Source organism: Pongo pygmaeus, chromosome 17 (assembly GCF_028885625.2).
Source record: "Pongo pygmaeus isolate AG05252 chromosome 17, NHGRI_mPonPyg2-v2.0_pri, whole genome shotgun sequence".
In the NCBI taxonomy this organism is placed as follows: domain Eukaryota; kingdom Metazoa; phylum Chordata; class Mammalia; order Primates; family Hominidae; genus Pongo; species Pongo pygmaeus.
In genome coordinates, this window is record NC_072390.2 from 80,081,903 (window position 1) to 80,153,991 (window position 72,089).

General features: G+C 34.8%; 1 long non-coding RNA gene across 2 annotated transcripts; it reads right to left on the minus strand.

Annotated features, from left to right (window-relative positions):
- Positions 1–2,846: 2,846 nt before the first annotated feature.
- On the minus strand, positions 2,847–50,652 carry LOC129018920 (uncharacterized). 2 transcript variants are annotated; one of them, XR_010124121.1, is made up of 4 exons: positions 50,420–50,641; positions 29,898–29,978; positions 3,859–3,909; positions 2,847–3,190 (listed from the first exon to the last, which is right to left on the minus strand). It is a non-coding gene; the product is annotated as an uncharacterized LOC129018920 (long non-coding RNA). The 2 variants fall into 2 exon arrangements; XR_008495454.1 differs by lacking the exons at positions 2,847–3,190; positions 3,859–3,909 and adding an exon at positions 20,659–26,267 and having other exon boundaries at positions 50,420–50,652.
- Between the last annotated feature and the right edge of the window lie 21,437 nt (positions 50,653–72,089).

The window sequence follows — 72,089 nt, forward strand, 5'->3', positions numbered from 1 at the left end:
GAGACTACAAAACCATTTACTCTCCTCTCTCATTTATGTCTATCTCTGTTCTTTGTCCATACAAATATTTCCATTTGGTAACAAAGCAAAATCTGTAATTGGAAGATAAACAATCATAGGCACATGAAATAGAATTGATTATCCAAGACAAAACAAAACTGTAGAAAATTCAGTGTCATATAGAAAAACGTCATGTGGACTCCTCATAACCAGCTTTCTGTGCCCTGGGTAGATATATTTTGGAACCAGGTGGTTGGCTTAATAAGAGCTCTGGCACTAAACAAAAGGTTTTCAACCTTCAGGGCTCATCATTTGAACATATTCTTCAGGTGCCAGATTGGGCTGCCCTAGAGTTGATGGGGATTTGATGAAACTATATAAATGTGCAGCTTAGAGGGACAGAGGGTCAGGATCCGGGAAGCAGGCAGAGACACTAAGAGAGGGAACTGATGAGAAATAACCTCAGAATGTACTGCAGTCTGACAAAATGCTGTGGAACTAGAGCCAGCCTATTAAGAAGCAAGGATTGGCCCCTCAAGCTGAGACATCTGGCCATTTCACCTTGGCCACTGATGGTGAAATAAAGGCAGTTCATCCTGGATTCATGGAAAATTGGGATGGCTTTTCAATTGTCTCTGACATTTCCATTTTAAGACAATTTCAATGTGTTCTTATATTTCATATCAATTTTAGAAATCAATCATGTTTTCTTTTTATTATAGGCAATTTTTTATTGAGGTTATATATTATAGGGGCATTTCTTCTCAGATATAAAGGTCATCTATATAGAGAAAATAGCATTAAGTGTCCTTCACATCAGATTTGGAATTGTGGCTAAAATGGTCATATCTAAAAGCGTTTTCTAGTAAAATAATTGGAACTTCCCCCACCTAAGAACCATTTTCATTCAGATAGAAAGTGCAAAGAATAAGTCTTGGGAGAGTCTTATTCTTGTACTTATCGTGAGGATTTCAAGCCTGGTTAGTTTGTGTTCCCTGAGGGACAACTTAGGCTTGTAACATCTTGTATTTTAAAGTGTTGAGAAGCATGCTTCCATGTTACTCCCTCAATGAGGACCTCAACCTTGGATGGTGAGGAAAATATAGCTTGTGTTTAGGGATTTCATGTAATTGTGAATTTAATTATCATATTTATGAAGGGAAAAAAGTATAAATAATTTTGAATGTTTGGGTTTAACATATATTATTTTCAGTATATTAATTAGATTCAGCCTTGCACCAGTCAGTTAAAAAAAGCAAAAACAAACAACAACAACTTTCTTTTTCCTAATTTGGGTCGAATTATGATTTTATAATCAATACAAATTAATTTAATAAGGATAAAACACACTTTAATTAAATCTAAAAAAAGAAAAAGCCAATGGAATATAATTTTTAGCTTCTGGTATGACAGCTGTGAAGGTGGATCAACTAGTCTGAGGAAAGCCACACTATCATGGAAAGGAGAATTAGGAGCAGGCATTCTAAATGGTTTGAGTCCAGGTGATTGGTAAGGAGAATTTCATTGGTGTAATTTTCATCCTTTCTAGAATATACTATGAGGCCCAACTTCATTTTCTCTTTTTGTTTCCAGGCATAGGAGTCAATGACTAGTCAGAGATATGAGCTGTTATTTGTGTCTTGAGACACATTATTTCTGGGAGGTAAGTGTTAACCTTAAGTAGAGGCAGGAGAATATGGGAAGGGATAATTGGTAATCTTTCCTTCATACAATACACTAATCAATAGGTCCACTTCCTTAGGAAAGAAAGAGTGTAAGCTTTTTGTATGTGCTTGTGGAGTGAGGCATATTTTTGATCAATGATTCTAGTCTCTCCTAATCCCTATGGAATCATTTTGATCAATTATTCTAGTCTCTCTTAATCCCTATAGCTAAGAAGTCATTTTGCAGTCACATCCTTGCTTCCTCTAGCCCAATAGATGGCCTGGGTTTTCCTCAGCCAAGCAGATGATATATTAATAAATGATTGTTCAGCAGCAGGTGCATCCAGATTTTGCCTCATTGCCCTCACGTTTCTGTCTGGTTGCCCTTGAAGGCTCTGACCTGGGTTCCAGTTAGACTGTCTCTCCTCAACCCTACTGTGCAGAGCCAGTCCTTATGAGGCTCCTGCCTTCTTTATGCAGAGTTCTCCAATTTCTCTGTTGGAGCTGAAATCGTTCTGTGCTCTCTACTTCATTTGTCTAGAACAGTGACTCCTTAGGGGAAAAATAGTGGTTTTATTTTTATTTGAATGCTTCCAAGAATTGTGCCAACAGTTTCGTTTTTGGGTTTATTAGCTCATCCAATCTTGAAAACAATCCTAAGATGCTGTTATTACTGCTACTTTATAAACAAATAAACAGAGGTTTATAAGAATTAATAATTTACCCCAAATCATCTATTACTACAATCTTAGTTGAGAGAAAGCCTGATAATCATCTGAGTTCCTAAAGGGTCCTGATCTGCCAGTTTGCTTGCATTTTAGATCCTACTAGGTCTTCCAATTGGCAAGTTTTTATGAATTCTGATAATAAGGTGTTTTGTAGGTTGATGATTCTATCCCTTCACAATCTCAGTTCTAGCACTTGAACTTATTATCTATCTCCGGATGTGAGAATTTTCCCACATGTTGTTCATCTTCTTTTATTATAATTATTTTGTAATTTCAGGTTATTTTAATAATGTATCTTCTTTCGACTTTACTGGATTCCAACTAAAAGTAGCTTAAACAAATTTAAAACAATAACAACAATCATAAATATAAAAGGGAAATTATTTATTTGACAAATCCAAGATGTAGTTTGGGCAAAGGTGAAATAAGTTGTTCATTCAATCGTAGAGCCTTTTCTTTTTTCAATTTCTAGGCTTTAATAACCTCTATTTAGCTTTATGCTCAGGCATCCTCTATCCATACAGGGCATAATGTTATCTTGAAGACTCAGTCACATAATTTACTATTTGAATCAAGCCATTTTGAAATAAAGTCTTAATTTATAATTCGTGTGGAAAAATCTCAAGGAATTCTTGAATTGGACGAACTTGAATAATGAGGCCTTTACTGAAGCAGTCAGGTTGGTTGAATAACGGATGATCTGATGACAATGTCTGGATAAAGTAACTGGGGAAGGGTCAATCCATTGAGACCATCTGAAATTGGTTTTTATGGAGAAAACTAGAGAATATATTTGTTCTGTTACCAAAAGAAAGAAGAAATTGATTTTGGATAGGCAAACATAATCATTGTACACAACATGCTTTTATATTTAAATGGAGAACAAGAATATGAATGATATAAAAATTAGGAAAGATTTTGTTTTCAACAAGGAAAATTGGAAGCAATTTACCTTATTAAATTATTAAGTATCTTTTTGGCCTTTTTTTCCAGTAATCTTTTTTTTTAGACAGAGTCTCACTCTGTAACCCAGGCTGTAGTGCAATGGTGCGATCTTGGCTAACTGCAACCTCTGCCTCCAATGTTCCAGTGATTCTCCTGCCTCAGCCTCCTGAGTAGCTGGGATTACAGGCACCACAACCACACCCAGCTAATTTTTGTATTTTCAGTAGAGACAGGGTTTTGCCATGTTGGCCAGGCTGGTTTTGAACTCCCAACCTCAGGTGATCTGCCCGCCTTGGTTTACCAAAGTGCTGGGCTTCTATGTATGAGCCACTGTGCCCAGCCTCCAGTAATCTTTTTTTAAATAAAAATGGTAAAATATGATATAAAAGTATATTTCTTTCTTAATTATGTGTAATTTACGTGAAATTTTTACAATCATATGAAATTGCATTAACTTGTATTAAAATATTTTTATGAACAATTCATGCGACCAACACAGAAAATGCAGAATTTATACTTACTCACTCCCCAATGGTAGAAACATCAGTTTCTTCCTATTGCAATTCTGTGTCCTAAAAATAAAAAAATAATAATTTTAAAAAATACAGGAAAAATACTGACTGTGCTACTTCAGAAGAACCTGGAACAAACAGAAAAACATTAAAACTAAATCAAACAAACATGAATTTAAGGTGTTTAAACTTTAAATCAAGTTAAAACACTCAAGTTTGAGCTATCCCATTGCTCTCTATGTGGATGAATCCAGTTTCATTTTGGAAAAAAAGGTAGTATACAATCTCTATATCCAGTTTGAATAATTACTTCACAATTTTCATAATATATAATTACAACCTAATAGATTCGAGAAAGTGGTGGGTATTTGTCATCTCTTTTGATGTGTTCACAGCATCTAATGTAGTCCTACAGCACTTCATTAGAAAATTAACTCTTTTGAGAAATGTCTGTTCATATCCTTTGCCCACTTTTTGATGGGGTTGTTTGTTTTTTTCTTGTAAATTTGTCTGAGTTCTTTGTAGATTCTGGATAATAGCCCTTTGTCAGATGAGTAGATTGCAAAAATTTTCTCCCATTCTGTAGGTTGCCTGTTCCTTCTGATGGTAGTTTCTTTTGCTGTGCCGTAGCTCTTTAGTTTAATTAGATCCCATTTGTCAACTTTGGCTTTTGTTACCATTGCCTTTGGTGTTTTAGACATGAAGTGCTTGCCCATGCCTGTGTCCTGAATGGTATTGCCTAGGTTTTCTTCTAGGGTTTTTATGGTTTTAGGTCTAAATTTAACAGGCACTTCTCAAAAGAAGACATTTATGCAGCCAAAAGACAAATGAAAAAATGCTCATCATCACTGGCTATCAGAGAAATGCAAATCAAAACCACAGTGAGATATCATCTCACACCAGTTAGAATGGCCATCATTAAAAAGTCAGGAAACAACAAGTGCTGGAGAGGATGCGGAGAAATGGGAACACTTACACTGTTGGTGGGACTGTGAACTAGTTCAAACATTGTGGAAGACAGTGTGGCGATTCCTCAGAGATCTAGAACTAGAAATATCATTTGACCCAGCCATTCCATTACTGGGTATGTACTCAAAGGAATATAAATCATGCTGCTATAAAGACACACGCACACGTATGTTTATTGTGGCATCTCTCACGATAGCAAAGACTTGGAACCAAGCCAAATGTCTGACAATGATAGACTGGATTAAGAAAATGTGGCACATATACACCATGGAATACTATGCAGCCATAGAAAATGATGAGTTCATGTTCTTTGTAGGGACATGGATGAAGCTGGAAACCATCATTCTCAGCAAACTATCACAAGGACAAAAACCAAACACCGCATGTTCTCACTCATAGTTGGGAATTGAACAATGAGAACACCTGGACACAGAAAGGGGAACATCACACACCAGGGCCTGTTGTGCGGGTGCAGGGGACGGATAGCATTAGGAGATATACCTAATGTAAATGACAAGTTAATGGGTGCAGCACATCAACATGTCACAAGTATACATATGTAACAAACCTGCACGTTGTGCACATGTACCCTAGAACTTAAAATATAATAAAAATATATGTATATATAAAAAAGAAAAATAAAATGAAACTCAAAAAAAAAATAAAATTAATAAGGATCTGTGGATTACCTAGTAGATTTTAAGCAGTGCTTAGCCTTATGTAAGAACTTTTAATCAAATTTTATTGAAAATATTTTTATTTCTAAATCTACAAATTTAAGAAATAATGAAAATATTCATAACCAGGTTATTATATATAATTTGTGCATCAATTTGTCACTACTATAAGTTTTATCAAGTTAATTTACTGCCTGTATAAGACACTTGAACAAAGATGATCTTGCTTTGTAGGATTTCCTACATGAATATGAGAAAGAGAGCTAAGGAGAATTGGAGGGCTGCTCCTTCATGAGCTTTGAAGTTGATTTTGCTTGTATATTTTGAGAGTAGGAGTAGCTTTGCTTCTTAAAACTCATACCTAAATCCTGCAGAGAAACCACTAATAATCAGGATGCAACTCATTTCAAGATCCTTATACTTTGATTTTATTCCATATATCAACTTTTATTTTTCTCTGTTTAACAAAATGCTATTGCAGGGGTTTATAATTCATTTTTTAAATAAATGCTCCCAATTATACAAATGTTTCCAACTCCTAACCAATAACCTAGAAATTGCTAGACTCTTTTCCATCCCATGCTTAGAAGAGAGATTTGTCACACATTTGGGCTTAAATGGTGCATTCCTAATATCACAGAATGAGTCTAGTCATTACTGTCCACAACAATTTCAGTGTCCATTCATCCCTTCCTGGTATTCATTATGTGATCTATTTTTTTTCACAATTCATTCATAACAGTATAAATAACCAGCTTAATTTTAGGAAGCTACATTTTACATCTTAGTGTTTATTTTCAATGTGTTATGTGCAAGATTGATTTTAGCATATGCAGCAGTGCGTTCTTGAAGTTAATCTCACAACTTCCTGATCAGTTGTCCTTATCTAACATTTTAGGATCTTCTTACAAAATGATGCATTATTTCCTGAAAACAAAAAAAAGTATGTATTATTTAATATTTAAACAGCTAGTTCTTGTTTTTTGATTATTTATCAAATGCATTTGATTCGAAGTTCAATATAACAGACGTTGAATAGACGTGCTTATGAGAAGGATGAAAATAAGCCCAAACAAAAAAGGGGCAGATAAGCCAAGGTATTCCAACCCTGTATGCAGGATAATAACTATTTGATTTGCTTATCAAATTTTACATTTCTCTTTCTAGGCTTAATGTTTCTAAAGCCTCACGCTGTGCTTCAGTATTAAAAAGTCGAGCTAATAATGTTGTCGTTAGGGAGGACAGTGAATACGAATTTGGTAAGTTATTCATAAATGTTCAACATTATTATGCAAATTGTATATTGCCATATAGTAGTGTATAATACAAGATAACATAAAATTGCTTGAAATATTACAAATTGTCTTCTGTTGACATTGTTGAGAATTTCTAAATTTCTATATTCTTTACGTTTTCAAATAAACTTAATTTTTGCAAGTTTTAAAAAATAGCAAAGTAATATAAACACTTTTCATAGGATTGAAAAGTCAAGTAAGTTAGTAAAATAAATACTGGTTTTAGTTCGAACTCTATATAGATACGTCAGAGATGAACAAAGGGATACTCATGAGTTTTGGAGGGAGAATGGTGTTTTATAGTCACCTCACAAAATCACAGCATATGGCTTCCCTGCCTTTCCCTCCCTTCTCCTTCCCCACTCCTCCTCTTCTCTCCTCTCTCTTCTCTTCCCCTCCCCACCTCGTCTCTCTCTTCTCTTTTTCTAGCTGGTCTTGCTTGACCCTGAAAAGTACCTCCCATCTCTCAATAACAGTATCACCAACACAGTACCATCCATATGTTAAATATTCAAATGAGGAGGCCTCTAAACCTGTTAGTCCATGTAAAATTAGTCCCTCGGTTCTAGGATTTCTAGCCCAGTTATGTAAGTTATGTGTTTATCTAGTAAACAGGGTTGGTGTCAGATGTCCAGGTATTAATAAAAAGTGTCTTTGTTTTTCTCAGTATTATTTCTCCTCTCGGGATCACCAGAAAAGACTGAGGCAGGACCAGATTTCCTATGAAAGTTTTAATAGATCCCTATTATTGAGACGTGATTCACAAGAACACTGCACATCGAGGTACTCTTGAATAATTTGGACAAGTCAAGCTGTACTTTCTGTTTCCAAGTAACTCATCAATAAATGGCAGTTTAAACTTACAGGTGTCTAAAGTAACTTATAGCCCTAAATTCTTCAAACCTATTATCTTTCTTCTCTGTTATTGTATTTTAAAGTTTTTATCATTATGTGTATGTCCAAGCGTATATTAGAATTAAATTCCATATGTTACTTTGGCACTAAAATGCCAAACTATATCAGTTTATACAAGCAAAATAACAGATATCACAAATTTGCTGAGAATTGTCTGTATACAAAATGTTATCCACATTTTGTTGGCAATTTGAGCTCTCCATTGTGGAATATAAGTAGTGGAAAGAGTAGTTGATAGTCCATTGTGGTTGGCAGAAAAAATATGTATTCATGTTTCCTCTCTTTAAGCCGCTATTTTAAATGAAAAAAAGTAAAATAAAAATGGAAAAACAAATCAAACAAAAGCCATTTGTTCTTATTTTATTCCCAAATAATGTCACACATTTCAATGACATTTAAAATCTAGTGAAGTTTGTTTCCATTCAAGTGTAGCATGGAAATAATTTCAAATCAACTTTGAGACAGCAGTAGCAAATTGCTTCTTTGAAGTCATTGAGCATGGTGAATCACATCTTACGCCATCTGTTGACAACATGGAATTCTGCAGGCTGGAAAGCTTTTGAGTAAACCCTAAGAAGTGTATTAGGCTTGAAGCTAATTTAGTTAGGAGAAAAACAACAACAACAACGCAGCAACAACAAAAAGCCATGGGGTGTCCTCATAAAAAAGCAAACGAAAGATCAGAAGTGCAAACCCGAAGCTTAGATTCTTCTTTATTTGCACACATCTGCTTACTGAACACATTCCAATTTAATTATATAGCCAAATTACCATCCCCTTACAGAACTATTGTCATGGTTTTCAGATTCTTCCAAGTGTCAATTTCAGTGTAACTCCCTGCATATTTTAAAACAATGCCTAAAAATTTTCCATTCTGTTCAATTATGTTACATCTGAGAATATGTGCATTCTTTTCTCATCTAATCAAATTTTTCCCATGAGTTCCCTAAAAATGCATGCTTTGTTGCATATATATCTGCCCAGGTCATTTGCCTCTGAATCGTACATAAATATATTAAAAAATAAGTACTTGATTTTCTTAGAAATATTAAAAATATGGAATATGTATTTCCTTTATTTTAAACTTAAGTAAATTAAACTTTCTGCTTATATAATAAGTGACAATTTTCATTTTAACAAAGAAACTAACCCATTCCACTGATGACGACTGCCATCAACCTCTGGAAATATTTTTAAAAACACACTTTTTAACAATAGTCTCAATTTTATAGACGTTGTGTTCTAAACATAAATTTATACTAAAAATCTGTGCCAGAAGGGAAGGAAATTATTTAATGACAGGATATCTCATCCTGTGTTTTTCAACCAAAGGTACTTGTTGTTTAGTGTGACATGGACCTATTTATAAAAAACTACTGAGGTATTAAATATATGCCTATAAATAGGACTCACTTTAGAAAAAGTAAAAGATGTTTTGTATTAAATATGGTTTATATTATTTAATAAATCAATCAGTGAAACATAAGATATAAAAACTGAAAAATAGTCCACAGTCTATATATACAGAGAGAGAGAGACTATATATATATATAGTCTACCGGCAAGATAAATTTAGTAAATTACCCACCAATTTATTTATTCACCAAACATTTATTAAATGTATACTTTGTGTTAAGCATAGTGAAAGACTACTTTTATATCCATAATTATATTAAGTTTACACAGCAATCCATTGAGAAAAATGTTTCTTTCCTGTGTCGAGATAACTCACTCAATATTGTATGATTAAAATCTGAATTATTTAGTTGTATCATATGAGTATTATTCTGACTTTCCTTTCACAGTTCAGAGTCTCTCAAGTATCAAATCAACAGCCAAAAAAAATCAAGTTTCAGTAGTAAATGATTACAAAGATGTTATATTCTACTGAAATGATAAGAATTTGAATTTGCATTTGCAAGGATAGATCCAGATTTTGTGTTGATGTAGTTTATATAATTTTTGGTCTTTGTAACCTTCATCAGCTGCAGAGTAAACCCATGACTGTGCATCAGAGCTGAACAAGGCTTTCGTTATACTGAACTGACTACATGGTACCCTGAGATGCTGGGAAAAACAGCCAGTGAATCCAGGCAGAAGCTCATCCATTTGGCAAATAATTGGCTTCTCCAGTGGCGACAGCTGCTCTCCTGCCTTCTGGCTGAAATGTACTGGAAAAAAATCCCTACAGATGAAGAGGAGGACAGCAATGTTGGTAATACAGGGGAAATCCAAGAAAATAGGAATCTAAAGCCAAGAGAAAAGCAATTTGTAACAACCCGCTTAGGAAATTGAAACCTAGATCTTTTTAGGGAAATGCCTGTTGCCTTGTCTTTCTTCAAATGTGTTTTCTACTCTTCCCAAGATAGTTTTTAAAAGTATGTAACCATGAACTATCTTTCAATAGGGCAGTGTAAGAAGGCAAGTTTTCCTGCATTGATTCAATCATGGGTAATTGTTCAGAATGTAGAAAGTTCTTTGCAAGAATAAAAGCATCTTCATTGATCTGCCTGGCAGCTTGCTTTATCAGCATTTCTATAAAACCGTCATCTATAAAATTTCTCAGATGCATTTCTTGTAGAACCAATTAGTAATTCGAATGAATGAGTGAATGAATGCTTTAATGCTATAATATTCATTTTGTTGTCTTGTGTCTATGACAAGGTTATTCTGCAAGCAATAAAATTTACTTATCTAGAAGTGAGATTTACACCAGAAATTTTTTTTGAAAGTATCTGATTATAAACATTGTTTTCAGATTTTTCAAGGGAGGGTAGAATCTCTTTACCACGGAGGCCACAGTGATTACCTAGAATCAGTGTTCTCTGAATAGGTAAACTAAGACAAAAAGAAACAATCAACAAAAACAGAAGAAACAGGGAATCCCAGTGAAGGAATGAACACGGGAGACATCCCTTAGGGATTTCTAAAAATATTCAGGTGATATTTAAATGGGGCTAGATGTGCCTCCATTTCAGCAAGTAGGAGCTCTAGAGAAAGATAATTTATTACTAATATAATCTTAGTATTTAATCTATCTCTCTAGGGGACAAAGTTGCCTGAAAAAGTGTGGTTAATACGCTCTAATTTCAATTGATGCCTCAAAGATTTCCATTCTAACGTGTATACTTAAACCCTTTTCTTCTTTTGGTAGCTATGATTATGCCAGAAACCATAACATTATATATAGAACTGTGAATCTTTACTGATAAAGACAGAGTGTGTTTGATATACTTTGATCTTCTTCATAATCTGTAATATAACAAGCTTAAGAACTTAATTGTAGAACAAAAAATGTCATGAACTAACAGTGAAAAAAAGGTAGAACCAATTCCAAGGGAATTGGCCCAAATTTTGAACCTCCCAAAATCATAATTCAGTACCATCATCCCTGACTCTCAGGTATTGCCCCCAGTCTTTGAAAACCTGACTATACTGCATATTTCAGGAGTAATGAGAGACAAAATAAAGGAATTACAAATTAACACTGGCACAGGTTAACAGAGCTTTCCAAAAACCATGAAAAATATATAATCAAAACATTTTTAGTTCATCCCATAATTCTGCTTATAAAAACAAAATCTAAATAATCTAATTGAATGCCATGTACTTTAATAATATTTGTTTACATTTTATTGATACTTTAAGCAAAATGTCTTTTCAACCAAATTGTTCGACATCCTTTTTTCTCATCTCCTACTGCATTAATTTTATTCTCTTAGGAGCTATAGAGATTTTGGATCCACCTTCATAATAATGTTAACAAAAATCATATTGGAATAAAATACCCTTGGACTCTGACCAAAATCTAGAGTTTCTCTCATTATATTTTTCCTAAATTATTGTTTTCCTGTCTGCATTAATGCAAACTCCTTCTTAATAATTTGAAATGGCTTTAGTAATAAGAATTGCACACACTGGTATGGAAATAGTGTACACTGAAACTTCCTCTAATTAAACTTCTTGAAAGTCTTTTAATTTATGTTCCAATGAAAGACCAAGATCAGTAATGCCATTCATCTTCCCATAAGAGATTTGTTCCTATAAAGAGTATCTTGGAAACTTCACCTTCATGTGATAAGTACAAAAGATGAATTTCATGAAGTTTCTCAAGTCTTTTTTGTTTTTTTCTTTTTAATATTATTATTATTATTATTATTATTATTAAACTTTAGGCTCTATGGTACATGTGTGCAACGTGCAGGTAAGTTACATATGTATACATGTGCCATGCTGGTGCGCTGCACCCACCAACTCGTCATCTAGCATTAGGTATATCTCCCAATGCTATCCCTCCCCCCTCCCCCCACCCCACAACAGTCCCCGAAGTGTGATGTTCCCCTTCCTGTCTTAAAAGAATAAAATGTAATAACATAATAGAAAATGAATGGTTTTATTATATAATCTAGAGAACACAATGCAAGCTAGCCCAAAAAGAAGCAGAAATAAACAGTAATGAAATTAGAGACACACAGCAAAAACCCTGTGATATGGTTTGATTGTGTCCCCACCCAAATCTCCTCTTGAATTGTAACTCCCATAATACGCACCTGTTGTGCGAGAGACCAGGTGGGAGGTAACTGAATCATGGGGGCAGGATTTTCCCTTGCTGTTCTTGTGATAGTGAATAAGTCTCACGAGATCTGGTGGTTTTATAAAGGGGAGTTCTCCTCAATATACCCTCTGGCCGGCTGCCATGTAAGAAGTGGCTTTGTTCCTCCTTGTTTTCTGCCATGATTGTGAGGCTTCCTCAGTCATGTGGAACTGTGAGTCAATTAAACCTCTTTCCTTTATAAATTACCCAGTCTCGGGTATGTCTTTATTGGCATCATGAGAACAGACTAATACACCCTGATAAAACTGTACCTGAAGCCTGATATACCTCTCAATATTTCAGTTTCAAGAGACAATAAAGCCCGTTTTTCTGAGTTGGGTGTTCTGTTACTTGCTGTGGCAAGCATTCTAAGCCATGCATTCAAACTAACTCTTTAATATTTTCTATTTATTTATAAATTTGGTTACCTTTGAGTAACTGGTTGATTAAATGGCATTTAATTGATGTCACCACAAATTCTGTGTGCATGTGCAGTGACCGTTTACCAATCAGAAATTCTACTAATTACACAATAATGCAATAAGCAGTCATTTGACATTTTTGCTTGAAAAAATTCTTTAATTTATTTATTTGATTTAATAAGACAGAAATATACAACTAAGCCTTTTTGGTAGGGGTTAATTTAATTTGTTGGGGGTTAATTTACCTGGCCACAAATGAACAAAAGAGGTTAAAGGCATAAAACGTGATTACTATAGAAATGCTAATTAAAATAATGATAGTTTGGGGAGCATATTAAATTGCTTGTGCCTGTAGTTCCAGCACTTTGGGAGGCCGAGGCAGGCAGATCACCTGAGGTCAGGAGTTCGAGACCAGCCTGGCCAACATGGCGAAACTCTGTCTCTACTAAAAACACAAAAATTAGCTGGGCATGTTGGACGCCTGTAATCCCAGCTACTCGGGAGGCTGGGGCAGGAGAATTGCTTGAACCCAGAGGCAGATGTTGCAATGAGACGATATTGCGCCACTACTCTCCAGCCTGGGAGACAGAGTGAGACTCTATCTCAATAAATAAATAAATAAATAAATAAATAACTGAATAAACATGTATATGTGACTATAATATCGGAATTGAGTATCACCTTACACCTGGGAGATGATACTCAAAGTGGAGAGGACTTGTAAGCCTGTCATGGAGTTGAAACTTAACCTGAAGGTGATGCTGACCTGTTTTAGGAAGTAAATCAGAGGACCGACATAATCAGATGCACATTTACTTTTTCAACTCATTCTAGCCGCAGTCAAGAGAAGGAATTTATGGCTATTGGTTCATCAGTGGACAAAGCTGTCAGAAGAAAAGAAAAATAATCATTCCCTTTAAAAAACATTATTTTAAAATCCATCCAAAATTTAACAACAATCATTTATTGAGAGCATAATATACATCAGTCACAATGAAATATTAAGATAAACAATAAGACATCCTATGTCGAAATGTGCATTTGATTGAAAATTATCATTTATTTCAATTGTTCTTATAAGTCTCAAGGCAAGGCATGATGAAAGTGTAGTTATATTTTGGGAACCAGCTTCCATTTCTTGCAACTATTCCTGGACAAATTTGTGCTGATATATTTTAACATTACAAGCCATGTCCTATGTTATATGACACATAAACAATAAAGTTTTGGAGCTGATGAAAATAAATTTTTATTGTAATCATCTAAACCATTCAACAAAGGTGACTTGGCATGTCATAGATGTTTGACTTTGTTCCATTACGCATAAATAGCAGGATAGCATTGTTAGCAGATGCATTTAGATGGGTTCTAAAATGTATCTTCTTGGTTACAGAAGAAATAAGTTGTGTAGACAGCAAAATGAAACTTTTTTAAAAAAAAGTTTTTTTTAAAAAGGAATAATCAAATACAACAAAATCCATATTGATCTCCTGACCTGACAGTCAGCATTGCCATGTGGAAGTCTGATTCTTACCACCCATGATCCTAGACACGTTTCCATTCCATTGAAGAGTAATCTTGGGCTTTCCTTGGTGGTGCAGTCATCCTCAATATACTTTTCAGTTGTTAAGAAAGAAGCACGAGAGATGCAAGTGATGAGTAGAAATTACTAGTTTTGGTGGATATAGCGCTAGTTATTACAAGTCTTCTTTACCTTTGAAGGCAAACTGCTCAGTGAATGGGTGATACATATCTTTAGGACATTAGGCATTTCTGTCCTATTGCTTTTGCTCTTCAAAACATTTAATCATTTCTATAGAAGGATTTACTCTGTAGGTATTGTCTCAATGGGATATTTCAAAGAAAGTCCTGCAATCATTATGACTTTTTACACACGGCATTACACACAACTTGACTTTCATAGAAGCATGTAGTTTTCACATTAAACAAATGAAAAGTGACAGTTAGCTATATCTACCCTTGATCAGTTTTCTAAAAGGTTAAATAATTTCAAAACTCATAAATTTATTGGCTATTTTTTGAAATTGAACATTTAGACCTTAAAAATGGACTTCCTTGTTGTCCTTTTCTGTTTTCCAAGGGCTAAAATTGTTAAGCGGTAGATCTCTTTTTGTGACCTTGAGTGGTCATCATCCCATCTAGGATACAAGTCCCAGTGTAGTAGATACACATGACATTGAAATCAACTTGCTGAGGTGGGCTAAGACTGAGATGGATGTAAATCTGATCATTAAAAAGATGTGCAAACACTTTAAACTTGACAGGTAAGTTGTGCAATATTAACCACAGTAGTTAACTGGGAAACCTAAAAGCTCATCATGATGGTTCTAAGTCAGTACATCTTTTGCTGATATTTAAATATACCCTTTGGGTTATATGAAGTATTCCAGGAGTTCAAACTCAGGTCACAAGAACATTAATTTCCCTGTGTTTTTATAGAGGTCGTATGGTCAGGAAATGGCCAGGATGTTTCAGAACAGAAAATATGTGAATATATCTCCTAGATTCAAAGCCACACCATAAAATTACAATTCTAGAAGACCATAATGGAGTATTTCCAAAGCTGAAGTGCCTAACCCCATAGCTGAACACTTGAATTTTATCTGATAGCATTTAACGTAAGCACTTTCAGGTATAAAACAAATTGGATAATAGTTAGGTCTAACTAATAAACTTCAACTTGTTTGAAGTTTGCTGAGCCTAGATTATTTTTTGAGAAACTCATCATTTAAAGAGAGTCAGGTTCTGAATGTAGAAATGAAAAATAAAGCACAACTTATATAAGACTTTGGGAGTGTCTATTTAGATGTAGACAGTGCCTGTATCAGTATTTGTCTTCCTCTATGTATCAGCGTACAGAAATCTTGATGTCCAATTCTTCTGTCCTTTTGAGACTTCTTATCTCCTCTCATGACCTGGTTTTATCGCCTGACTCCTTTTGTCCTTACTGAAACTCATCTCCCAAGTACATTTCACTCACAAATATTTATTAGTCATCTCAGCACTGTTCTAATTGTTGAGGATATAGCCATAAATAAATAGGATTGTGACATCATGTTGTTTTACATTATACGGAGAAACAAAACAAAAAAATAGCCAAGTAAACACATAAATGAAATAAATTTGATTAGTGATATTCAGCTACTGACAATTATTAAAATAATAAAACAGAGCAATTGGCCAAAGAATAACTTTGCAATACGGGAGAGAAGGAATGATTTTATAATGTAGGGGTAACATGACATATTTTTTCTTCTGTTCTTTTTCATATTATCTTTTGTGTTTGGTTGATTTTCATTGTGCTTGGAAGAGTGCTTCTCACATCTTATGCACTAAAGAAAGCTTTATCAATGTATATGTGTAATCAGTATACAAAATTTAAGTTAGATTTTCTATGTTATTTTCCTAACCTAAGCAGTACCGTGGCGTAGAATGCAGCTGTACATACATATATATTAGAGCTTATTTTTTTTTAATTTTCAGGTCTGCTCAAGTTAGGAAAATAACTTAACCATATATATATATATATATATATAGTTATTTACTATAACTATAGTTAGATGTACTATCACCATAGTTATATATGCCATATATATAAAATCAGCTCTACTATATGTATGTGTGTATATATATATATACACATATATATGTTTACGTTCACTCGTTGAAATAAAATACTATTAAACATTTCGGGTTTTATTATTTTTTTCTGCATAGTTCAAATGAAGGAATAAATGATAGAAAAAGCAATTTTACAAAAAGGAGATATTACGAACTGTACTAAGACGGAGAAAATGTTTCTCGAATAAGCTTAGCAGTTGGGAACAGTATTGCATTGATGCTTTTACCACCTAAAGCTGAACATCAATAGCTGCTGGAGGGTGTAGATGTTCTATTCAAGAAGAAATTAGCACAGACATCTGAAAACTTGTGACCATAGCAGAGAAATGTAGAAACATATAAGAACATTTAAATTTCTACAAAAACAATTTCTGAATTTTAAACAGCCATAACATTTCTAATCTTCCCAAACCTAAGTGTTATTTTATTTGTTTGTTCATTGTATTTATTACGTAGTACCATACGTGTTTTGGGTTCAGAATAGTCAGCTACCTATATGAAACAATAGCAAAGCCTCCACTTTGAAATATTGTCCCAAGTACCCAAGCCTCTCCAAACCATTATTTCTCCCCTTTCCTCCAAAGAATAGCCACGATGCCCCCGTGGGTCATAGGTCTGGTCTATAATAAAGTCCATTTGTTGAAAAGGTCATATTCCGGGGGTCAATGGCCTGCTTTAAATCTTGGCTCTAACAGTTTTTCTTGGGTGGCTTTCAGTAAGCTACTTAAACATGCATCTATAAGTATTCTCATCCATGTGACCTAAAGAATAACAGTCCCTAATATCAGTGTGTTGTGAAAATTAAATTAGTTAATGCATATAATGGGCTTGGAGGAGTGCTTTACCCAGAAAAGTTTTCCTTATGAATATAAGATACTGTTATCATCATTGTCATTATCATTATTACTTATTTGGCTTTTATAATCCTGATAGCATTTTATTTTTTAATTTGGTCAGAGCTCAAGTGGAGAAAAGTGTGTCATTTTCAAGCACCGATATTTGGAGAATGGCCCAGGAAAATTGGAAAATAAGAAAGGAAGTAAAAATTAGAGCTTAAACCACAATTAGGAGATTTTAATAAGGCCAGGGAATATTGGTATTTTGACATTTGCAGTGTGGAGCAGTCCCACAGCACAGAATGTAGCTGTACATAATTTGGGTGGAAAATGTCCTACAGCCTTGTTTTCCAGCCTTGATACTGACTGAAAGGGGGCTTGATACATGCATTGTTATAGATTCTTTCAGGGCCTGTCAGTGAGTGAACTGGCAAGGAGGTAAGCACAGAATTACCCTGATTTCCATTCCTGGGGGAACTCATTCTTCTTTTTTTTTTTTTTTTTCTGGATAAATGAATAAAATGAGTGGGTTAGGAGAAGAAGAGCCAAAAGATTCCAAAAAGAAAATGTTTCTTTTTAATCCTGATGCTTCCTCAGAGGAAGAGGATTTTCCTGCCTCCCAGCAGGCTAGAGTGCTTCTTGAGCACTCTTCCCTGTTCTGTGGGGTACAGAGAGGAGGAAGAGAAGGTGCAGTCACTTCTTTGCAGGCTTTGGCTCAGGTTTTGACAAACCTGAAGCCTGTTCAATTCTACAGGTCCTCTTACCAAATTCAAGTGTACAAATACAAAAGGTTGTACAGAAATGAATATATTCACCTTGAGAAAACAGATTACAACAAACTTCACATCTTAAAAGGCTGACAGTTACTTTAAATATAAAACAATCAAAAAGGTATAATATTTTTTGTCAAATAATGGCCTCATATCTCTATAATAACCCCACTCCATTTTCTTGGCTTCACACTCTTTGATCATCCCCTTTTATAACCAACAGTGTCTGATATCATTTTTATAGATATAATAGAAAAAAACTTTGTCATTCTTCTACCATATTTATTTATGAAACAGATAAAATTTACTTTATGTTGATAGCTGATAATTATGTGTTTCAACTTTACAATTTATAGTATGATGCCATATAAACTTTTAAAATCACTGTTAAATAGGAGAAAAATCTCTGCTCATGTTTCCTTCATAATAGCAGTGTAAAGTTTTTTGTTTTTTGTTTTTTGGTTTTTTTTGACAGAGTCTCACTCTGTTGCCCAACATGGAGTGCAGTAGCATGATCTCAGCTCACTGCAACCTCCGCCTCCCAGGTTCAAGTGATTCTCTTGCCTCAAGCTCCTGAGTAGCTGGGATTACAGGTGCACACCACCAGGCTCGGCTAATTTTTGTGTTTTTAGTAGAGATAGGTTCTACTCATTTTGGCCAGGCTGGTCTCGAACTCTTGATCTCAAGTTATCCACCCACCTCAGCCTCCCAAAGTGTTGGGAGTACAGGCATGAGCCATGGTACCTGGCCCAATAGTGTAAGATTTAACATAACTTTCTCCAAGCTAACTTCTGGCTCTACACTTCAAACTCTTTATCCTCCAGCTACCCTCATTGGTCCAGCTTTGGATGTCATGGGATGTGATATCACCTCTGATTTTGCAATATATCAAGATGGGTATTCAGCAAAGTTACATTTCTCTTTCTGAATGCCTACCACTAACCTAACTATACATGAAGTTGAACCACATACTTAAATTCCAATAAACTCAAAGTAAATGTATCCTCAACTCAATTTCCCATTGATGAATCCAAAACCAAATCTATACCTAGGGCAACCTTACCCAGCACAAGGGTAAGTGTAATTGAGGGAAGTCAGTGTGAAAAGAGACCTTTGTTGTGTGTAATAGCAGGTAAAATCTTTGCCCCTGCAAATTTTACAGAATATGACTGCACTGATAAGGCCTACACTGCATTTCTCATAAATGTGGGAAGAATAAGTTGGGTGCACTTGTCTAAGTTCTGTCCCTTCTCTCAAGAAAATAACCTAATGAGAGTTCTGCTCTGCTTTTCAACATACTAATATTTCACACATTCATCTCTGAAAGCCCCTACACTCATACACACACACACACACACACACACACACACACACGGGAAAGCAAATCCAGTCTGTTTTTCAGTCTGTTTTGCCCATGACTAGTTATATAAGTCTGCCTAGGTCTGGAATTGAGATCTCACATCCTAGAGGAGTTTACATTAGGTTACATAGTTCTATTTAACATTTGTTAAGAAATAGATTGATATCTAGACCTCCAATCTGCCTTACTTGTTTAATTTCTCAATATGCGTAAGAGAGAGAAAATGTGTTTGTTACAGCTTCTTTATCTTCAGTCATAGTTTCCCCTAGATAAGTTAATGTAATGCAGAATTTGTTGAAGATACTAAACTAGTTACTACTTGGACTTTTGAGTTACTCAGGTTTCTGTTAAGGTCTTCATTTATTTCTAATGCTTGCTATTTAATGTGAAAAGACTTTTTCTTGTTTGTTTCAAAAGAATATTCTGGAAAAAATCAGTTTTGAACCAATAGAATGCCTCTCACATTATTTGGACATCATTCACCATTTACCCAATCGCTTATGAGGCATTTTACATCTTAAAAAACACACTATATATCAGACCAAAAATATTTTTGGGAGAAAAATTATGCTGTACATACAGAAACAGGTTTTGCTTTTCAAATTTGTCTTGGAGCCAGCCCTCTCACAGACACCTGGCTGAGTCCTGTGGAGACAGGTTGAAATAAGTAAAAATGGAATCGACTTTGACTAAAATTCCTGTAAGCTTTCCAAGCCAAACATACATGTTTTAGTAGCTGTTTACTAAAATACTAAGGAAAGATGAGAGAACTTCTTTGACTCTTTTGGATAGAATACAAGATTTTGAACTCAGTAAAATACAAACAAGATAGTGGTATTAAACAGTGACAATGGGGTTTTTAGTGGGATGTGGATCAGCTGGAATGACAGTTAAAGTGGACAGTTTGAAGCTTTTGAAAAGAGAATTATTAGTATTCATCATTTGGGGGTGGGAGGATATGGCTTGAGGTAGAAGTAGACACTGTTAAATAGCTCATGATCAGTGGACAAGGTTTCTTATGCACAGAAGACACTCACTGGATCTTTCAGGGAAAAAAAGGTGTAAGAATTCACAAGTAGAAATTAGAGTCAGCAAATATAGAGTAGTGAGTTTATTATATAACAGACAACTACAGAGATTGCTGATTCATCATAACTGGTTCTTCCTATTTTAGGAGCAGATACCTTCAAAATATATTTTCTGCTTAAGGTCAGAGCTCAAACTCTTCTATTACATGTTCTTTCTCCAGAAGGATATTCTCTCAGTCTGATTACTATGTTGGTTTTAGGCAGTTAAGTTTTATAACAAATTACCCCAGACTGGGTGGCTTAAACAACAAACATTTATTTCTCACATCTCTGGAGGCTGGGAAATCCAAGCTCAAGGTGTCAGCAGATTCAGTGTCTGGTGAGGACTCTCTTTCTGGCTTGCAGATGGCTGTCTTTTCACTATGTCCTCATATGGCAGAGAGAGGAGGGGGGGAGAGAGAGAGAGAGAGAGAGAGAAAGAGAGAGAGAAAGCAAATGAGAGAGAGTAGAGGGAAAAAATTCTCCTGCCTCCTCTTATAAGGGCACTAATTCCACTTCATGAACGTTCCACCCACATGACCTAATTCCCTCCCAAAGGCCACACCTCCCAATACTATCAGACGGGAGGTTAAGATTTGGATATATGCATTTTGGGAGGACACAAACATTCAGTCCATAACGTATGTCTATCTGAGTCTTTGAAAACTGCATAGAAATATCACAGGATGTAGATGAATCCGTGAGGATCTGAGATCCAGTCATAAGCAGGAGGTCAAGTTCTCACCTGTGCAATACTCTAACCTCTCTATGTCCCCAAAGCCAAACACTGACCCAGAACACAATGGTAGTTTAAGAAATAATTGTTGATTGGGTGAATAAATATAGGTCATAAAGTTATTTCTAAATTTACTCTTTAATTTCTTCTTATTCATAATGTATACATAGAATACTTAATTTTAACTGTGAATGAATGTTTAAATTAGAATATAATTATGTGTAATTTTAGTTAACCGAAGAAACCCTATTGAATGACTCACATACTCAAGGATGAGATACTCAAAAATAGGTTCTAACTTTAGAGAAATTGTGAACTAGACAGACTTTTTTGGTATGCCTCTCCAGTCTTCAGATAGCAAACACTATTTTTCTGGCTTCAGGAGAATATTTTCCACTTGGCATACCTTTTACTTGTCTTTTGTGACCTTCCTCCAAATTCTGACAAAGTATTTCAAAATATCTTAGTAGTAACTGTGAGCTTATAATAGCTTAAGATATCAGCTTCCTACATAGCATATTGGAAACTTATTTTTTAAAAGGAAGAAAAAATGCCAAGTGATAAAACAATTTGAGTCGAAATGTAAATGTACTATGACTGCAGTAGATCACATAGCCCAACATCCCTTCAACAAGTGAGTATGTCTTCCCTGTGCTCATTACTACATTGTGAAAATAACCTATTTGAATGGGTAACATTATACAGATCTAACAGTGTCTTAGACTTACTCAGTGGGATTCCATACATACATTTCATGGTAATTGAACACTGAAAGCTTTAACAATGACAGATAATCACAATCATTCTCTCTCCTATCCTGGGCTAAGTGTGAATCTTCACATTTGTATAATACTAGGAAATTCTCGTAGGTGGGGAGGGGTGTGAAGATAGCTTAATAAAAACATGTAGCTATCTTTTCACTTATTTTCAATGTTTTACATAGAGCAAAGGTTTCAAGTGTCTGTGATCAGAACGCAACCAAACAAACATCAACTTTTGGCTTTGCTTTTTATTCTGTTTTAATGTGTCATCTGGCTAATTTGGAAAAGTTTTATTAATTTATTTTTCTTTAGGATGTCTACAAATCTTGTATTCCTAAAAATGAAAAATTCTGGCAACTCAATAATTAACAGATAATGTTTATTGCTTTCTCTGAATTGTGCCCTACCAAGTGTGGGACATAAATAAAAGATTAGTAAAATGATATCTTCACGATCTCATTAGATCCAGGTTTCAATACATGCATTTAGTTGCACTCTAGGGGAAGAAAAAGATTATATAAGAATATAACGTATAATATGATAACTCAAAAGTCAAAATATCTTCCCATAAATGGTCAATAATGATGACAGTAATTATAAGCAAGTGTTTCATAAAATGTTTTTTCCTTCCCATCAAGAATTTCAATCTATTTTATTGGGCAGTACGTTGATAATAAAATTGAGTTATATGTTATGCCTACATTGGCAAGAATTTGAAATGACAGTCGTGCTCAAAGGGTAGCAAACCCTTGGGAGGATAGAAAGAAACATGACTGCATTTTCAGTATATTTGCATATCCTCTAGTGCTTTTTCTATGTGGAATGACTTTTCCTTTGTTATTTTTCTTCTGAGAAAGATATATGATATAATAGTTCTGAAAAATTCCTTTCCAAGGAATACCTATAGGAATAAATGTTTCCCAAGACAGTACACTCACAGAGTCTAGTTACTCTTTTTTATTTATATTGGTGTTATGCTATTGTTTATAATCTTTGAATATCAAATCATTGTTATACTGAATTTGAAAATATTTTCTTAACATGCGTATTATCCAAATCAGTATCATAGGATTATTTTATAGGGATAAGAAAGATCACAAAATGCTGCTTTAATTTGATTGTTAATGTTTATAATCCTTTTATCAAAATTTTAACATTGTTAATTATGAGGTCTAAAATACAATATTTTTTCGAAAATATTTTCTTGACTAAAAATTAAATAAATAGCAAAATAATGGAAATCATGCATTTATTTCAAACAAATATTAAAAGTTATCTGAGCCCTGAAGTAAGCTGAAAAACAGAAAACTGTAAAGTGGTAAATTTTGTGTGCTGTGTAGATACATTCCACAGAAATAGTCTGAAAAACAACAACAAAACACACACCTTTATCCACTACCTAATTTGGGCCAAATCTTGTGCCTGTTCATACATTTAAACCATTTAAAAGATGATGTTTTATATATATTTTTTTAAATGACAGAAGAAAAACTTTGTAGATAGCTGAGCTAGATATCTCTTTGACCATCTGTGTTATGTATTGTGTGTGTGACTTTTCCCATACCCAGCTTATATTTTCATAATTGACCTCTAATCTAAATACCAAATGATCAACTATGAATTCCAGCTTGACTGGGACAAGAATTACAAGCATATGTACAGTACCTCGGGTTATTACTGTCAGAACACTGCAAAAATATGTTTGCCACTCTTGTATATAATTACACCCTGGATTCATTATAGCTGGTAATAATGCAGTCTTTTATTCAAGTCAGGATTTCTCTGGATCCAGTGTAAATGTTTTTCTGCTATATTAAGTCATTCACAACGTAGGTGACACCACTGAAGGTTGTTTAGGAACAATTGCAACAGAACTGGCAAATTCAATAGCATGGGAGAGTTGAGTGCTGGGCTGAGAAAGGAAAATATATTCAGTAGCTTTACCTGTTAGAGACAAAACTCACCCAAAGGTTTTCCTATTTTTCTTCCACATACCATGGTTTGTTTGCAGTGGATGTCTAATATGTTGATATTCTTTATCTCTGTGATCATTGGTTTTAACAATGATTGTGGAACAACAATAAACAAAAGCTTATATCATCCAGATTTTGACAGAATTGCTTTGGCTGGGATTGTTCAGGATAGAATGGGATACTAAAGGGATGGTATTTTTATCTGTAATTTTAATAATTTACTGTGGCCAATTTCAAGGTGACAAGAATATTAAGTTACAGACTCTGCTGATGATAGACTACCCTATGACTTAATCCATATTTGGATCTATTTCTAGGTTGTGTTTATTTTTTGTTACTTTGGGTTGACTCGCGTCTTTTCAGGACTGGCTCACCCTTACTTTTCCTTCTCAGTTCAGATTATATTTCCTCAAGGAGGTGTCCCTGAAGCCCTTTTTAAGACATCCTTATGCAAATCAGGTGCCCTGAGGTATACTAAATTGTTTATTCTTTTTATGGCATTTATCATAACTTTTTACTTAAATAATTACTTGTTTAGTTTTTCCATGATATAATGCAAGCTCCTTATATAAGGGTAAGGATACTTTTAGTCTTGATCATAACTACATTCCCAATACCTAGCATAAGGCTGGTCAAACAGTATTGCTCAAAAAAGTATTGTCAAATAAATAAATGCTTAAATAAATGGCAAACATTTGAAGAAAATTGCTTAGTCCTAAACAGCGTGTTTGAATTTATTCTTACTTTGGTGATAGATACTGTATTAATTCTTATTAAGTTAGCTCTTAATAAATCATGTATCACTGGTACCACAAGTTTCAACATATTTGGCAATTTCTACAAAACTGAATATTGCTGCATTTGAGATGATCTCATTGTCTCGAACCTGGGAGGGTTATTTTTTTTTAAAAAAAAGGTGTCCTGATTTACTTTTTATTCTTTTTGTAATTCAAGGAAAGTCCCCTGATTTGTTTTTCTTATCAAAAGAAAAACAGGGTTCAAGGGGGAGTTCAGCTAATTTAGCTTCATGATCAATTTCTTTATGGCATTTTATTGCATTCTGAAGGTCTGAAATATTGTGGATTTTGTTAACCTTCATTGGCAGAAACCAAGGAGATAATCTACTTATTTACATGGATCACCTTGATTACTCTTGAAACTGATTATTAGATAAATTGTGATGATATTAAAGGTTTAAATGAAATATTTTCCTTTTAAACATCAAGTAGCCCTTTCTATTTTTATAAGTTATATATCACTAATACCATAGTGATGATTTTAATTATTCCTAAAAACCTATCTTACCACCAAACGATAAAATGATACAATTGTGAATAATTGGAGTTGAAAAATACTCTGGGCAACTGTTCTGCTTTGAAGATGAGAAAATTAAGGCCTTGCGATATTTCATAAATTGCTCAAAGTCAAAAGTTAGCTGGTAGAAAAATTCAGGGCTAATAGATAAGCATCTTGTTCTTCCCATTAAAATATTATTCTGGTTATAAATTATTACTTTAAGTAAGGCATCTACTATGGGGTATTATTTAGTCTATTAAGAAAAAGCAAAATACAAACAAGGCAAAATCTTATAACATGTCTGAAAATGCGCCTTCCTTTTTTGTGTTTAATATCTTTGCACATGACATTTGGATTACCTGCTCATTCATGTGCATCCAAAGGTCTTTTATTAATCCTGTAAAATCTTGTTCTAATGTAACCATAATAGTAGGAAATTCCTTGAACACCTATCCTCCATCCGATTAGATACTATTTAGTATGTATTTTGTGTACACTTTCTAATCACTATAATTACAGCAAGTATTACTTACATTTATTACACACAATAGTCTAAACATCTTTAAATATGTTAATTTAAGTAAGTCTGTGAGCTGCTATAGAGCAGAAGCAGTATCAGGTACAACAGTACATCTCCAGATCATCAGTGCTTAGCAAAACAGTCACAGAAAAATAAGGGTATGATGTGCAGGAGAGAATGGGAAGGAGCTCTATTCATGTCTCTCTCATCTCTTAAAAATATTCAGTGGACTTTCTTCTTCACCTGAACTTAAATACAAACTTAGGCAGGTTCCATATGACCATTGGTCAATCTTTTGGAATTAGACACACTACAACAATTTAACGTCACAGAAGACAGTTTTAGTTTACCAACTTTAATGCCCAATTATAACAGATATTTTAAAGCCATTTTCAATTTGAGGTGTTAACCATCCTTCCAATTGTACCTACCTCTAGAAATGCTTTGACAAAAATGAGGTGTAGTCAGCACGTTCTCTTCTTCTTTCTGTGGGCCTCTACTTTTCTACCTGTATCTCACTAGCCAAAATTTCCAGGGCTTGGAACAAGTTCAAGGAAGAAGAGAAAGGTCTTCTCTTTACAAGAACTGCCATGAAAAGTTATCATCAATTAACTTAGTGGATATTTAAAGTGGAAACTTTCTCTTTGGGGCATGTTTTTTTTTTTTTTTTTTTTTTTTTTTTTCTTCTTATTCTTATTATTATTATTATACTTTAGGTTTTATGGTACATGTGCGCAATGTGCAGGTAAGTTACATATGTATACATGTGCCATGCTGGTGCGCTGCACCCACCAACTCGTCATCTAGCATTAGGTATATCTCCCAATGCTATCCCTCCCCCCTCCCCCCACCCCACAACAGTCCCCAGAGTGTGATGTTCCCCTTCCTGTGTCCATGTGTTCTCATTGTTCAATTCCCACCTATGAGTGAGAATATGCGGTGTTTGGTTTTTTGTTCTTGCGATAGTTTACTGAGAATGATGATTTCCAATTTCATCCATGTCCCTACAAAGGACGTGAACTCATCATTTTTTATGGCTGCATAGTATTCCATGGTGTATATGTGCCACATTTTCTTAATCCAGTCTATCATTGTTGGACATTTGGGTTGGTTCCAAGTCTTTGCTATTGTGAATAATGCCGCAATAAACATACGTGTGCATGTGTCTTTATAGCAGCATGATTTATAGTCCTTTGGGTATATACCCAGTAATGGGATGGCTGGGTCAAATGGAATTTCTAGTTCTAGATCCCTGAGGAATCACCACACTGACTTCCACAAGGGTTGAACTAGTTTACAGTCCCACCAACAGTGTAAAAGTGTTCCTATTTCTCCACATCCTCTCCAGCACCTGTTGTTTCCTGACTTTTTAATGATTGCCATTCTAACTGGTGTGAGATGGTATCTCATTGTGGTTTTGATTTGCATTTCTCTGATGGCCAGTGATGGTGAGCATTTTTTCATGTGTTTTTTGGCTGCATAAATGTCTTCTTTTGAGAAGTGTCTGTTCATGTCCTTTGCCCACTTTTTGATGGGGTTGTTTGTTTTTTTCTTGTAAATTTGTTGGAGTTCATTGTAGATTGTGGATATTAGCCCTTTGTCAGATGAGTAGGTTGCGAAAATTTTCTCCCATTTTGTAGGTTGCCTGTTCACTCTGATGGTGGATATCACCACCGATCCCACAGAAATACAAACTACCGTCAGAGAATATTACAAACACCTCTATGCAAATAAACTAGAAAATCTAGAAGAAATGGATAAATTCCTTGACACATACACCCTCCCAAGACTAAACCAGGAAGAAGTTGAATCTCTGAATAGACCAATAACAGGAGCTGAAATTGTGGCAATAATCAATAGCTTACCAACCAAAAAAAGTCCAGGTCCAGATGGATTCACAGCCGAATTCTACCAGAGGTACAAGGAGGAGCTGGTACCATTCCTTCTGAAACTATTCCAATCAATAGAAAAAGAGGGAATCCTCCCTAACTCATTTTATGAGGCCAGCATCATCCTGATACCAAAGCCTGGCAGAGACACAACAAAAAAAGAGAATTTTAGACCAATATCCTTGATGAACATTGATGCAAAAATCCTCAATAAAATACTGGCAAACAGAATCCAGCAGCACATCAAAAAGCTTATCCACCATGATCAAGTGGGCTTCATCCCTGGGATGCAAGGCTGGTTCAATATACGCAAATCAATAAATGTAATCCAGCATATAAACAGAACCAAAGACAAAAACCACATGATTATCTCAATAGATGCAGAAAAGGCCTTTGACAAAATTCAACAACCCTTCATGCTAAAAACTCTCAATAAATTAGGAATTGATGGGACGTATCTCAAAATAATAAGAGCTATTTATGACAAACCCACAGCCAATATCATACTGAATGGGCAAAAACTGGAAGCATTCCCTTTGAAAACTGGCACAAGACAGGGATGCCCTCTCTCACCACTTCTATTCAACATAGTGTTGGAAGTTCTGGCCAGGGCAATTAGGCAGGAGAAGGAAATCAAAGGTATTCAATTAGGAAAAGAGGAAATCAAATTGTCCCTGTTTGCAGATGACATGATAGTATATCTAGAAAACCCCATTGTCTCAGCCCAAAATCTCCTTAAGCTGATAAGCAACTTCAGCAAAGTCTCAGGATACAAAATCAACGTGCAAAAATCACAAGCATTCTTATACATCAATAACAGACAAACAGAGAGCCAAATCATGAGTGAACTCCCATTCACAATTGCTTCAAAGAGAATAAAATACCTAGGAATCCAACTTACAAGGGATGTGAAAGACCTCTTCAAGGAGAACTACAAACCACTGCTCAAGGAAATAAAAGAGGATACAAACAAATGGAAGAACATTCCATGCTCATGGGTAGGAAGAATCAATATCATGAAAATGGCCATCCTTCCCAAGGTAATTTACAGATTCAATGCCATCCCCATCAAGCTACCAATGACTTTCTTCTCAGAATTGGAAAAAACTACTTTAAAGTTCATATGGAACCAAAAAAGAGCCCGCATCGCCAAGTCAATCCTAAGCCAAAAGAACAAAGCTGGAGGCATCACACTACCTGACTTCAAACTATACTACAAGGCTACAGTAACCAAAACAGCATGGTACTGGTACCAAAACAGAGATATAGATCAATGGAACAGAACAGAGCCGTCAGAAATAATGCCACATATCTACAAGTATCTGATCTTTGACAAACCTGACAAAAACAAGAAATGGGGAAAGGATTCCCTATTTAATAAATGGTGCTGGGAAAACTGGCTAGCCATATGTAGAAAGCTGAAACTGGATCCCTTCCTTACACCTTATACAAAAATCAATTCAAGATGGATTAAAGACTTAAATGTTAGACCTAAAACCATAAAAACCCTAGAAGAAAACCTAGGCATTACCATTCAGGACATAGGCATGGGCAAGGACTTCATGTCTAAAACACCAAAAGCAATGGCAACAAAAGCCAAAATTGACAAATGGGATCTAATTAAACTCAAGAGCTTCTGGGGCATGTTAATGGGTGGTTTTGCAGTTCATTCCATTGCTGGGAATCTCTCCTCTGTCCTTTCCAAGAGGCAAAGCCAACTCTTTTCTGGTTGGGGTTGGTTGCCGAGACCAGCTCGGTCGGGGAGACCCTAACCCAGCGGCGCTAGAGGAATTAAAGAAACACACACAGAAATATAGAGGGGTGAAGTGGGAAATCAGGGGTCTCACAGCCTTCAGAGCTAAGAGCCCTGAACAGAGATTTACCCACATATTTATTAACAGCAAGCCAGTCATTAGCATTGTTTCTATAGATATTAAATTAACTAAAAGTATCCCTTATGGGAAACCAAGGGATGGGCTGAACTAAAGGGATAGATTGGGCTAGTTAACTGCAGCAGGAGCATGTCCTTAAGGCACAGATTGTTCATGCTATTGTTTGTGGCTTAAGAATGCCTTTAAGTGGTTTTCCACCCTGGGCGGGCCAGGTGTTCCTTACCCTCATTCCAGTAAACCCACAACCTTCCAGCATGGGATTTATGGCCATTATGAACATGTCACAGTGCTGCAGAGATTTTGTTTATGGCCAGTTTTGGGGCCAGTTTGTGGCCAGATTTTGGGGGGCTTGTACCCAACATTTAGTATAACACATCCCACTAGATTTAGGCAACTTTTGGCTCTCTACCATCACCCATCTCCCTGATAATTACCTCAGCTCTCTGTGCAGTGTTTTTGGACACAGCCTAAGACATACAGACTGGCTCTTCCTTCCACGTGGACTGACTTGGCTCCTGTGAAACACAAATGTGTTTTTTATCTCAACAAATTCTGGAAAGAAAGCTATTTTCCAATTTTTTTTTTTTTGTCATAGACTACTTCTCATAGCCTTTTATACCTTGAGTACAGGCTAACTAGCAGTGAATTGTACATCACTGTAGGTGACTCAAGTGAACCTCTCCACTGATTTTATTACATTTGCTTTCTCTTGACGTGAGGTGGTAGCTCCTTCTCTCCCCCTTTTCCAGTAGATGGAATTGGGATCACCATACTGCTTTCTCCAACAATGTCTCCTCCTTTTGTTGTATTAAATTCACCTCCTGGAAGCATTTCTTTGTATATGTGGGAATGAGGAGAGGCACTCTGTCTGTCAATCTTGAGGGTCCAAGAGTCTCCAAAATAATCATTTGTGAATTTTCTCAAAATCTCAATTCCAGACCATTTTATGTCATTTATATAATGCAAGTTACAAATCTATGTACCTTTAAGTTATAGTTTTGGTTTTCTAACATATTCTGTATTTTTTCCCATGAGATTGAATGTCTTTCATACTTTTTCCTTTATTCTTGGGAGACTAACCTAGATTCTATTCAACTGCTTATAACATTAACACATTCCAGACACAAATGTGAAATATAATACTTATTTATTCAATGAATAATTTATCATTTATGAAAAAAGTGATATTTAGGAATCTGATAGTTCTGCTCAGCTAAAGAAAGCAGGTGGATATATGTACTTATTTTGGAGGAAAATAATAAGTAATTTAGAAGAAACCCAAATTTATTAAGAAATTCTGGGACATACAATGTTGGAGATACATGCACTAAAATAGTGCAACCTTTTGCAAATTATTCATTTGTACATAAAATATAAGTATTACTTTTTATTTGTGAAATTGAAACTAAATTCTCAAATAATGTATTCCCAAATTGTTTGTCAAATAACAAGCTTATAAAACCATTTTTTTGTTGTTATTTTTTCTTTTCTTTTTGAGATGAATTCTCACTTTATTACCCAGGCTGGAGTGTAGTGGCGTGATCTCGGCTCACTGCAACCTCCGTGTCCTGGGTTCAAGCGATTCTTCTACCTCAGCTTCCGGAGTAGCTGGGAATACAGGTGCCCGCCACCATGCCTGGCTAATTTTTGTACTTTTAGTAGAGATGGGGTTTCACCATATTGACGAAGCTGGTCTCAAACTCCTGAGCTCGTGATCCGCCTGCCTTGGCCTCCCAAAATGTACCCTAAAACTTAAAGTATAATAATAATAAAAAAAAGAAAAAAAAAGGGTTTATACCCTAAAAAAAAAAAAAAAAAAAAAGGAAGGAGCCACCATGCCCAGCATAAAACCATTTTAAAGCCCATCATTTAAATGACTATTAGGATATCTCAGAGGTAGTTGATATTGAATATAGCAAGGAAATACTTAATGGAAATGTAACTATCACGTTATCAACTTTTTGCTGTTATTCAAACTATATTTTGTGTTTGTTCAAGCTGCCTGCTTTTATAGCATACAAAGAGGTCAAACGTCAATATTGTTCACAGGTTCTGGAACATTGAATTATTTGCCAATGCAATATTCTTTATTATCAAAGAAGAAAAAGGAGAAGGAGGAAAGGACATTTTACTCTTGCAATGCTTTCACATATTATTCTTTTTATAGTACCAACCTGAGTAAAATAAAAATATATTGGTCATTACTCGTCCTCAAGAATAACTTAAACTCTGGTAGAAGAGAAATGCATACATGAGCAGATAGAGGTGATGCGTCAATTTGGGAGGCAAATCTCCTGTTTTATACCAGAATAAAATCTCTCCAACTTCCTTTCTCATTTGGGCTAATATGAATAATAGCACTTTCAGACATCCTAGAAAATTTTGAAATGATGCCATGATTATGAAGAGCCAGAACTAAGTCCGACATGAAGGGGTCAACCTAAAAACACACCAAAACCAATAATAATAAAGTGGAGAGTAAGTGACAGAAATGTTTCTTAATTTTATTTAGGATTGGCTAGTGACTTTAATAGTAGAGACAGACTCAGGGAAAGGCAGTAAAGGTACATTTGGGTGTCCATGGTCTTGAAGTTTGAAAGACGGAGACACTAACAGCATTAAGGAAAGATAAAAACGTCACTCTTCTTCAAAAGCAACTTGTTCTAAAGATTGTATCATGGAATGGCCCTAAAAATGTACTTACCAAAATGAAAATGAATCTATGGTCAAATAAGTTTGTGAAACATTATTACACAATGTAAAATGGCTCATATCACATAACTTATCTATCACCAGCCTCATCAGGTGACACAGTAAAGAAACTTAAAAAAAAACTTTCCCTAACTTTGTACAAACTCTTTAAAACATAAAATAAATTTTCTTTTTCCTTCAAAAATATGAATAAATGATTATTAATACTCCATCTTGGTTGAGGTTTCCTAAGAAGACTCTGAAGGATGCAAATGCATGCATTCTATTTAAGAGTTGATCCTACATTAGCAGGGGAGGGAAGGAAGTAACATAGGGAAAGAAAGATATTTCAGAAAGCTGCATTGTCAAGCAAATTACCGCTGTGGACAACGGTAACTAAATTTTACTAGTGGACTTGGACAGAGAGTGCTGAACATGTCTCAAAGTTATTTCAGTTATGTCATGAAAGGGAAAGAAAACTAGGGGACTTTATTTGCATACTAATATCTCTTCTCTCCTTTTGGGAGGATTAACAGATCAACACGTCTGGAAGAGGATGGAGTATGTTCCTGTGATGAGACAAAGGCCATAGCTGTTTCCAATAAGCAGAATTCAGCACATGGAATGTCTGAGTGTAGCATCTACATTATCATTTGCTCCACCCATCCTCTGTTCCATGGAACATACTATAGGAAAGATCCTCTGAGTTCATTTGATATGATCAACCAATATCTTTGATAATAGGGAAAACTAATATAGGATTTTTATTTTATCTTAGAAACAAAATGTGTCCTTTTACATGTTTCTTGTACATTTTTCTCAAAACATCATTTTTCTATTATGATAAGAAAATTATTTGAACAATGTCAATCTAAAACTTAGACATGTGATCATTGTGTTTTCTAGTCAACATTTCATTCATGTATTCATTTCTCAAATACGTATAGCTTAACAATTTCTTAATTTTGTCAATGACACAGGGAAAATGGAAGAACTTAAAGACAGATAAATAGGAGGGCTTATGACATTTGCAAGTGTCAAATCATGAACTAGAATCTTGAAAATAAACAACTAGATTATTTTTGATCATCAAATTTTTGTTTACCATTTGTAAAAATAATCATTGTATTAATTCTGAAATTTGGGAAGATATCATGTTAAGCCCATTTTAAATATTACCTACTTGAGAAAGTTCTCCTTATCTATGGACTCAGATAGGCTTAATATCTCACTGCTTTGCACGAATACATTGCCTTCTCCATACTTCAAGCCCATTATTATAGGTTTTAGTAATTTATCTATTTAAATTCTATCTCCCCTGTATAACTCTGAGCTCTTAGAGAGCTGCCATTTTATCTTATTTGGCTGTATATTTCCAATATCTATCACAGAGTATCATATATATTTTTCTTTGAGAATCCCATAATTTAATGACAACTAGAAATAATAGGTATACAAGGGTATATAAGTAGACAATATAGTGCCTCAAGATCAAGGAAAAGTAAACAGTATCCACAGAAATTAAAATAACTATAATGGCCAGTTGCCTGTTTTATTTTAGTGCCCAGTCATGTGAGCAGTTATTAGAAATACGATTGTGTAATTTTAGAACAGTGGTAGTATCAATCCTTTAGCTTTTAAAAACCAAATGATAAAAAAGCAGTTCCAAAAACGGAAATCATCTTTAAAAAATGTTATAAGCCACAGTTTTACAATAGGGAGCTCTTTGGTTCCCCAGGTAAACATAAGATAAAAAAAAATAGACTTGCATTCTTACAGTTGGATCTAGTTAATAGAACATATCACTAGATAAAATGCTTTTGACAGTCACTGTCATGTTCTGTTTATAAATCATACTTTTCCTTAATTTTGCAATTTCTTATTTTATTCTCCATAAGCAAATAAATATGTGACTTTGCAGCATCAAATATTTTCTCTTTTGAATGCTCTTTGCTATCAAAGTTCATTATGTAGCTGACCAAAAATATTTTGTCACCTGAGCATTCTCTTCCCACTTGAATAATTTCAAGTGGGAAAATATTGCCATGATTTCAGCAGTTAGTCTGTATAGAAACTGAAAATCTTAATATAATGCATCTGGCCAGAAAAATTATTTAAGAAAATGAGAAAAAATAATAATAGGTTAAAAATAAACCTCAGGCCTTGACTAGATGTCATTTGAAAGGCTGAAGAGGTCCATATAAGGACAAATAATAAATAAACTTTGAAACTTTTTAAAATATTATATATATTTTGAATATAACTTACTTGAATAAAGCTAATAATTATGTTTGTATGGAAACAGTAGGAATCCATATTAAAAATATTTTGAGAGCTTTTAAGTTTATTCTAAAATTGAGGACTGTTGCATGTAATTGAGGAATAAAATTATTTAAAAGTCTTCCACTTGGCTATTTTTAAATGTATTTGAAATAAATGAATACTTATCCAAGCATTCCACCATAAAGCTTCCTCTGAATGTCACAGACACAGATGGAGCCCCATTTTTTGTCATCATTTTTTGGAGCTTTTGGACTGACTTTTTAAAGACCCCTTAGTTAGATTGTATTATAATTGTTTTTGCCTATATATTTTACACATTTATTAAGACCAGCTAGTGAAAAGCAATGGTACATTTTAATCTTTTTTAACACCCAAATCTTTCATTAGTTATCTAACTAATTAATCTATCTTCTGGTAGCGTTCCCAATGCCAGTTCCATCAATGAGCATTATAGAGAAAACATATATATCCTTTTTAAATAACATTCCTTCCAAATTTTGAAAGCCCCCTGTCATATTTGCCCTAAAACTTTTGTTTTATAGAAAAAAAAGTATATTTTTAATCTAAGTAAGTTTGTAATTCCCCTGTATTACATTTATTCTTTACTAATACAGTGAAACAATGAAGTAATAGGGCTAATATCACTTGTGAAATATCAAGAAATACATGCATATCCTAAGCATGGTCTAGCTAACAGAAAAAAGAGTAATATTTTCTCTTCTTATTGTTGTAGACACTCTAATTGTAATTACAGCCTAAGTTTATATAAAGACTTTGATGGCCATTTCAAATTTAACTCATAGTAATCTTACTTTCATTTTAGGCAAGTTTTGGACAAACATTTTCTCACATGTGCTCAGTTGACAGCAAGTCTTCATGCACCCTTAAACCTCACACATTTCCCCTATCCAAAATGCATTTCTTCCTTGTTTTATAGTTAGATATTAAAACCTAATATTATGAACTAACATTAATCACCATTTAATTCATATTGTGTTTTGAATCAATGTTCCAGCACATACACACAGATAATGCAGTATGATTACACACATTCTACACATACATAATAATTTTGTCACATAAAATACTTGCTGTTAGTATCAAATAATAATAGTCACAAAAATTACTTGCATCTTTTCCATTTTTCATTCCAATCATTCATTTAGTTGGTAAATCAGTTTATTAACATATATTGGGGCAAATATTATTAAAATATAGAAACATTTCTAAAAATGACATAGAAATGCATTTGCTACATATTTCTAAAAAAGACAATTCCTAGTTCACATAAATTTATTAGTTCACTTCGAATATTTTTAAGAGCATTAAGAAATATACTGAATCACTAATCCACTTACTTATTACAATATGTGCTTGATATTTCTTTGTGTTGCCTAAATCTACATTGTTAGGAATGGTAACAAATACTTTGCCTAAGCTTGAACATTCCATATATAGTAATATGATTATCTGCTGATCATAAGGTCTGCTATTAACTCCACTTAAACTTGTAGTGAGCATGAATTTCTTTTCTAAGTCATTCAGAAGCCATCCAGCTGTTTACTTTATTCTAGAATCTACTCTCTTGCAGGTGTCATGTTTATTACTAGTGTGGTGAAATGACTTCCTTTGCCCTTTTTTAACTTCTATATCCTGTAGGTTTGTGTTTGTTACCTATACACTCACTAGATGCTCTGAAAAGAAAGGCACATTTTAGTGGCCACAGAGTTCTTAAAGTTTTGGAATATATAATAGTCATATGTGTGTATGTAGACTGGCCTTGATCCCTTTGGTGTTTCAAAAAAGCCCAACTAAGCTCTTTGGTAACTCAAGTAAAACATCTAGATACCATGTATTACTTACATTTTATTTACTATATGGAGAAAACATATTGTTTTCACCTTCGCAGCATTTACTCGTATTCACTGGCTGTTCTGTCACTTGCAAGTATGGAACCCAGTTTCTTTTACAGAGGTTATTCGAATGGAATGATCTAGAAAATCCATTAAGTACCTGTATGGCTATCAGAAGACATATGCCTGAGACTGCTTATTTCCACCTTGCTTATACATTGCAGTTTGGTTAATTTATACCAGGAGGCCAACAGTGCTCAGTTTGATTGTTCATAGTTATAATTAACTGGTAATATAGATTAGCATATTTTATTTCTCATTTTGTTTTCCAAATATCAAATGACTTTAATATCACCACTCTAAATGTTTTAATTCCTAGAAATGATAGTCTTATCTTCCATGTTATATAAGTTTTCAGAAAAAAAAACAGATTAAATGTCAGATCTAAAAAGAATCTGAATGATCACATAGTCCAGTCATTTCTGAGAGAAAATTTAGAGTTAATAAGGCACTGTCTAATGTCAAACTTCTAGGACTCAGCAACTGTCAAGTCAATGTTTTGATGTAACTAACAACTCCCAAAGTTGGGCACAGATTGCATCCTATGTAGGTCTCAGGTTGGAATGAAAATGGAAAGTTACCGAACACTCAGCTCTCTTTTATAGTAGATAAACAGTAAACAGTGAGAATTTGACAAGTGTGCTCCTCTTTTAGATATTCACATTCCTTTACTTAAATTCAAAATTATATAGCTATCCCATGGCTAAAAATTACTTTACTTAAAATACTGCGGAAAATACTGCCATGTGTTCTATTATATTATTTGTTTTTAATATATTTCGCTAGGTCATATTTTCTGACATAGTCAGAAAAAGCTAGAATAAATGAACATATTGGCTATAAGCTAGTATTTACATTTTTCTAACCCTTCCCTAAACACTAAGTCTTCTCTAAACTCTAAGCTTTATATTTAATGTATCCATGGTCACCTTCCATCTCTATGTCCTACAATCGCGTCAAATTCAACATATCCAAAATTAAAGTGACTACCTCCCCAGCAAATTGGTTGCTTTCCCAGAATATTGGGGTGATCAGGCCCGACACGTTTATTAACAGGCAAGGGCGTACTACCATCAATCCTATTACTACTTAAGGCAGAAAGTTTTTCATTATCATTATATACCTTACAAAATGTCACTTACTCTTGATTTTACTTCATTTTATCTCTGTTCCTTACATATTCTCCCTGCCACTTCCTTTGTTCTGATTCTCAAATTTTTCACTGAGACTGTTGGAAAAATTCCTAATTGTCACCTTGTCTCTGTCCTGGAATTCTTCAATTCATTCTTCACAACTTAATACAAACGTTTTGTCTAAAACACAAGTCATATTACAGAGTTCTACTTCCTGAAATTTTTTTTAATGAATTTTCAGAGATTTTATTCAAAAGGCAACATATTCATAAGCGAATAAGCCTTTGATCTTAGCTACCTGTATAGTCACTTCAACTTCCCTCCACATCCTAAATCTCCATCACATATTCTAGGCAAAAACAAAGAAACAAACAACACTGTAATATATGAGATCCCCCAAAAGTTTCCTCTCAAAAGCCTATTTTCCCCTGAGTATTTTTTCTTTCTGTTGTAAACTTAAACTCTTCACTCAAAGTTAACCAATAGTTTTTCACCATTTCCTTTTTTTGGCCCTCATGCAATTCATTTCCTATATCTTTTTTTATGAAGGTAAGAAAGGATCAACATTTTGCTGTAATACTTTCTCTTTTTTCCCCTTGGTGGATAATTAAAAGTTGCCTGTAGACATGGCAGCTTGTGTTCAAAATCACTTTCACTGAAAAAAAAATTGTCATACAGGACCTGTTACTAATTTAAAGACCTCCAAGCAATACTTCCACATGACCATAACTTGATTTCTAGGGTCAGTGTATGACATTATCCACTAAGGATTAGTTCTGGAATAAGATCTGAGGAAGATATTAGAAAAAAGAATACAATACTTCTCTCTACATCTGACATCAATCTCAAGTTTTTAGCCATTTGTGATTTTCAGATGCTCTAGGGCACGTTTTTAAGAGAGGAGCCCTTATAATAAATGATAATCACTAATTCTTAATAGTTATTGCACTTGACTTGCCATTTATCTTCCCAGTTGTTTCCACTGTTTGCATTATTTCTCTGCTATACGTAAAACAAAACAAAACAAAACAAAACAAGCCCATGCATGATTCTAGCTGAAAAGAAAAACATTACATACACTTAGACATCCAGACCTAGACCCTGTTGACTTTTTTTAATGTAATGAAGACTATATTTTAAAGGAAACATCACTAGGTACATCCAAACATGGACAAAGTAGGCTGAGCCTAAGGGAATTGGCACTGAACAAAAACTTCACATTTCCAAATACAAATGCATTCCTGTGACTGCATGTATTTTTAAATAAAAAATAAATTTTGGATTTTTTATTCCTTTATTCCCATAAACAATGACGAGTTAGCAGCCTACAAAAAATAAACTAAGACATAAAACATATGTACATACAAACACACATATATAGACATGAACACACATAAATATGTATAAATATATTATAAAATAATACTAGCCTAATGAAGGTAACATGGAAATGTAGAAATATATGTAGAGTAAAATTATATAAACCTATCATTCCAAAATTGCTGCAAATCTCTGTGTCAAAGGTTTTTTTTTAACTCTTCTTTTTGCTACTGTTTATGTTGATCTTTTTCTTTGAATTATAGGCACAATAAATCAATGATACAAAATATATACATATTTTCATATTATATTCATGTTCATTTTCATATATTATTAAAGATTATTTAAAATATAATTTAAAGTTTTATTATTCTACATGATAAAGTATAATTTATTGAGCACAGACTGAATGTTTTTATTTTACAAATAATATTTATGATCATTATATGTATAAATTCATTTAGGTAAATTTCTCCAGATGAGAATTTATATGAAAATGATTATACAGTATTTTATCTAAAATAGCTCTTAGCCATAGAATTACTGGTTGAAGGCATCTTACAATTTTCATGATTCTTCAGACATATTAAAATGGTATATCTCCAAACAGTGTGCCTATATCACACTTGTTTCCTTTTATTTTAGAGTGTCTTTAGGATGACACTCTCAGGTGCTTTAAGAAAAATCTTTATTTTGCTTAGTTTCTTTATTCATCCTTGCCTGTTTAAGTGTAGAACATTGATTGTTTATTATGATGGAATGAGCTTTTTTCTTTTTTTGCTTATAGAGGAGAGCATTTTTGAAATGTTGGCAAACTATTTGCATTGCTCATTTTGAAAGTATCTTTACTCATATGCTTTTAATGTATTGCATTTTTAATGTTTTCTGAGTTCTAAACTCTATTCAGAAATAAGAAAGATTTAACTCATGTTTTTTTCCAGTCCAAAGTAGTCCAAAGCTGTGTTTAAGTACCTTTCTTTTTGCAAAATGGAGTTGAACGTATTTTTAGCAAATTTTAACGTTGTTGCAGTAAGTAATGAAATGACATTTGTGAAACTGAACTTGTGGAAAAGTTGAAATGGTGAAGTGAATGACAGATGTTACCAAGTGATGAAAATGGAAACATCTACTATTTTATTTTCATTATGGGAAACGTTTGTGCTAGTCTTGGTCCATGCAGTTTCAGTGAAGTGAATCCTCTACATTACATTCCGAGAAGGAAATATAATCTGAGTATGAATAATCTATTTCCTGTATATACTTGGTGAGATTTAACATGCCTGAGTCAGCATAGATGTAAGCAGGCACAAGATGAAATTCTAGAAAATTAGTCTCAAAGACATTGGTGGAACTCTTCTACCTAATGATGCCTGATATGGTTTGACTGTGTCCCCACACAAATCTCATCTTGAATTTTCGTTTCCACAATCCCCAAGTGTGATAGGAGGTACCCAGTGGGAAGTGATTGGATCATGCTTTTCTTGCAATAGTGAATTCTCATGAGATCTGATGGTTTTATAAACATTTGACATTTTCCTTGCCGACATTCATTTTCCTGCACCTCTGTGAAGAGGTGCATTCCATCATGATTGTGAGTTTCCTAAGGCCATCCCAGCCATGCAGAACTGTTAATCAATTAAACCTATTTTCTTTATAAATCACCCAGTCTTGGTTGTTTCTTCATAGCAGCATGAGAACAGACTAATACAGTACATTGATATTGGGATTGGGGCACTGCTGTAAGGATATCTAAAAATGTGAAAGCGACTTTGGAACTGGGTAACAGGCAGACATTGAAAAATTTGGAGAGCTCAGAAGAAGACAGAAAAATGTCAGAAAGTTTGAAACTTCCTAGAGACCAGTTGAATGGCATTGAGCAAAATGCTGAAAGTGATATGGACAATAAAGTCCAGGCTGAGATGGTCTCAGATGGAGATGAGGAACTTGTTGGGAACTGGACAAAAGGTCATTCTTGCTATGCTTTAATAAAGAGACTGGTGGCATTTTATCCCTGCCCTAGAGATCTGTAGAACTTTGAACTTGAGAGAAATGATTTACAGTATCTGGCAGAAGAAATTTCTAAGTGGCAAAGGGTTCAGGAGGAAGTAGAGCATAATAGTTTGGAAAATGTCTGATGATGTGACAGAAATGCCTGATGATGTGACAGAAAAAAAAAATTCTGGGAGAAAATCAAGCTTGCTGCAGAAATTTGCATAAGTAATGAGGAGATGATTGTTAATCACCAAGACAATGGGGAAAATGTCTCAAAGGCATGTCAGAAACTTTCATGGCAGCGCCTTCCATTACAGGCCTGGGGGCTTAGAAGGAAGAAATGGTTTTGTGGTCTGGGTCCAGGGGGCCCCTGCTTCTCTGTGCAGCCTCAGGACATGGTGTCCTGTGTTCCAGCTTCTTCAATTCCAGCCATGGTTAAACAGAGCCAAGGTATGGCTCAGGCCATTGTTTCAGAGGGTGGAAGCCCCAATCCTTGGTGACTTCCATGTCATGTTGAGCATGTGGGTTCACAAAAGTCAAGAATCGAGGTTTGGGAACTTCTGCCTAGATTTTCAGAAGATGTATGGAAACACCTGGATGTCGAGGCAGAAGTTTGCTGCAGGGGTGGAGCCCTCATGGAGAACATCCTTTAGGGCAGTGCAGAAGGGAAATTTGGGGTGGGAGCCCCCACGCAGAGTCCCCACTGGGGCACACGGTGCTGTGAGGAAGGGCCACTGTCCTCCAGACCACAGAATTTTAAATCCACAGACAGCTTGCACTGTCTGCCTGGAAAAGCCATAGACACTCAACACCAACCCAGGAAAGCAGCCAGGAGAGGGGCTGTACCCTGCAAAAAGCCACAGGGGTGGAGATGCCCAAGGCCCACTTCTTGTATCAGCTTAACCTGAATGAGAGTCATGGAGTCAAAGGAGATTATTTTGGAGCTTTATGATTTGACTACCTCACTGGATTTCAGACTTGCATGGGGACGGTAGCCCCTTCATTTTGGCCAATTTGTCCCATTTGGGATGGATGTATTTACCCAGTGCCTGTACCCTCATTGTATCTAGGAAGTAACTAACTTGCTTTTGATTTTACAGGCTCATAGGCAGAAGGGACATTCCTCATCACAAATGAGACTTTGGACTTGGACTTTTGTGTTAATGCTGGAATAAGCTAAGACTTTGAGGGACTGTTGGAAAGGCATGATTGTGTTTCAAAAAGTGAGTACATGAGATTTAGTAGTGGCCAGGGGCAGAATGATAGGGTTGACTGTGTCCCCACCAAGTATAATCCTGAATTGTAGTTCCAATAATCCCCAGGTCCCAGGAGGGACTTGGTGGGAAGTGATTGGACTGTAAGAGTGGTTTACCCCATGCTGTTCTCAGAATAGTGAGTGATAGCTCATGAGATCTGATTGTTTTATAAGCTTCTGGCATTTCCTCTGGTGGCACTCATTGTCTCTCCTGCTGCCCTGTGAAGGAGTGCCTTGTGCCATGATTGTAAGTTTCCTGAGGCCTTCCCAGCCATGTGGAACTATGAGTCAATTAAACCTCTTTTCTTTATAAATTACTCAGTCTTAAATATATCTTCATAGCAGTGTGCAAATGGAGTAATACAATGCATCAAGCTAAACTATATTCACTTGCAAGAAGTTCATCTAGTTTAATATTTATGTTATATTTTTAGATTTAATGATCAATTTAAATATTTTCCACATTTTATAAACTGATTTTAAAATATTTATTCATAATTTTATTTATCCTGATTTCGTTATATTTAGTTTTTCATCCTTTCTCTTATTTTTCAAATTGAATGCGAAGGCTTTCTTTATGTTTTGTTTTAAAATAATTCATTCAATTAACGCTAAAAATTTACATTTCATTTTGAGACATCACATAAGCTTAACTTATAAACCATTTATTATCAATTACTTGTTATTCAGCAGGTGAAAATTTTCATAAATTCCAAAGAGTCCAGTGAGTAAAGAAAATTGCAAGCAGTCATGGCTATAAATAGTGAAGGAGGGGGACTAACAAAGCCCAGTCTTATTTTCTTCCACAAATTTACATGTATAAATTACTCATTGTTGTGATTTTATAAATATTATATGTTCCATATTGCATATCCTTTTTAATTATGAATAATTTTAATTGCTAAATTGTTTGTTTTATTGTGTAAAGTTTTCTTATTCATTTTATACATGTTGCATAGAATTTTTTTGTATTCTAATTTTGCATTATTGTTTAATTTTTTTTAATTTGGAACTTATTGAAGTTTCCCTTTTGGTCTTTAATATTTATGTCTCAAAGGCAGTGAAAGATCGGCTGTGTTTTCTGTTAATTCATCACTAAACCCACTTAATGTGAACTCATGTTGTGGGGAAACCAGTCTGCCATCTAATGCCTGGTAACAACATTGACTCTTTCACATGGGTTGGTGCTCAAGATAGGTAGCAGTGGCTATCAAGCTGGATATTAAACTAGTCAGCTTTAGTGAAGTCATATCTAAGTTGCTAAACTCACATATACAATCCATCACTGCCTTCATGGCTGTTTTTATATAAGCCCACTGAAAAAGCGCTGAGCTGACTGGGAAAGAACATTGAATGGAAAGGTCACCTTTTCCAATTAATCCTTAAAATTAGTCTCTTCCAATAGAAAAAAAAAGTTCTGACACTCTGAACACATCCCAAGGGGTCCATCTATAGATAACTTCTCCAAGCCTTTTTTTTCCCTCATCAAGTTTAAAAATATTTGCACTTGATTTTGTAGGCAGATAGATCAAACCATATTTAGTTTATGATGAGCAGTTCAGGTCACATGGTAAACAAATAAGCGGTCAACATACATTTAGTCCCTACCATGGCCCCATAGCATTAAAAGAGCTACTAGTTAAAAGGACAATTTTACTTTAACTTTTACTTTCACTTTCCCTTAAAATCCCAAGGGCTGTGACTGAGATTCTCCTCTCGATGTCTGCCACTGGTTCTGTACGTCTTGGTCTGCCATAGTTGATATGAATGAATTTTATTTGTTGGCTCACAGAAGCCAAGCATCAAAGTTGCTTGTACAACAGTCAGACTAAGATGAAGAGCCTCTTCTTTCTCTGTCAAGATTGGTTTCTCTCAAACCAAGCCTCTGAGATGAGAGAATGTTAATAAGAATTCTCACAGGATGATCACCTGGCACTAAAGGAAGCAGCATTGCGTAAAAAGAGAAATTGCCAAAAGACCTCAGCAAACATTGTGGAGAGCTCTGGAATTGAAATCATTCTTCATATTGTCATAAATCAAAGCAAAGGAACTGGGCCATCATTACTCTGCATCACCGGTCATTGGCTGTGGGTTGTATAAGGAAAGAAGTGTGATATTGAGAATGACAGCACTTTTCAGAGGAACAAATTCTTAAAGAGAAATTTAGCCAAAAGCTCTCAGCCAACAACATTAACAGAAAATAGAGGAATTAATGTGTCAGTCCTGAAGGTGGAAAAGGTTCTGACTGGCACAACATAGCATCCACCATAGTCTAAACTATTCTTCTCAGTTCAGGAATAGGCTCCTCTGTGATTCTGGTGAGCATTTTTCCTGGTGAATCTTTAAAGGGAAGGGTTAATGGGATGTTGTATCTTTCTCTCCAGATGAAACTAATATTCATTATCACCATCTTCTGATGCTCATTCTAGATTCTACCCACCCTTGGCTAGTGTCCCTGGGAATAAAGTTTACTTAAACTTAGACCCTCATCTTTAAGGCATCTGATACACCAGTCAAGTCACCATGCCCTTATCAAGCTGGAGCTAGTGATCCTGTCCATTTAAAATAAAGCAAATGAGATATTACAAAGAAATATCAAATTATATCGCCAACGTACAAAATATTCTTCCCTGTTCATTGCATAACAACAGACCTTCCCCCTTCTAATTATCAAGATCAAGTAGCATTACGAGATGTTGACTTATTTGTCCAATCATCTCTAAGCACAAGGATATTGAAGTGAGTAGGTGGTAGGTGTAGTTACTGAGAATTGTTCTATGTCCCCTAGTGAAAGTATTTTCCCTCTGCAGCCAGGATCTTTAAATCTGCAGAGCCCAAAGTTGTAACAATAAAAAGCAAAATTTCTTAATTGTGTCCCAAGACACTTGTATTTATTACTTATTATGGACACAAAATTCTATAATGGTCATTGGTTTAGAATGAACGTTGTAACAACTATTGCAGACTGGACTCCAAGTGAGGACTTCAATTGTGTATTAGAACATGTTTCATTACTAGGCTGGCAGCTACTGGATGGTGAGCACGTGACAACTCCAGTGGATCTCCTTGTCACCTGCCTAATGTTACATCTCTTTGGCTATAAAAACAAAATAAAACAAAACAAAAAAACCTTGATCAGGTGCAATATTATGTGTGATAATGTGTTGCTTCATCAAATATGTTTACCAATCCTCAGATAATAGTGCTTCCTGAGGCATATTTTGCAACTAACAAAAGCATATCTGTACTCCAAAATGAATCAATTTCAGTAAAATTATACAATAAAGATGAAATTACTACTACTTCTGCTTCACAAAATGTGAAAACAGCCCAGGTTTTAGGACTCCTAAGGGAGGATGCTGTATGCATAATCCAAAAAGACCTACCAGACATTATACTTCCATCTTACTGGGGGAAGGTGTAAGTGATTGCAATTGTATTTGCAATTTGCAAAAGTCTTGCAATTGAAGTATATCAGTATTTTTCTAAAAATGTATTTTGTGACAATGTCCTGAATTTTCACAGGGTTTATCTTTCATTGTGTGGAGACCCTTTGTCTCCCAAAGTTTCCTCATACACCTGTCAACTTGCTCAACAAATCTGATTAACATGGTGTCATCAATATGGTGGATCAAAGTGATATTCCACAAAATACATTGTCTAGGTCCCTGTGACTATAACAAGGGGCAGAAGAATGAACAAACTTTGGAAAAGAGACCAAAAATGTATTCTATGTCTATTTCTATTGAAGGTAATGCTTTTGGATTCTCCATTCTGACAGAGATGGGAAAGAATGCATTTGCCATATCAGTCACTACATATAATGAACCAAGGCTGTGTTCATCATTCTAGCTATAGTGTCTTTAAAACAGGTATGCTCACCCTCTTATCAGCAGAAAAACAAATAAAATATATTGCAGATTAGTGCTAGTCCTACAACAAAAAGATAAAGGGCCAGTAGTTCTCATTATGTATCATTTTAATTTACCAGTGTGACCCTACAAAAGCCAAATGGATCCTGAAAGATGACTGTGTATTACCTCAAACTCATCTAAGTATTAGATCCTAATTTATGGACTTCCACTTACCCTTCTCTATTACAATAGCTCTTACCCCACAGGTAAAGAAACTAATTAATATGGGGATTCTATTAATGACCAAGTATCCCATTGCAACTATAATTTCAGGAACCGGAAGAATAAATAGCGGTGGTTCCATGGGTCCAGTAGACTCACTGTGAGCTACATCGCAGCCAGGATTTCATTTGTTTCCTATATTTCTATATATGTCCCCACTCAAATATGGAGTCACAATGAGGTTTGGAACACTGGAGATTAATGTAAACTTGAACAATACATCCAACAATTCTCAAAATAATTGGGCTTTACACTTTCTTGACTGTATAGTTCTCAAATAAATAGCAATTATTCCTTTGGAAGAAATGAGAACTATTTTTTTATAAACACTTGGCAAAATATTGTAAGAGTGTTTCTTCCTGAAGATCTGACCTCTCCATCTATATACAGATTCCAACATAAAGCTGATTCAGATATGGAAACTTGGCAAGAGATTGTGACACTATTTTTATAGTCATTTAAAAACAGCTTTATTGATATATAAATTACATACCATAAAATTCACTCTTTTAAAATGTGCAATTCAGTGATTCTTTTTTGGTACTTTTACAGCATTGTGCAACTACCATTTAATTTTAGAGCATTTTTATAACCCCCATAAATAAAACCTGTGCCCATTAGCAGCCATTCCCTGTTTCTCCTCTCCCCAGCCCCTGGCAGCTACTACTTTGTTTTCTGTCTCTATCAACGTGCCTATCCTGGACATGAAACATACATAGAATCCTGAAATATGTGGCCTTTTCTTTCTAGCTTCTTCCATTTACTATAGTTTCTTCAAAGTTCACCCATACTTTAGTACACGTTATTTTTATGGTTAAATAATGTTCCACTCTATGGATATATCATATTTTGCTCATTCGTTAATTAGTTGATAGGCATTTGAGCTGTCTACTGTGTTACTAGCAATAAATAACGTGTCTCTAAACATATATAGTATATAGCAAGTTTTTGTGTAAACATATTTTCAATTTTTTCAAGTGTATACATGAGTGGAATTGCTGGATTGCTTGATAACTCTATATTTAACATATTTAGGAATAGCATGTTTTTCAAAATGACTATGCCATTTTAGCACTTTACCAGCAGTGTACGAATGTTCCAATTTCTCCACATCCTCACCAACATGTACTATTGTCCCTGTCTTTATTTTAGTCATTCTTGTTTGTGTGAAGTTGGCTCTCATTGGGGTTGGATTTTAATTTCATTAATGATGAATCATGCAGAGCATTTTTTCACATGTTCTTGTCTCTCTGTATATCGTTTTAAAAATGTGTCTTCATATATTTTGTCCATTTTAAAATTAGATTATTTGTCTTTTTGTTATTAAGTTGTAAGAATAAATTATATATTCTGGATATAAGTCTCTTATAAGTAATATAAATTGAATTTTTTTTCCATCTGTGGATTGTCCGGTCATACTTTTGTTGGTAAATTTTAAAGCGCAAAACTGGTTAAAATTTTCATGAAGTCCAATTAATCAGTTTTTCTCTTTTGTCACTTGTGTTATGTTGTGACATCTGGGAAACAATTGACTAAACCAACGTCACAAAGAGTTATTTCTATATTTTCCTCTAAGAGGTTTATTCCTTTTTTCCTTATATTTAAATTTTTTATCCATTTCTGGTTAACTGTTGCATATAGCATGGGTTGCAGGTTCAACATCATTCTTTTGCATGTAGGTATCTAGCTGACTTGACAATGTTTATTAAAAATATCAATTTTTCCAATTGAATTTATTTAGCCTGTTTATCAAAAACAAATTAACCAAAAACACAACTGTTAATTTGTGGACTCTAAATTCTATTCTATTGATGTGTATGTATAAACATGCTCTCTTGGTTACCTGGTACTTTTTAGTAAGTCTTAATTTGGAAAGTGTGAGTCCTCCAACTTTAATCTACACTTTCAAAATTGTTTTTAGCAATTCTGGGTCCCTTGCATTTTAATATGAGCTCTAGATCAACCTCAAAAATTTATGTAGAAGTGATATTTGGGGATTTTTATGGGGATTGTGTTGACTCTGTAGATCTTTTGGGGGAGTACTGTCATCTTAATAATGTTAAGCCTTTTAATCCATGAACTATTATATCTTTTGATTTACTTAGCTCTTTAATTTCTTTTGACAGTATTTTGTGGCTTTCAGTGGACAAGTCTTGAACTTCTCATATTAAATTTATGACTAAATATTTTATTCTTTTGGAAGTTGTAAATGGCATTGCTTGATGAATTTCATTTTGAGATTATTGATTACTAGTGTGTAAAAATACAATTTTTAATCTCGAAGGTCTGTCTATATTGATCTTGTTGAATCTATTTATTAGTTTTAATAGCATTCTTATATATGTGAATTTATCAGAATTATCTATATACCTGCATACAAAAGCATATCATCTTCAAATAGAGAAGATTTTAATTATTTCTTTCTATTTGTGATGCCTTTTATTTATTTTTATCCCTTAGTGCTGTGGCTAGAATGTCTAATACAATGTTGAACAGAAATGTTGATCTTAGACAATCCTTGACTTGTTCTTAATCTTAAGGAGAAAGTACCCATTCTTCCACCAATAGCATGCTGTTAGCTGTCAAGTTTTAGTAGATGCTCTTTATCAGGTTGAGGAAATTCTCTTCTATTCCTACTTGATTGAGTACTTTCTTTGACCATGAAAAAGTAGTAGATTTGTTAAATGCTTTCTTCGTTTGTATTTAGATGATTGTGGTTTTTCTCTTTTATTTTGTTAATATGGTATATTAAATTTATTTTTATATGTTAAACTAAACTTGCATTCTAAGGATAAAACTTATTTATCTAGGTACAGACATTTTTTATGTACTGGATTTTATTTGATAGTATTTTGTTGATTTTCTGTATCTATATTCATATAGAATATTAGTCTTCAGTTTGATTTTGTTGTCATATCGTTGTCTAGTTTAAGTAACAAAGTAATGCTGGCTGCATTAAATGAGTTGGAAAGGGTTTCCTTCTCTTCTAATTTTGAAACAATTTGTGAGAGTTTGTGTTAATTCTTCTTTCCATGTTTAGTAAAATCACCAACGAAACCTCTTTAGACCTGACCTTTTTTTTTTTTTGCTTTCATTATGAATTAAATCAATCTACTTGTTATAGGTATATGCAAATTTTCTATTTCTTCTTGAGTCAGTTGTGGCAATTTATGTCTTTCTAGGGATTTATACCTTTCATTCGGATTAGTTTGTTTATATATACTGGTTCATGGTATTTTTATCTAATTTTCTTATCACTGTAAGTTTAGTAGTGATGGAACTTCTTTCATAACTTAGTTTAGTTATCTCAATCTTTTTACATTTTATTTCTTAGTCTAGTTAAAGCTCTGTCAATTTTGTAGATCTTTGAAAAAAACACAAGATTTTGTTTATTTTCTGTACTGTTTTTCTACACATTTTATTAACTTTCACTCTAATTTTTATCATTTGCTTCCCTCCACTTGTTTTCAGTTTTGTTTGTTCTTTTTCACGGTCATAAACTGAAAGATTAGGTAATTGGTTTGATGTCTTTGTTATTTTTATTTTAAAATATTTAATTGACAAAGTTTGAAAATATTCAAGACATACAATGTAATAGCCTAATATACATATACACTGTGTAATTATTACTACAATCAAATAAATTAACATACCCATCTTCCCTTGTTTTTAATTATGTGACTTAATTTAGTTATTTGTATGGACACTAGAGGAAGGTAGGGGATTTTACAAAGGCCATTATGTCTTAGAAGTCAGATGTGGGCTGGGGGATAGCACTAACATTTAACAAGAAGCAGAGGTCTACTTCTTTAGCCCAAGGGTTCCAGAAGAATATTTAGATTTAAATTATTTTACTATATCCAACAGTAACATCTTGAATCAGTGTTATAGTTGTGTAAAATCATAGTGATTTTGCCCACTGCCATGTACTTCCCTTCCAGTCTCCTCATGGTCAACCAGTGACGTTAGCATCCTTGTGGGACAATCTATTTTGATTAACTCTGAATCCTTCTTGTTTCCAATGTCACTATTACTTGCCTCTGCAAACCAAGGGTCTCTACTATTCTCTGTCACTCTAGAATCACATTATCTTCAATAAAATCATAAATACATTACTAAATTTTTCTTCTGCTATGTCAGTTATCTATTGCTGTATAACAACTTAGTATTTTGTTGATTAAACTTAGCTTAAAATACAGTGGCTTAAAACAACAAACATGTATTATCTCTTACAGTTTTTGTGAGTTAGGAATTCAGAGGCAGCTTGGCTGAGTAGTTCTAGCTTCAAGACTCTCATGACATTATGCTCAGATTCTCAGCTGAGGCTGTAGTCATCTAAAGACATGACTGGGACTGGAGGACGGACTTCCAAGGTGGCTCACTCACATCCTTGTCAGGTTAATGCTTGTTAATGGTAGGAAGCCATAGCTCAACATCAGGTCAGTATCTCCATCAGCTGCCTGAATGTCTTTATGGCATGGCAGCTGGCCTCTACCAGAACTAATGTTCCAGAATCACAATGGAAAAGTCACAATGTCTTTTATAACTCATCAATCATCAGAAGTCACACATCATCATTTCTGAACTATCTGATTGGTTAGAAAGATCAGCTTTATTTAGTTTGTGAGAAGCTTATGGGGTGTAGTGAATCGCAGGAGTTAAGAATTATTTTTGCGGCTGGCTACCACACCTACTACAGAGACTACAGGGACTTAAAAATTTTAAGGATGCTCATGATCACTAGCCAACATTTTTAATCAATGCATTGATGAATTAATTATCTTCTGTTCTTGCTCAAGAGACATACTCTTTTGGTGAGTAAGTAAACTCATATGATTAATAAAACACTACAGCATTCTCATTCCACTGTTTTACTATTTGTTGTATATAAGAGGTTAGAAAACTATGACACAGTCTGCAGCCTATTTTTGTTTGAACTCCAAGTAAAAATGGATTTTATATTTTAAAAGTTGTTTTTTTAAAAGGAAAAATATGAACAATGTGCATCAAACATGTAATATGGCCTATAAAACCTAAAATATTTACTATTTACCTTTTCAGAAAATGGTTCTGACTCCTGTCCTAGATTACACCAATAGACTGCTGTTTTTGTTGTTGTTGTTTTCTTTTTTCTTTTTTTTTAGATGGAATCTCGCTCTGTCACCCAGGCTGAAGTGAAATGGTGCAATCTTGGCTCACTGCAACCTCCGCCTCCCGGGTTAAAGCAATTCTCCCGCCTCAGCCTCCCAAGAAGCTGGGATTACAGGCACCCACCATCATGCCCGGCAAATTTTTGTATTTTTGTAGAGACGGGGTTTCACCATGTTGGCCAGGCTAGTCTTGAACTCCTGACCCCAGGTGATCCACCTGCCTCAGCCTCCCGAAGTGCTGGGATTACAGACATGAGCCACCACACCCAGCCTGGTTTTTCAATTTTATCTATTATAGCTTAACATGGACCTAAAATCAAGTAAGTCAACCAGGTAAAGAAACAGAATTTATTTTAGTCATTCTATGTATCCTATAGAATTCAAAACTTTTGATAAATTTTTCATAGTGATAAAACCATACCAATCTAAATATATTTTCTTTGTATAAAAACTTCAAAATCTGTATCACATGTATTTCAGTGTATAACATCTTCCAATCTGTGTCACACATATTCCCCACAGTTGCAACAATATTAATTTATAAACGCATTTTACGTTTACGTCTTCTCCTCCAGGGTTTAACTATCTGGTTATGCTGAATTGGAGTTTAGTAAGAAGCCTAGGGTCAAAGTAAAGTAATAGGAGCTAGACACAATCAAGTTTGGTATTTTCTTCCAAAAACAAAAACAAAGAGCAAAAGTAACCTACCTTAGATGAAATCATTACAGAGTCTTGAACCTGGCTCATTGGATTTTCCTGTACGGGACATTCAGTAGAATAAACAGGTTTATGCTTCTTGAAAAAAACTAACCCTCCTCAATACCCTATTCCAGTTTTGAAGATTATAGTCACCCATTTCTTGTCCTAATTTTATATATGAGAGCTAAGAACATTGTGAATTTGTATGTAATAATTAAACTATCTGAAAGATTTATCTTTTTACAACACTTCTGCTACATGAATGTTTTGGCTTCAATACACGGAATATTATATTTTAGTAGTCATAGTTGCTCTCTGGTTCTTTGACAATGCCTCGAGTTGTTTGTCTACTTGCCTTTTTTATTTTTAAATTATCAGGCAGAGTTAGAAAAAAAACATTTCCACCTGAAAAAACATATTCTTTCTGCCTTTTATTATGGGAAATAGTGGCATTCATTGAAGTGTAAAAGTCTTGTTCTAAATATAAATTTTATTCCAGGTGACCACCAGTGATGATTCAATAACTGCATTAATAGAGTTATCAATATCTGCAAAAAAGATCAGTGCTCGATTCTGTAATACTGCACAGATTACTATCACATTAAAAAAATACTTGAAAGCCAAATTCTTACGTTTCCGTTTTTTTTTAATTGTCTGAAAATCCTCATCAAAAATACTGCATTTGTCAGCATTATTTGGTAAGATTATAGAAGTCACTCTAGTAAAAGTGGATATTACATGACCCATAAAATCACTGAATGTCCAGGGGGAAAGACGCTAGGCTGAGCTTTCAGAATTAGCATTCTGAACCACACACAGAACTGTCATGATAAAGTAGACCTTGACCTTGAAGCCATGCTATTTCTACCATAACTTAAATCAACGAAATGAGTGTCCCATAAAGAATTCATTTCTTGGCCAGGCATGGTGTCTCATGCCTGTAATCCCTGCACTTTGGGAGGCTGAGGTGGGTGGATCCCTTGAGGTCAGGAGTTTGAGACCAGCCTGGCCAACATGGCAAAACCTTGTCTCTACTAAAACTCCAAAAATTAGCTGGGCGTGATGGTGCTCACCTGTAATCTCAGCTACTGGGGAGGCTGAGGAAGGAGAATTGAAAGAACCTGAGAGGCTGAGGTTGCAGTGAGCTTAGATCGTGCCACTGCACTCAAGTCTGGGTGACAGAGTGAGATTCCGCCTCAAACAAACAAACAAAAAAGAGTCAATTTGTTTATGTAGCTTACATAGCTTACTTCTGAATCAGTCTCGTGTATATGCTTTTTAACCAACTGCAGTTGAGCCTCGGATAAATTTTTTCATATTCAACTTTAAAAAGCAGATTTCACAATGTAATGAATTTTCAAAATTTAGAAAGCTAGTTCAAAGTTTTGAGCAAACCAAATACCATATGACCACTTTTTGGCTACTTGCTCTCTTCATTCTCTTTCTCATTTTCTTGCTCTCTTACTATCTTGTTCTCACTCTTTCTGATCTTATTTTCTTAATAATATCATATGTTTTATGAATTTTGATGCTGTGACATTTGCCTACTGTTTATATTATCTATATGAAATGAATTCCCTATTTAATATTTTATTTGATTGTGCTTCAGTATCAACATTGCAATCACTGTTTTCTTTCATTTATGCTTGTCTAATGTAATTTTAACCTTTATTTTACATTTATGCTTGATGGGTCAATTTTTTAAAAATATCTCATCAACCTGAAGTCACTTAATTTTTATTTTTTAATCCAATCTGTGAGCCATTTTAAGAAGTTATTTTCCTAAATGAAACTTTCATTTATATACCAGCTCATCAATCTAAATTCCTTCAAAATTTAATCTAATAGTTGCTACATCCATCATAGATTTTAATTCAGAGATCTTATTTTTGGCTCCTGTTGAATCCTTTTATATCTTCACAAAAATCAGGTTGTCCTTCTTCATGGCATGTTGCTTTGTTTTCTTAGGAAGAGGAAGCATGTTTTTGAAAGTTCGTGAAAACACAAAGTCATGTTTCAACAAATGTGTTTCCCTTCTTGCAGCAAGTCTTTTGTAGAAAAGCCATGTCAAAATTCAAAAGAATTGGATACTCCTTCTTTTGCACAACAGAATTACTTCAAATGCTTCCATTTTTGACTTTATTATTTTTTCTAGTTAAGACAAAGGGATTTTAATACAATGAACTGGTCAGGTATATGGAAAAAGTGAAAAAATAGCCAGTGCATAGAAAGGCAAGCCTGAAATAAGGAAGCACAGGAAGCACTGGCATCCTGGGCTATCAGGAGTGAGAGAGGAGTCACCTGTCCCAGAGCACAGCAGAAAATGACAGGGAAGAGATCTGGCCCTGATGAAGTTGCCCCTCACCAACAGGAGTGAAGGCGAGAAATGCTGTCATTCTCACTCTCTTTTCCTGCAGCTCCCTGTCTTTTTTCAATTCCTCTTGTTGCCCAAAACAAATGAAAGAGACATAGAAGTCTAGTAAATACAGGCTGAAAAGTTTATCTTTCCTTTTAGAAGAAAGAGAGTAAAGGAGAAGAAAAGAGAGACAGCAAACAGGGTCACCAAATAGGCACTATCTACCTATTTTGCTAGTCAGTAACATTCTCACTCATCTACCAATTTTAATTTACCATGCAGACATTTATGGTCCCACCTAAGCTGAGACAACTTCCTGTCTTTAAAAGTCAAATCACTTACACTTCTTTTACAAGGAGGAGAGACTCAGTCTGAATAATCATAAATTTTACTTATGGTAAATAGCAAAATACTTTTTCAGTTCTAAGCATCTTACAAAATCAACCATAAAAACTAGACAAAATATTAAAAGTATTTGCTTGAAGACATTGGAGAATTACTAGGGCAGTACAGACTACAGGCTCCTAGACCCCAGATAAAAGAGAAGTACAAAGAACTGAACATGATAATTGTCACTGAGTTTTGTAATTCTCAAAACAGTGGAGAGGCTGAGTAAGTGAGAAGAGCTTCCAGCAGTCTTATGAGGCTAGAGGGGCCAAAGCTCCACCAACCATTAAATACCATAGGAAATTTCTCAATTTACCAATTGGTTCTTCCAAAGAGTCATATCCTTGGAATAGCAGGAAAAAGCAAAAGAAAATAATTCAGTCCTCGTAAAGACTGAAGCACTACACCAAAATAGTGCAATCTGTGTTTGAATTAGGTAAACTGGAGCCAATTTAATTGCCTTCCAAAATCAGCATTTTGAAAAGTCTCTGGAGAAAAATAATAAAATCCATAGCTTCAAAGTATTTCTAAAATATTTAATCTACAATGTCCAGAATCCAATCAAAATTACCAGTATGCCAGGAAAGAAGATTAAATGAGGACAGAGAAGAGAGAGAGACAGGAAGAGGAAGAAGCATACACATAGGAGATACAGATAAAAGTTGGCCGACTATGTTAATCAGGATTCTCCAGAGAAATAATACCAAAAGGATATAGATGATAGATAGATAGATAGATAGATAGATAATAGATACATACATAGATACATAGACATATGGATACATAGATAGATACATAGATACATCAAAGATAGATGGATAGATATTTACTACAAGGTATTGGCTCACTCAGCTATAAAGACTGAAGAGTCCCACAGTCTGCCATCTGCAAGCTAGAGGCCCAAGAAATCTGCTCCTATAGCTCTAGTTGTAATGGAAAGGCTGAAAACTGAGGAAGCCAGTGGTATACAGTCCCAGTCCCAGTCAAAAGAACCAGGGAACCCAGTGTCTCAGGGCAGAAGATTGATGTCCAGACTGAAGCAAAGAAAGCAAATTCTCTCTTCCTGTATCTTTTTGTTCTTTATGGGCCACAGATTGGCGGATGCCCACCAACATTGTTGAGGGTCATCATTCCTACCTGGTGTACTGGCTCCAATGTTAATCTATTCTGGAAACATTCTCATGGTTACACCCAGAAATAATGTTTTGCAACCAATCTGAGAACACCTTAGCTCAGTAAACTAAACATCACAGAGAAAGAGTTTTTAAATTAAATATATAGATATATTTAAAAGATTAGACTAAAAACTGAAGAAATGTATAATGAAAACTATAATAAGATAATTAAATGAGAATTTCAGAATTGAAGAAAGATATAATGAAGTTTAGGTGAAAGTAGGTAAGTTCGAAAATATTTTAGATACCACACAAGAAAAGATTATTGAGCTTGAAGATCAGAAAATGTAGCACATTTGATACACAGATAAAAATGTGGACAAACAGCCTGAAAGATCTGTGGGGCTGAGTTAACAGTTTGAATACACGCACAATTGGGGTCCCAGATTGAAACACAGAGGTGCAGTAAGAGATAAAAAGCCAAATAACAGGTAAATATCTGGCAAAATCTAAATTAATACTGTTGTTTAAAATAACGTCTTCCAAAGCTTAAAATATGTATTTAATATTATAGAATTAATACGCATGATTACAATCACAAAACAAGTAGGAGGAATAGGTGGATTTAAAATATTTTAAGATTTTATATTATCTAAAGAGGAATAAAAATATGACTTATTAGACTTTTAGTTAGTAAAAAGTTTATGTTGCAAAGCCTAATGTAACACTGAAAAAAAAAAGTGTTTATTGACAAGCTATTAGAGGATTTCAAATAGAATAATCTGGTGTGTTAAAGTCTCCCATTATTATTGTGTGGGAGTCAAAGTCTCTTTGCAGGTCTCTAAGGACATAGGCATGGTCAAGTACTTCATGACTAAAACACCAAAAGCAACGGCAACAAAAGCCGAAATTGACAAATGGGATCTAATTAAACTAAAGAGCTTCTGCACAGCAAAAGAAACTACCATCAGAGTGAACAGGCAACCTACAGAAAGGAAGAAAATTTTTGCAATCTACTCATCTGACAAAGGGCTAATATCCAGAATCGACAATGAATTCCAACAAATTTTCAAGAAAAAAACAAACAACCCCATCGAAAAGTGGGCGAAGGATATGAACAGACACACTTCTCAAAAGAAGACATTTATGCAGCCAAAAAACACATGAAAAAATGCTCATCATCACTGGCCATCAGAGAAATGCAAATCAAAACCACAATGAGATACCATCTCACACCAGTTAGAATGGCGATCATTAAAAAGTCAGGAAAAAACAAGTGCTGGAGAGGATGTGGAGAAATAGGAACAATTTTACACTGTTGGTGGGACTGTAAACTAGTTCAACCCTTGTGGAAGTCAGTGTGGCGATTCCTCAGGGATCTAGAACTAGAAATACCATTTGACCCAGCCATCCCATTACTGGGTATATACCCAAAGGATTATGAATCATGCTGCTATAAAGACACATGCACATGTATGTTTATTGTGGCACTATTCACAATAGCAAAGACTCAGAACCAACCCAAATGTCCAACAATGATAGACTGGATTAAGAAAATGTAGCACATATACACCATGGAATACTATGCAGCCATAAAAAATGATGAGTTCATGTCCTTTGTAGGGACATGGATGAAGATGGAAACCATCATTCTCAGCAAACTATCGCAAGGACAAAAAACCAAACACCACATGTTCTCACTCATAGGTGGGAATTGAACAATGAGAACACCTGGACACAAAAAGGGGAACATCACACACCGGGGCCTGTTGTGGGGTGGGGGTAGGGGGAGGGATAGCATTAGGAGATATACCTAATGCTAAATGACCAGTTAATGGGTGCAGCACACCAACATGGCACATGTATACCTATGTAACTAACCTGCACATTGTGCACATGTACCCTAAAACTTAAAGTATAATAAAAAAAAAAAAAAGAAACCAAGAAACATATTAACTCCTGCAATGGAAATGCATAAAACATAAACTTAATAAGCACCAAGCTACAATATATTTTTGTGCCTGAATTATCCAATTGAGATATTTACATATATTAAAGTTACTGTCAGTTCTCCATTAAAAAAAAAAGAAATAGAATAATCTAAAAAAAATTCCAAAGAAGGTTAAAAATAGATACAAGAAGGAATGAGGCAGAAGTGAACAAAAAGAAAACAGAGTAACATAACATATTTAAACCCAAATAGATCAGTAATTATATTAACCATAATTAGACTAAATCTTACTGTTAAAAAGCAAAGGTTGTCAGATTGAAAAATAAAAAGACTATCTAAAAGTAGATATAAATCCTTAAATATAAAGATACAGAAAAGTTTTCAGTAAAATAATGTAAAAAGATATACTATGCAAACAATAATATTTTTAAATTTTTATAATAAATAAGTAGTTAATTATGCAAAACTATTCAAAATTAACTACTTAATTTTGGAGTAAGTAGATTTCAAAGAAAAAATTATTACTAGAAATAAAGACATATTACAATGATAAAAAAATAAGATTTGAAAGATTTGCAACAAGATTTAGAGACTTACCCTAAAAGACCTGTAGAGAAAAATTGCACTCAATAATTGCAAAATACACATTTTCCTCAAATACACATTTAATATTTACAAGTTTAGATAATATGCTGGATCATAAAAACATATCAAGAAAATGAAAACGATTAAAATTATGCATAAAATATTCCCTGACCCCCACTGGCATTAGGCTATAAATCAATAAGAAAAATATAACTGGAAAACTCTCATAAGTTTGTAAATTAATTAATATACTTCCAAATAATCCATGAATTAAGACACAAATATATATGGAAACCAGAAAATAAATTTGGAACTGATTGAAAAGTAAAACGTAATTGTGCAACTTCCACTGTGTCTTTTCAGAAGTTTGATACAAGATCCACAATAACTCATGAACATTTTGAGCTTCATCAAATCTGGTGTGTCCAAGGCTTAACATACAATATGGCTCTTGATAACATCCTAGACTTGACGCAGAACCTTTTCTTCTCTTTAGATTCCACTCAAAACTAGGAGAAGCCTCAAAGTTTATTTGGTAAAATAATATGGTGACAATGCACAAGTTTTATGGTATAGGTTGCCTCTACAATCTAAGAAGCCCATAAGTGTTATATGTTTTGTCAGCTTTGGTTCAAAATAAGACAACTTTTCTCATTTTAGTGGTGATATACTGTTATTCCCCCAGACCATCTTCTCTCCAAAGTATTTATTAAAATGGAAGGTCCCTGAATTTTGCATTATTCTTCCTTTGTCAAATATACATCTAACCAGCACATCTGGGGTGCTTTCCCTGACCTGCTCACCAGGGAAAATCTGAATACTGTTAGGTTGAGCAAATTATGATCGGTGGGATGCCTACAAGACCAAAGTCCTAGAGACCTAATTTTAATACTAAGAGAAGAGTTGACCTAGCCCTGAGAGAAGATAGTGAAATTGTATTTACCAACTCTCCCATGTGAAGGCAAACTGCTTAGATTATCCTTGGTGACTGGCATGGGGAAAAATATGTTTCCAGGCCAGTAGGGCTATTTCAAGGCAAGACATGTGTTTAATTCCTCTAACAAACACACCATATCTGTTGCAGCAGCTGCAGTTGGAGTCACTAATTATATTTTCAATGATCCATATCATTTTCAACATGTACATGATTTTTTATGACAACCAAACAGGTGAATTAAAAGTGTGTGTAATAGGAATGAAATCTATTTTCAAATCTTGATGGCAGATTTAACAACCATGATTCTCTAAGAAGTGTGACATTTTTAAAATAAAATGATAAAGACATTTATTTCCATGGGGTTTCACTTGGTCTGTCCTATTTTTCTGGACTTCACACCATAGGTGAGAGAGCTATTCTGGGCAGAGAGTCTGCTGGTTGCTGACTAGGAATACTCCAGCTGGTTTTATCTTGAATGACTTTGCAGCAAATCTGCATTTATTACTTGAGCTCCTTAATTCTTTACTTGGATGCTTGAGTAAAAGCAGAATTGCAGGTTGCTAGAAATCACATAAAATCAAAGTCAGCATAACATTTTAAAATTTTTGAGTGTTGCTTTTCTCCCATTGCCTGCTTGTCAGAAGACAAGTTTGTTTGGGAGGAAGACTGAAGAAGGATTTCAATATATTCTAATTGCAGTGTCCTTCCTCAAGGAACTCAGGCTGAATTTTAATCAAGGGACTTCAGATCTGTGATGGAGTGACCAATGGTCTAATTTGCCTAGGACTGGAAGGTTTCACAAGATATGGGATTATCAGTGCTAAAGCCAAGACTTAAGACAATTAGAAACCCAGTCTATGAATTGACTTTGGTGTTTGGGAACTGGGAGAAAAATTGTTACTCCTCTTGTTGTGACAAAAGTGGGGTTTCTGTTCACCAAACACCAAACAAATCTTTTCATATTATATTGATTAATACATCAGTAGGCTGATTTATGAATACATCAGTAGGCTGCACATCTATGACTTTGAGTTCTTTTAACTACCACCACAAAACCTTGGGTGCCAAAGCATTGTGATGACCACTCCAATATGATTGCCTATTATGGTAATTGAAGTTAGACTGTCTCACACACTTAAATCCCAGTTTCCCACTCTTCAGAATCCCATTATTAAAAAGGACCTCAATTTTACGATAACTCAATTCCATTATTATCCTGAGCACAGAGATGACAGCCGCCACAGAGCTTTTAAAATACTGGTAGTCTCACCATATATTTTTAAATTCCTTTGTAAAGGTACGGTCTTCTGGGCACTCCAGAGATACACTGATGAGGGAAAATGAGAGAATTGCACTTACCAGATCTACTGCAGGATTACTCTCCCTCTAGAATCCAAATGTCTTCCCCTACATTATACAGAGGAAGGGCTGGCATTTTTTACCTCATGAATACAAGCTTTGAATCTAGACTTCAACAGCCAAATTAGCAAACAGATCGAATTTCAGCTTCTCTAGCACTTAAATTCAGAATGAAGTTTAGTTAAACATTATAGTAAATTCGACTTCATCCAAAATTAAATTTTGTTCTTTTTGGATGACTCTGTGAATCTAGTACCATTATTGTTTTCCAGATATGTACAGATAAAAATAAATTCTATTTTGCCATATATACTATATCCTCCTAGAATTAATTCTCTATTGGGGGCATATTGGGAAATAGGTATTGTTATCGCCTTGAAGGCAGTTGGAGATTGTGGAGCAGGTTTGAAAAGACTAGGAACGCACCAACCGAATCAGGTGGCATAATTAAATAATATCTGTTGGAGGGAAGTCTACCTTTCTAACAATGAAGTTGGAGTTTGTGCCAATATTATGAAAAATGGGTGAACTCTGGTGGTCAGACAACTCTGGGTGTCTGCTCAAGTGCACACAAATGTCAAATCTCAGTTGTGGTACTTCTTCGCTCATACCCTAAACAAAGGCATTAATGTAATGCTTAACTGATACTGCTGTACAGTCAACTTGTACTTTATGCTTCTGAAGATTTAAATTTTTGTTCTGATCCTTAGCCACATCTGCCCTGAAGCTATGGAACATAATAAACTCTTTTAAAGTTATATACCCTAAGCCTGCTTTTAACTGAAAGTTTATAGACATAAGTGAACCTCTTTTTTGTCAGTCCTTCTTTACCTTCAGAAGTGGGCAGCGTGCCCCTTTTTTCTTGTAATTATCGTTATTTCCGTAAGAGTTCAATATAACAACAGCTTGATTTTCCGAACCCTTGACTTTGACCAGTCCTTTATTTCAAGTATCTATAGATAATTATTTAGGTTAAATTGATGTCATTGCATGACACAGTTTACAATTCTCCCATTTTCCAACTGCAAGGTCTTCATGATTGTGTTCATATGCAAACAGGCGTTAAGCTCACTCCTGGAACCACAGCATGAGAGGTATTTTTCTTCAACCACTGCTGAGATAAAGTTCTACACATAAGAATAAGTGTCTGCTGGGCGCGGTGGCTCACTCCTCTAATCCCAGCACTTTGGGAGGCCGGGACGGGTGGATCACAAGATCAGGAGATCGAGACCATCCTGGCTAACATGGTGAAACCCCATCTCTATCAAAAATACAAAAAACTAGCCGGGCATGGTGGCAGGTGCCTGTAGTCCCAGCTACTCGGGAGGCTGAGGCAGGAGAATGGCGTGATCCCGGGAGATGGAGCTTGCAGTGAGCGGAGATCGCGCCACTGCACTCCAGCCTGGGCGACAGAGTGAGACTCTGTCTCAAAAAAAAAGAGGAAGTGTCATACCAGCATACATACACCTCTGTGAATACTTGAGATCAAAGTAAATTAATACAGGAAACAGGTAACAGAAGATAAAAGAGGCTAAGAAGATGATTGGAGATTAGTGAGAAATACATAGATGAGTAACAGCAGGTTATCACCACTATACATAGCCTGGAAAAAAATAATAACACAAAGCAAAGAGGCAATGGCATTGGAGCCAAAGAACCTGGTCAAGGGGTCACCAGGAAGAAGCTGAAAGCAGGAAGCCTGTTTGTGGGTGTTTGAGGCAAGAAAAGTACGTGTCCATTGTTGGACACACCACCCAAGACAAGGGAGAAAGAAAAGTATCTTGGCTTCTTCCTTCCTTCTTTCATCTGATCTCTGTTTGATACCTGTTGTTATCCAAATGCTTACAAAAGACAGTTGACAAAAAAGCAGAACAGCCCTTCTGGCATACAGAACCCTGTATGGGAAAGATGAGGAACAATTATGAGGACAAAATGTTTAGGGTTGGCTCAGTGGGACAGGTAGTAGTGGAAAGAAGGCAGGAATGGGAAAAAATAAAGAAGGAATGTGCCCAGAGTGATAGTGATGTTGGGGGATGGGTGCTGATGAAGGTAATGGGGGCAGTTTGATAGTAGCATAAAGCCATGGTGAATATCGTATTTCTCAGATTTGTAATTCACCCCCTCCTCCACCCAATAAATAGCATCCCCCGAGAAAGTGCACCACCACAGAGTTCTCTCTCTTTTTAGACCACTCCTGGAAAAGACACATCTCTGGGCTGACCAAAGATCATAATCTATCTCTGTGCAACATGGAAGACAAGACACCTCTAAGAAAAACATGGTGCATTTAATTGCTTTTGATAATCTCTAGTGTTAAAAACTTCATAGAGAAGGAAGAAGCAGAAGTGAAAATATCCAAATGATGTCCAAAATACTTCAAACTCCCAACCAACTCAGGATGTATTTGTGTCGGTGTTTCAGGACAAAGATCCACCTTCAGGAAACTTTACTCTTTCAGGAGGAAACTGGCATGTCTGCTAGAATTGTATACACCAGCTGCCAGTGATTCCTCTGAAGGAAAGAGAGAGATAATCCATAAATGCTACTTGTAATATCAGTAGAGTTTGGGACAGGAGAGGTTGAGGTAATTGCCTAAGCCAAAATTTTGCAAGTGCTTTAAAGCTTTGTTTTTGAAGTAAATGTAGGTTCTCATTTTTAAGGTGAATAATTTATTAATGACATGTCCTAAATTGTTGCTATATAGTTCATGCCTCATACTCAAAATAACATATGAGATGTCATTTGTTACTTCTGAAAAGTATGATTTTAATGAAGGCAAAATAGAAAGACAAAGTTATACATCTTATGATTGAAACTGAAAAAAACTCAACAGGTACATGTAAAAAATAATGTCTGAGTAGAATTACACCAAAAAATAACTTTGGAACTCACTGGAGAATTAGAATATGTGATCATTTTCTCTTCCGATAATTCTTTTAATTTTGTGCCTATTTATAATAAGCATATTATAGTGTTACACGTAGGTTTTACTCTTTAAATAAGTGAAATTTAAGTCACTGACTTTCAATTATTACTATATTTCCAGATAACATTTCCTTGCTGCTGCTCTTTAATAATTTTGTAATATTTTATACCTTTTTAATATACTAAATAAGATGTCAAGATGTATTATTATAATAATATAGTGTGCTTCTGCTGTCTAACACCTAACATTATTTGTAAATGAACTCCAGGAAAACGTCATTTGAAAGGGAATAATTAAGTCTGGATGACTGCAAGTGCATCTTATATTTTTAAAGCTGTTGATCTGATCACACTAAATTTGCCACAGCAACTTATATAAAATAATAATAGATATGAATAGTGTTTGCATCTTTGAATAAAGTTGCGATGTTCTTGCTGCATTAATATGATGCTTTATAATGTGCATTTTTTTTATTTTGTATGTTAAGAATCTGCTTCTAATATCCTTTATGGCATTAACATCAAAGAATTTTTATTATTTGTCATGTTATAATATTACATTGTCACCCTTCTGTCCCAATGAGTGAAAAACATCACTAAAATGAATCCTGTAATTTGTGTTCCCAAGGTCTCACAGAAATTGAGTAGCAAATAGGAAGATAAGCTTGATAAATGTCCAGTTGCCATCTACTGCTCTCCTCTCATATCCTCCCAGGGGACTAGATAGCCTAGGAGATTTTCATTAATTTCGAAGTCACTTGCATAAATCTAGCTCACGCTAGGATGATGGAAGTCTTTACTTTCTACTAACATGTATTGGGTTCTGTGGAATGAAGGAATGCTTTGGTTGAGCTCTGAAAGCATAGTTGTCTTTTTCACCAATGCCACAAGCTTCAAGGGAGAGTGTAAAGACTGTGTCAAGAATAAGTAATCCTTTTATACCCACAAGTAATTTCTATTGGTCAGGGTATAGTCACACTAACAATTAAATGTACAAAAAATTTCACTTCCATAACCTGTGCTTTTATCTATAAGGAAACATAGGGGATTGATTTCTGATAATGCTATTCCTGCACATTTTCTGAAAATAAAATGCACTTAGCAAATGCAAATCCTTGCTAGACAAGGACTGCATCATTGATTCTTATACAGTAGTCGCAAATGTAAATATAATCATGTGATGCCTGAATTACTACATTGTATAATTTTTGTCCTAATACCAACAGACAATATATTATTTTTGGTCTCTGAATGGCTCAACTGAGTGGACAACAGATCAGAGACTTAGTCTCCTGAGGTTAAACTCGAGGTTTAGGTGTGCTCCTTTATGACCCAGAATAAATCAATTAATCTTTCTGCTCTAGTTTCACTCATGTGGAGCAGAAGTTGAAGCAAAATTCTGGCTTAACCCATAATATCTTTGTCAATAATTATACACCTGCAAGAATACACACACACACACACACACACACATTTTTGAAAGACTCATTTAAGTAACATTTTCTTTGATTATCCTCCCAAGTATGTAAAAGAAAGTGCTGCAAATGAAATCCCTCAAGTAAAACATACGCTCATGCACACTACAGCGTTAGCAGGGGAGAAAAATGAGAGCCCTTGTTTCATGAAAAGCAACTATTACTTTTGTCATTTCCTTCAAATTCCATATAGAATTGCATTGATCCAGGAAACTGTTGAGAAGCATAAAAAAATCTTATACTGAGGGGAATCCAAGTTCCATTCTCTCAGGATCTGTCACTTTACATTTGAGTTTGATGGAGTGTGTTTTGCTAAATGCATGCAGCGATCATTTCAGGTTTTATTGAATGGTCATGCTAAGGTAGGCTGGATCTGCAGATAACATAGATCTTGTCCATATTTGCTTCAAAGTGTCACAGACAAGCCTACTTGATAGCAAGGTATAAATGCATCTCCCTTTGAAGATTCAACTGTTTGCTTTCTTATATCCATATACATAATGCATTTGTTTTCCTTTGTCAGCTTTCAGAATGTGTCGTTATTCCCTGCTCTCTGCTTTGGGCCTGCCATAACTGTTAGAGTGACAGCTTTTGGCAGTTTACATTAGCATCATTAGGAGCCTGATGATGTGCTTTCTCACTGGGGCCCTGTCAAGGTTTTATCCCAACTATGTAGTACCAACTTCTATGATTTGTGTAGATCTGTCATCAGCAGAGAAGTAGCAGTTTTAAAGACACAAAGAAAGGCCTTTGTACAGAAATAAGATAGTATCAAATTCGTTCTCAACTGTATCATTGTTCAGATTACAAAAGAACACCTGGTGATTTTTCAACATAACAATTTTTAATCATTATCAATTTGATATATTGTTTCTGAAATTTAGATATGACATGGATTTTATTTTTTGTTTTGTTCTGTAAAGAGGGAATAACATGCTAGATTATTTTTTAAAGACATTTAAATAAATGCAATAAATGAATGTTATTTATAAACTAACAAGAAAACAGGATTGAATCAGAAAGCATCTGTATTTTCTATAGTATATTTTAGTTACAACAGTATTATTAAGTTTTATTTCTTCCAAGGAATATTTAAAGGTAATTACAATTCTGAAATTTAACTGTATCGTAGTGTTTTTTTTTTCTGTGATAACCTTTTAATTTGTGAAATCTGGGTACATGATAATAAATCTCTAATTAGCACATTCTGGTGAGTAAATGATTGCTTTTATTTTGAATACTTTTACTGTTAGTTTTTTTAGTGTTTCCGAACCACTCCAAAATCCCATATGTATAAAAATTAGAAGAATACATTTAAAAATATTATTTCAGTATGTTACAGAATACTATAGTTTTTTCCTGGCCAAGTGCTCTTATTTGCTCATTTTCACCTACTATACCTAGAATACAGAAATATTTTATAAAGTGTTGTGGAAATTAGAAGGATAGATAAATATATTTATATTTATTATCTCTGTCTACATATGTATGTACACACTCATCTATATATATAGACTAAACTTTTGTTTATGTACTAAAAAATATAAAAATGGATTTGTAGACTAAAGACAAACCAACCTCCAAGTATGACGGGATTTTTAGGTTTTTTTGTTTTCTCTGTTTCTTAGGAGGTGGTCTTTTCTTTAGGCAGAATCAAGATCATACCAGAAAACATAGTTTATGCAACTAACCCTGAGCTTATTTTTTATGTTTTATGAGATATCCACTTAATTTTGAAAAATGCATTGTAAAATAATTTTATTAGAATTTATTAGTTGCTGCTTTTTCAAAAAAGAAAGTTCATAAAAATCAAGTATTGGTAAAAATATGTCAGGGCCTACACTCAATTTTACTATTTGTGTTATGAGGTATTAATGCATTTTTTATATCACAAGATTATTCTTAGATTTAAATGAGTTATCCCATGTAAAAATATTCTGAAAAAATAAAGTATTAAATTGAAGCATCATTTATAATGCTTAAATGATTTTTAAAGTCATTGGGATTTGGTAAGCTTATTTTCTGTATATGCATAGTTGTCCATGAATATGTTTAAGTTTGTTATGGTTTTATATTCATCACATGGAATACCTTGTCATTTTCTATGTTTTAATTTTACTAGTTTTATTTTTCCATCAAGGAAAATAATTCAAGTAGGAATTTAGTAAACGACGTTTACTAAATGTTTGTACAGTTTAACATTAGTCTATCTGATATCAATCTTAAAGAAATTTTGTACCTATGAGAAACATTTTTTAAATGCACAGAATAATGGTCCTTTCTTTTAAGGTTCGTTATTTTACAACACAGCCAATTTTACAAAAAGTGGATAACGAAGTTCCGTAGCGAAAGATGTTCTAGAAAGAAATGAGATGGGGGTCTGTGATGGTTAATATTGAGTGTCAACTTGATTGGATTGAAGGATACAAAGTAGTGATCCTGGGTGTGTCTCTGATAGTGTTGCCAAAAGAAATTGACATTTGAGTAAGTGGGCTAGGAAAGGCATACACATCCTTAATCTTGTGGGCACAATCTAATTAGCTGCTAGTGGGGCTAGAATATAAAGCAGGCAGAAAAACATGAAGAGGCGAGATAGGTCTAGCCTCCCAGCTTACAACTGTCTCTCATACTGGATGCTTCCTGCCCTCAAACGTTGGACTCCAGGTTCTTCCGTTTTGGGACTCGGACTGGCTCTCCTTACTCCTCAGCTTGCAGACAGCCTATTGTGAGACCTTATGATTGTGTAAGTTAATACCTAATAAACTCCCCTTTATATGTGTGTAATATATATATAGATAGATAGATAGATGGATAGATGGATGGATGGATAGATAGATAGATAGATAAATAGATAATAGATAGATAGATAGATCTTGATCCTACTTATTTTTAAATTTCCATTGAAAGCTCTGCTTTTGTTTGTAGCTAATGTGCATGCAACCATTTTGGCACCCATGAGTGCAAAGTTCACTCACCTTTAATCTTCTAGTAAGAATTGTGTAATCTGAATAGATAGATATAGGAGATATATATATATATATATATATATATATATCTCCTATTAGTTCTGTCCCTCTAAGAGAACCCTGAGTAATACAGGGCCCCAGGTTCTGCACCTAAAACTGCAACTTACTACTTGTTAGACCTAAAATGATATATGATGCATAACAGATCCCACTTGTTTGCTTCAGTAAAAGGGACCATATTATCTGTATAATTGTTTTCTACTCAAAAAGAAATATAATTTTATAAATTAAAGTTAAAATAGTGTTAAGACTGAGAGTCAACTTCAGTATTTATTCAAAAGAAACTATAAACATCATATAAGTTCCTTATATTTTAGCAAGTTTTATAAGAAATTTTTAACAAAGCAGGAGCTTCGCTATTTAAGACTAATTTCCAGTCTTGACAGATTCAAAATCTTCTTTTTTTAGTATCCTACTATATAGCCATGTACTTAAGTGCATAATAAATAAATAAAAAATGTTTCACAACTGGACATATAATTTGAATAATTATCTATGCAGCTTCTATATCAGTGTTTATTTAGAAATAATCACTTTAATTTAATAACAATTAATTGCTCACATATATTGAATCAGATGTCCCGAATGTGATTGAAAAGACAAATGAAAACAGACTTTTAAATTCCCCTGGTACAACAGACAAAAATAATTAAATAAATATAATCATAATATAAATAGGTACAAAACGTGTAACTATCCCCACTTCTCCCAACCTTCATGTTGTTCCAAGCCACACTCATCCCCTGTTACCTAATAGAACTGTCTAAAATCATTCTTGTTTGCATAGCCTATTCTAAAGAAAGCAGACAGAAGGTTTCAGTGAAAAACATGAGTGAGCACATCACTACTTTGCTCCAAAGTCACCAGCGCCTAGCCATTACCATAGAGTAAAACTTAAATCTCCACTATGGCATACAAGATCCTGGATCATCGGATCTAATTTCCCTTAACCCAATGCATTATTCTCCAACTTCCTCCGTCCAGCTGCACTGGCCACATCTTGGTTGCTCAGACACCAGACATATGCCAGACTCAAGGCTTTTAACTTACAATTTTCTCAACCTAGGACACCCTTCTCCCACATATCTGCTTGCTTCACACCTTTATTTCCTTCAAATCTCTGTATACATTCTGTATACATATTTTATTTTTATTTCACACTATGCTTCATCCCTTCTTCTTCATTCTTTATTTGCCTCTTTCCCTACTCTATATATTTCATAACACAACATTTTTTGACATTCTACAAAGTGCTATGCAAATTCAAATGGACTTCCAAGAGTTTGTGGGAGAAAATGAGATTAAAAGATAAAAATAAAGGTATATACAATTTATTTATTAAACTGAGCTCCATTATGTTCCAAACAATTTTGTAAGCAATGATACAAACTATTTAGTCTACTTCTAATGTAACCATGTCAATGCAGACTTTTATATATTATTCCCTGAAGAAAAATTGGTTCCTATTACATTATTTTTAAGATTAGGAAACAAACAGAAGTCAGAATGTGCCAAATCAGGATTTTAAGGTGGATAGCTAATGACATCCCATGTGAACTCTCACACAACTACCCTTGTTTGATGAAAGGAATGAGCAGGAGCATTGGTGTGGTGGAGAAATGCTCTGCGAGTTTTCTCAGGCATTTTTCCACTAAAGCTTTGGCTAACTTTCTTAACATGCTCTCAATATTGTTCTTTTGTCCTCCAGAAAGTTAACCAGCAAAATGCCTCTTGGTAGCCATTGCTTTGATTGCGCTTTGTGTTCAAGATCAAACTGGTAAAGCTCTGCTTCATCTCCAGTTACAATTCTTCAAAGAAATGCTTCAGAATCTTGATCCCAATTGTTTTAATTTTCCATTGAAAGCTCTGCTCTTGTTTGCAGCTAATGTGCATGCAGCCATTTTGGCACCCATGAGGGCAAAGTTCACTGACTTTTAATCTTCTAGTCAGAATTGTGTAATCTGAAACAGTTGAGATGTCTATGGCATTGAGTATTATTTCTGCTGTTATTGATCTTCTTCAACTAGAGCACCAACAAAATTATTTTTTTCCTCAGAAATTGTGGATGGTCTGCGGCTGCAGGCTTCATATTCAACATTTCCTCACCCCTTCTTAAAATGAATTATCAATTGATAACTTGCCGCTTTATTTGGGTTTCCTATAAACGTTTTAGAAGTCATTGATGATTTTATTACCCAAACACAGAGGGTTCAGACTAGGTCCTGCTGCTCACCGCAGAGAAAGCCAATCACTGAGACAAGTACTGCCAGGGAATGCTTTAACTGGGTGCTGCAGACAAGGAAATGGGAGATCAATCTCATATCCCTCACTCTGAACAACTAAAATTAGAGGTTTATATAGCAAGGAAGAAATGGCGCTACATGCAGGAAAGCAGGAATTAGGGAAGGATAAGGAAGAGGAGTTGGTCACCAGGAAGCAGGTGGTTGCTTAGGCCATTATCATGGGTGAGAGATCTGGCATCTGATTGTCCTGATGAGAGGATCTGGTGAGTTTCAGCTCTTTGATCTTATCTGGGAGGACTGATGGTAGGCTTCCTGAGAAAGGAACTTAGATAACATAAATATAACTTTGTTAAATGTTAAGACTGGGTGGGTCAATTTCAATGTTTATTCAAAAGAAACTATAAACATCAGATCTATGGGACAACTGGGTCAGTTTCTGTCCCCCACTTTCTATTTATCAATTCTTTAATCTTGGGAAATTTGGTCATGGATCTCTCTTGCTGTTTCATGCTGAGGAGGGGCATTGTGGGTAGCTGCATACCATGGGTGATGATGTGGCCACCCAGGAAACAAAAGTTAATTTAATACTATAGTTTTCTACTGAAACACAATCTTACTCTAGTCCGTCACTTCCACCAAAGATAAATCACAGCAGGGCCAACCTATCTGTAAAATAAGCTTCAGTCCCACTATACTTGACCTGATCACCCACACAAAGTACAGCAGGAATCATTGTCCACATAGGCTGTCCTAAATTAGCTTGGCTGGAACCTCTCACAAGGCCATTTAAGCCACAGCCCTGGGAAAATGACAACTTTGTCCAACTGTGTCCCATAATAAATAAAGACAGATTCTTTTTGAACTATGCAAACAACCACATTGCCATGAATTAAGAATATTCATAAATAATTTACAAATTCTGGAAAAATTAGGCAGAGGGAGAGGAATATTTCTTAAATTATTTTTACAAGAATATTCACTACTCAATTGTTAAAGGCCAGATATAACTCAAAAGAAAATAAAAACGTTATCAAGACTCTGAAAAAAAAAAATTAAAAAAAAGCAATATGTCAAACAAGAAAAAAGCCATGAATATATTTCTGTCCTTCATTAGCATAGTTCATGCAATCAACTCCTGCTCTACTTCATATTGGGTTAGCTATCTTTATGATCATGTAAGACTTTCCGTTAGAGTCCTGGAAGTTTTCTGTGTAGTCCTATGGCATAATCTTCAAGGTTTTCAGAAATCTGCATTTGAGAGTACATTTCATGAACTCCCCTGAAGAAGTGAGCCCTGGAGATGGCCGAATAGGAACAGCTCCGGTCTACAGCTCCCAGCATGAGTGACGCAGAAGACAGGTGATTTCTGCATTTCCATCTGAGGTACCGTGTTCATCTCACTAGGGAGTGCCAGACAGTGGGCGCAGGTCAGTGGGTGAGTGCACCGTGCGCCAGCCAAAGCAGAGGCGAGGCATTGCCTCACTCGGGAAGCGCAAGGGGTCAGGGAGTTCCCTTTCCAGGGGTGACAGAAGGCACCTGGAAAATTGGGCCACTCCCACCTGAATACTGTGCTTTTCCGACAGGCTTAGGAAACGGTGCCCCAGGAGAGTATAGCCGGCACCTGGCTCAGAGGGTCCTACGCCCATGGAGTCTCGCTGATTGCTAGCACAGCAGTCTGAGATCAAACAGCAAGTC